This window comes from Rhinichthys klamathensis, unplaced genomic scaffold, assembly GCF_029890125.1.
Source record: "Rhinichthys klamathensis goyatoka isolate OS25496 unplaced genomic scaffold, OSU_Roscu_1.1 h1tg000067l_1, whole genome shotgun sequence".
NCBI lineage: Eukaryota > Metazoa > Chordata > Actinopteri > Cypriniformes > Leuciscidae > Rhinichthys > Rhinichthys klamathensis.
In genome coordinates this window covers 898,034-958,244 of record NW_026606610.1, presented here as the reverse complement: position 1 = coordinate 958,244, position 60,211 = coordinate 898,034, and the positions used below count along the sequence as shown (strand labels likewise).

Here is a 60,211-nt window from a genome sequence, read left to right as displayed (position 1 = left end):
CATCAGATTTAATAATGAAAAAATAACCTCCGTTCTTGATCAGCAGGGGAAAATGTGATCCAGTAATCCAACATCAGCAGTGATGAATTTTGAGTTCAGTCAGAACAGCCAAAGAGGTTAGAACAGCTCACCGCAGTGTGGTTTAAAAGAGCACCAGTCGTGGTTAGATGTGGTTAAAAAGTGCACCACTCAGACAAAACAGCAGCGGGGAAGACATCTGTCCAGTGCAAGTATCCAAATCCAGACATTAGCAGTAACCCCTGGTCTTTGGCAGATGGGAAAAACCATCAATCCATGTGTCTAAACATCACAGACCCTGAAGTGTGTTCTGCTACTCCACAGGGAAAGTTGAGGTATCACTGCAAACCAATGAATCTGAAAGCACATTCTTATATTGATCTGAAAAATACATTACGAGCCCTTCATTTCTTTGGTCCATCTGTGAGCTTGACCCCAATAAGCCCCATCAGAGCCGTGAGGTGGGTGCTATAGTACAGGTACCTGCCTGTCAATGACATTTTTATGTTCGGTAGGGTTTGTGTCCTGATCTGAGGCTTGTTCGGCTTTTCTCCTCTTGCGGACTTGATAAAGATGGTTTTTGGACTTCTGGTGTGCTGGAGGTCAGGACAGTTCAAATATTAGCATCAATAGTCTTGTTGTAAGATGTTTGAAAATGCACTGGTTTTCTAGTTTGCAGAAACTTACCCGTCCATTCCAAGTCGCCGATGATCACCTTTTCGCACAGATCGCACATGTGATGACTCCGTTTGTTGCGAGACTCCACCCCCTCAGCTCTGATTGGCTGTGTGGATGGCTGCTCTCCCTGGAATAGTTTCAAAAGTAGATGTGCTATGAATGGGGATTAGTAATTGGCCTAAAAAATCTTTAGAAATGATGATACATGAATAACCTAATGATAACTAAAAAAAATACAAAATAATAAAGTTTGTCATGATTGTGTGTAAATGTAAACTTATTTTAAATGTTATTAAAAACAGCACTTTTGTTAGTCTCCACTCTTTAAAAAAAAGAAAGATGAAAAAAATAAACACCTCCAAAAATCAGTGACAGGAAACTAGCAACACAAACGATTATGCAGAACCTCTACGGCTGGGTTCACAAGACAAATCATGATCAGAGGGGTGTAAAAGGAGACATTATTTGTCAACTAAACAAGAAACGAAACGAGTCAAACCTTTTGGAGGCAGTCCAGGATCTCTAGAGCAGGAGTAAGTACAGTAGTCTCCCAATTGGTCACATCTGTCACATCCAGACCGTAAACAGGAGGCACATTGTTAGAAGGTCCTGAAGATTTTGAAGATAAATTGACAAAAGATGACACTGATGAAATGCATTTTGATTAAACTTGCAGAATAATTATGGTGCAATGTAATGGTGTGAACACAGTGAACTCAGTTAATGTTACACCTTAGGCTAATGATTAAATTACTTTCCTTAACTTTCAGCTTGAGTCCATTGGGAAAAACAATGACCACGATTTGCTACTTGCTAATTAGGTATAGGCTCATTATAGAGAGCATATGATTGTGCAAAACATCTGTTCGGTGCAACATACTGATCTATATTATTTTTGGTCCATTTTCCTGGAAGAGAAAGACTGTAAATTTTATATCTGCTAAAATGTATTTTAGTCTAAGTGAATTTAGTCAATGTATCCTTTTAAGATGAAACGGAAGTAGTGAAAGATCTTTTCCTCCGTATTGTGACATCCGAATATAACGAATGATCAAACAAGGGGTCTTGGTTCTATCCAGTTGTTTGAATTTTGAGAGGTGGGCATTGCACTCAAAAGTAAATGAGAACTTGCAGTCGATAGACTAAAAGTCAAATTTCATTTAACAATTTTCAATAAACAATTAATGATTAAAAATGTCAAGGACAAGAGGGTGGAACGGATGGAGTACTCAGTATGGAGTGATGCAGGGAGGGCCTGCAGCAGCCTGAATCTGCTGAATCACTGCTGCTCGATAATCTCCAACAGGATTCTGACACTGTCTGCAGAGACGACCTCACTCTGCCTCCCTCAACGCTATTGATCCATGCACAATACACCAGACATGCACAGATAATGAGAGGCCCATACATTAAACACATGCAGAGTAAAAACACACACACACGGGTGTTCTGGTCACAAAAAAAAGGATCTACAGGGTATGTTATTCTGGTCCCCAGGTATTATTAGAGCACATTTCTTCTCATGATCTGAGGCATCATTCATGTCTACAGAGCAAACGGTGTGGGACAAGTTAGGTCCCGAAGTTATATAGGGTTGTGGTGGCCTGTTCAAATAACCCAACCTAATGCTTGGCTTAGTGAGAAACACTTTGTGTTTAGAACTTGTTAAAAAACACTGAACAGGCTTTCTGAAACTTATTTTACTTCACACATGCCTTTGAGATTAAAAAACACATGCCTTTGAGATAAAGTCATACATTGCAAAGTGGTAAGAATCACACTTGGCCGCCTGGAACACAGAGACTCTAATTTTAAAAATCTGTCTACAGCAATGGAAAACTCATCTTTGTCTTAAAATGAGAGGGCATGACCTGCTGTCATGCTTTACTCAAATCCTCCCACTTCCCTTATTAAACACAATAGACACATTATCTACATCAATTACAGGTTAAACTGCTTAAAATGGGAATAGAAATGATATAGGAAAGTATCAAAAAAGTTCCATTAGCGACATCTCTTTTCTCTGATCTTGGCTGTCTGGTGCTGCTCTAAACTGAAGGATATCACACACAACTGTGACCATACCATTTTAAGCCAGTATTAGAGACTGTCAATCTGTTTGGATTAATACTGAAAATCAATAATATGATATTTCAATGTGACATCACCATGGTATAAGTAAAAAAAACATGGTATTATCATGGTGCATTGCAGTTTAAAAAATAAAATAAATAAATATATAAGCTATAATATATAATATAAGCTTATATATAAATATATAAGGGTTTGGTGGTTGCCAGGAAAACGGTACTTGCTTGACTGCATTGTGCCAAGTGTAAAGTTTGGTAGAGGGGGGATTATGGTGTGGGGTTGTTTTTCAGGGGTTGGGCGTGGCCTTTTAGTTCCAGTGAAATGAACTCTTAATACTTCAGCATACCCAGACATTTTGGACAATTTCATGCTCCCAACTTTGTGGGAACAGTTTGCACGTCCAACATCAGTACCTGACCTCACAAATGCACTTCTAGGAGAATGGTTAAAAATTCTCATAAAGACACACTCCTAAACAGTGTGGAAAGCCTTCCCAGAAGAGTTGAAGCTGTTATAGCTGCAAACGGTGGACCAACTTCATGTTAAACCCTACGGATTAAGAATTGGATGTCATTAAAGTTCATGTGCATGTAAAGGCAGACGTATATTAGTTAATAGTATTCTTTATACTCAAATTTACTTCTACAGCATTGGTAAATCTTAATGTTTATTTCAACAACTACAAATAATAATAATGACATAATTAAGTCATGATGTAGACATAAGCAGTCACAATTTTTCTGCTGTGATAACCAGTTTCGAAGAGGCATCTTTCTGGCATGATATTTTTCAAACAGCCTCTATTTTCAAACACCGTCTAGTTGAACTGTCAAACTACTTTGAAATGGCTTGGCATCCTATACTTACAAATGTTTGTTTTTCTTTAAGGTAATGTTAGTAAAACTGACAAACATGAATATGCAAGAGCTCTCAAGATGTGTAGCCTGTTTATTAATTATAATTTCTGAATTGCACAATGGTGTTGACAAAAACTATTTGAGCTTTTTGTAATAAAGAAGAAACCTGACCTGAAACCAACAAATTTTTGATGTGTGATTTTTTTTTTTTATAGTAACGGAATTTAGAGGAGCCACCACTTCACAAGGACACTGCTGACAATATCACCAACCCTCACACCTGTTTGCCTGAGGCAAATATTACGCAAGTCCAGAACTGTAACAGAGAAAAATGCCCTTAAACACTTCTTTAAAACAAAAAAAAGCTATTAGTTAAAAACACTATGCAAAAAAACGTAATTTGCATAAAATGCAAAGTACATAACCACTGAACATTGTTTGTAACCGTAGTTAAATGTTTATCACAGAAAATCTAATTCTTTGTCAAACAGTTACTCCACGTCTGGCCAAAAGGAACAGACCGTTTCTAATTTAACCCATGGCCAACCACTGGAATGCCTCCAAATGCAGTCTAGTTCCTTATCTAGATGACACCAATAAGTATTACATAATCCAGAAAAACAACAACAGCACCCAGAATATTAAACGCACTAAAAGGCATTTAAAAACCTGAATGGTTATCATATAGTAAAATGTATTCCTTAAAAAAATAAAAATAATAATTGAATTCTTGAAATTAATACATAAATGGTACATTCAATCAATTTCAACTGATTTAAAACCTTTTCATCAAAATGTAAAATTGAGTTTCAGTGCTACCAAAATACAAATCCAGGTTATAAATAAATAAACAAACTTATAAAGTAACGTCATTTAATTTAATCATTAAAAGCATTTTATGATCGTCTAGTGAGCATTATATTTCATGAAATGTATTACACTGATGATTTAAATAAATATAATTCAATATCAAATACCTGCTGTCAAATTTGATAAATTATTTATTGAAAATTGTTTAAAATAAGTATATGCACTATTAAAGACTGTTGCTAATTTGCAACTAAATATTCATTTTGAAATTTAAAATCAAAAATCCATTAATTTATCACACTAAGCAAAGATATCTCAGCAAACCTGAAATAATTCATTAGGTTAACATTGTCTTAGAAAGCCATGCATTTAATGATGCATACAGCTTTTGCATTGGCACCAATTGCACAGGTGTTCCTGCACACAAGAGACCCAGCGTCCCACTTAGCTGATGTAAAGCATCTCTTTACCTCTAACTAAACCTTGTTGCATCTTGCTTGCCGTCGCTCCTAATCAAAGACAGTTCTGCAGTCTTTATGTCCGCTTTTGTGCTTATCAGAAAAGAGCGGCAGCAGGTGGGCCTGCACAGAGACACCTGGCCTACCTGAGCCATGTGGGGAGTGGAGGACTTTTTTTGTACCTCTCTCTGGGGTATAGAAATTAGAGGGAACGGGTCAACGATGGCCATCTGGGGGTAAACAGATGCTGAACGGAGGGCTTGCCCCCACCCAAAATTCAAATCTCGGTGAAATCTAAGTCAAGTAATCTTGCCAGACCTGAATGGTGGAAAAGACGAGAGAACAAGGGTTTCTAACCACAGAGATCTCAAATATCTGCCTAAATGAGGCGGCACCTCTGCAGCACACCCACGGCAGACAGCCGTGCGGCTGCTGCCTTTTGAGATGTGAAAAGACCACTCGCTCACCAACTGGCAGATCTTTTCCAAAGAGTCTCCAAAGACATGGGCATCAGGAAACGCACTGAGCAGTCACACCTGCTGCTGTTTGTGTGATAACAGAGCCTAGGTCATGAAAAAAGAACGAAGGAGTGGATATGGATGTCAGCACAGGACACCGGCTATAATGTTGGACAGCTGTAGGACTAATCATCAGATATCCAGCTGTAGGTTGTGAACACCAGGTCAACACCTCAACAGCTGTTTTTAACTCCTTTCATACCTTAATTTAGTTTACATTTGCTTATACATTATATAAGCAAAATCTTCCACCGTATGCCATTCACAAGCTCATCAACACGTGTTCATGTATAAACACCCATGGACAAAGGTCCATATGCAAACGGATGGCATTCGTATTCTTGCGGGAATGCATTTAGGGAGTGTGGGGTGTGTCCTGAGGTGTGTGTGTGTAAGGGGACACTGTTCTATGTCGCACCTGTCGCGCATCTCACTCAGGTTTCCCCTATCGTTGACAAAAGGCAAGAGACTGTTACTTAGTGCTCACATTGCCTCCCTGAGCTGTCGACTGAACTGTTGTCACGGTTACCCCCCAAGCTACTCTCCTCTCCCTAGGGAAGCGGAAACGGAGCTGATCCCTGATCCCGAATTCAGCTGTCAACAGTAGGGTTCAAACCAGCACAGCTCAAGAAGGTAGCACACTGACTATTAGCTGCAAATTAATTGATTTTAATAAGGGAGACACATCACAAGAACTTTTCTTCCAAACAATTTTTGACTGCTCTGAAGGTGATGCTCCCTTCACAGCTGTCAGCTTGGGGCAACAAAACCAATACACCGAACCGGCTTTTTCATATCAGCTCAGAGTTTGTTTCAATTTACAAACAAAGCCACTGATTGAAAAAGGAAAGAGGAGATGTTGATCGCCCCATAGAGGCCAGGAGGACAATGAATGCAAGTTTGCCCTCAATGAACCCACAGTCCTTATCCCCAAGAGGCCTCACCATAAACTCCAACCTCCTGCCACCCTTCTAAATTCCTATCAGTACTCTAATGCTTGCAGGATTAGACCATAAGCTGAGGTCCCCATGAGGCACTAGGATGCGTGGGGTGTGGAGGGAGGGATCAGTTAGGCTACTGACAGGCAGCCACAGGAGCTTAACCAGACCACAATCAGGGCAGAGTCCAGCAAAGGGTGGGAGAGAGGTGGGGATGGATGCAAGGGGTTTAGTTGTGATGACTTGAGACCTACTGGCCTGGTGAACTTGAAGTAAGGCAACAAGAGGTGACCCAAGAGTTTAAATGCTTCTTAGAAAACTAAAATCATTGTTGTAGTACTGATGTTTATCTCAAGTCCTAGTCCAACACCATAATTTCAGGAGCATTTGAACTAATGAGCATTAGGACTCCAATGAGCTGGTCTCTACTAGTCATAGAAAATATGGTCTTGGACTTGAGTACTACAATACTGGCTAACAGAGCTGTTGAAAATGTAGAGAGAAATCTAGCCTGCTACTTATCTAATTATTTTCTTAAATAATTAGGATGGCAAAAGGCTTGGTATACCGCATGGAAAGAGCAGAAACTTGCCACGCTGCAGGACTGATCACTGGTCAAAGCACCAGGAACCATCTGGTGAAGTAAAATACTTTTTAAGAACATGACCAAAAGGCTCCTTCTTGCAGAAGTCAGGAGAAGATTATTCAGTAACTAAAATCAGGACACAAAGGTCATAGAGGAAGGCCACATTCACAGACATCTCACCTAATGCCAGCTGCCCTCGTGTGTAGGGTTCAGTCGCAAATGATGGGACACAAAACTACTCTTAATAAGGGCTAGCCACTGTCTCTGCCTAATCTCATTATGGCTAACAGGATTGCTGGTAGTCTCCACAGGGATGGGGAACAAGGGGTAATCCAGGCCAGGATCTTTAGAAACAGGGGTCAGAATCCAAAGGGAATGCCCATATAATGTTGGGAAGAATGGTAGAGGCGGTGAAGGCCAAGGACTTCCAAGGTAAAGTGGAAATCAAAGGTAAATCCAAGACATTAGTTTGGTCAGTGTTGAGGTGCTTACAAGAAGTAGAACAGGAAAGAAGAGTGGAAGACAAAGATGATGCATGTGACAAGTGGACAAAAAACAACATGCATGTAAACTTGAAAAAAGCATGTTCCAATGAACATTGTCATCTCATGTCATTCCAAACCCATATGACTTCCATGGAAAACAAATTTTCTTTCCAAAAAATGTTTTAAAGAATATCCTGGCCACTCTTTTCAACAAAATTAAAAATTATTTAAACCATTCTGAAGACATTTAATAGAGCTTTGCATGAAGAACAGACCAAAATGTAAATCATATTTCACTGAAAGTTCTTGACATCCAAGCAAGCTCTACTAAGAGTACGTTAGAGAAGTAGCAACGTCTGATTTGTGAACCAATTATTCCAAATGGTATGAACGTTCACAAATTGGACTATAAATCTTGAGTTTAAATCATGCATGTTTGGAACAACATGTTGGGTGACAAAATTATTTCATAAAGGATTATTTCTGGAGGAATTATTCCTTTAAAGCTTGTACACACAGGATATGATTGCACTTTATCAGTGCTGTTTTTTGGGGGCTTTCTTTACATTTTGGGTCTAGGCATTAGATAGACCGCTGCATCACATCTCACTTCATAAGCATCAAGTTAAAATTAGTCAACTTTAAAAAACACTTCTTGAGACCCTCTGTGTTCTGTTTTTGTCCCACTCCTTGTAGCTGTTCTTTACGCAAGATACACGTCCTGTGTGAACGTCCCCTGTGCCACGCACATGCACACATTCCTTTTAACTTTATAGCTTTTGTTATGCAACAAACTAACATTATTTCACTTCTACACTCACCATTGTTATGAAGTGTCCTTTACCTCCTTTCTCTAGATAAACTTCACACCCTGATGTCACCAGCACAAACATACACACACAGCTGTTTAACCACTGAAGTGCTTGCTGATTCTGCTGGTGTCTGTTAGGAAGTAATAGTACAAACTGTTCAGACTGACCGTGTCTTGAAACACCCAAACTTTACGAGCATTTGATCTTTTATCAACCCAAGGCCAGTAAATACTGAACCCTGAGCCTTGGAATTTTGAGGCTGTCTGTGAGGGAGGGGTAGCCTTCAAACACACACACAGTATTTCTCTATGACTGTTTGTGTGTTTAATGGTCTGTGTGAAGTCCATCTCGTTAAAACCAGCTGTGATTACCTGACCATTAGACCGTACTGAAAGAAAACGAAAAAGAGACACACAGCTACAGTAACCTCTGGGGGCGACCAATATACAACAGCCAATATACAACAGACAAGCCACTAGTGAAGCCAATATTTAATGTCCAGCAATGAATTCAGAATTGAGATGAGTGAACTTAACACTAATGGTGGATGCACTTCCCTTGTGATCAAAATTGAAGCCAGTGGCTGCAATGCACTCTGAACTAACACAGCTGCAGTATTACGGAGCATCTAGCAGCAGAGACTGTACCTCACAGACAATTAAACCCTCAAACAAGAGACAGGATGGAAAGGGGAGGACGACGAACTCGCGTTAAAGGGTGGTGGAACTTTCATGCAATGTCGTCCATGAATTTATTCCAGGGAAAATATGGCTATAACAATCTGTGGTTTGGTGCCTTATGGGCATCAGATAAGCTGCCTTCTGAATTTGAACACTGCACAACACCAAGGAAAAAGTGTGTATTCAGCGAGACTTACTCTTGAGGAATCGGTTGCGGACCCATTTGTTCTGTTTTCGGGCATAGCGGCGAGTCGCCTGCTTGAGAGACTCGACCCCTGTGAGAGAAAGAAATAACAAGATCAATATATGACGGCCACACCAAGTACCGCAAGACATGTTTGTGGGAGACAACACATAAAAAAAATACAAATAAATGAAAAAGTAATGCGCAATAGGTTTACCAACACAATTTAAAGTGCTTAATAGCAAAGCATAGAGGACAAGGAGAAGAGGAAGAGCCAGTTCCATTAAAAATCTCAGCCACCCCACCCCACCCCCTCTCAATTCACTTCCTCTTCAGTATATCCTCTTACCACTGGTGCCACAGTATATTGGGCTGTCTGTGTTAAGGCTACACAATTTAGTCAAATTTATATATTCTTTCGACAAATATTAGCATTTGAAATGTTATATTTAAAGGGATGGGTCACCCCAAAATTTGAATTCTGTGATCATTTACTCACCCTCATGTCATTCCAAACAATCATGACTTTCCTATATCTTTAGAACACAAATGAAAACATTTGTAATATTTGCTTATTTTTGTTGATCTATTTGAAAGTCGATGCCAACAAAAGTCTCATGCATCAAAAAGCACAAAAAGTTGTCTTTCTGAAGACACATGATCACTTATATGATGAACATATTAATTTTAGGATTTTACTTACATATAAACATTGATCAATGCACATACATGGAGCACATCAAAAATGATAAAGGAAGCTCAAATGTGCTTGCTTAACACACCAGAAGCATATAGGTTTGTTTTCGGACATCAAACAAACACAGTTAAGCTTCATATTTCGCAATGCCTTTTTGTACTTTTTGATTTGTAAAAGATTTGTCTGGAATGGCATGAGTGTGAATAGATGACAGAATTTCCATTTTTCAGTGAACTATCCCTTTAAAAATCTTGCGCTGCTGCTTAGATAAATATATATTAAAAAAGTCATAAAACCACAAACAAAAAAGTATAAGAACAATTTATCTACTTTTTTTAGACACTTTTTTGTCTAGTCAATGGAAAACGGAAAGAGTTTTATATATATATAAAACTCTTTCCATTTTCCATTGACTATACCAAAAAAGTAGATAAAATGTTCTTGCTCATTATTGTGATATATCATATTACTGTATGCACAATATTGTTATTGTGGCCACTTCAAAATACTGTGAATCATTTTTTATTGCAAATTATTCAGATTTTCAGAATGCTTTTCATGAATACTTTTTCCATCAACTGGTTACAATGCACATCACCGCTATATGCTCCGTCAAAGGGGTATGCACATTGATGTAAACAAGGATGAGAAGAATATCGAGTTCACATTGCATCTACATTGTACTTCAACTTGAAAGTGGACTGGATTCGAACTCTTTTTGTATCAATGTAACATGGATTTTTTTTAATATATACACTCACCTAAAGGATTATTAGGAACACCTGTTCAATTTCTCATTAATGCAATTATCTAATCAACCAATCACAAAGCAGTTGCTTCAATGCATTTAGGGGTGTGGTCCTGGTCAAGACAATCTCATGAACTCCAAACTGAATGTCAGAATGGGAAAGAAAGGTGATTTAAGCAATTTTGAGCGTGACATGGTTGTTGGTGCCAGACGGGCCGGTCTTGAGTATTTCACAATCTGCTCAGTTACTGGGATTTTCACGCACAACCATTTCTAGGGTTAACAAAGAATGGTGTGAAAAGGGAAAAACACCCAGTATGCGGCAGTCCTGTGGGCGATTCAAGCTGATAGAAGAGCAACTTTGACTGAAATAACCACTCGTTACAACCGAGGTATGCAGCAAAGCATTTGTGAAGCCACAACACAAACAACCTTGAGGCAGATGGGCTACAACAGCAGAAGACCCCACCGGGTACCACTCACCTCCACTACAAATAGGAAAAAAGAGGCTACAATTTGCAAGAGCTCACCAAAATTGGACAGTTGAAGACTGGAAAAATGTTGCCTGGTCTGAGGAGTCTCAATTTCTGTTGAGACATTCAGATGGTAGAGTCAGAATTTGGCGTAAACAGAATGAGAACATGGATCCATCATGCCTTGTTACCACTGTGCAGGCTGGTGGTGGTGGTGGTGTAATGGTGTGGGAATGTTTTCTTGGCACACTTTAGGCCCCTTAGAGCCAATTGGGCATCGTTTAAATGCCATGGCCTACCTGAGCATTGTTTCTGACCCTGTCCATCCCTTTATGGCCACCATGTACCCATCCTCTGATGGCTACTTCCAGCATGATAATGCACTATGTCACAAAGCTCGAATCATTTCAAATTGGTTTCTTGAACATGGCAATGAGTTCACTTTACTAAAATGGCCCCCAGTCACCAGATCTCAACCCAATAGAGCATCTTTGGGATGTGGTGGAACGGGAGCTTCGTGCCCTGGATGTGCATCCCACAAATCTCCATCAACTGCAAGATGCTATCCTATCAATATGGGCCAACATTTCTAAAGAATGCTTTCAGCACCTTGTTGAATCAATGCCACGTAGAATTAAGGCAGTTCTGAAGGCGAAAGGGGGTCAAACACAGTATTAGTATGGTGTTCCTAATAATCCTTTAGGTGAGTGTATATACACACATACATATTAAACACACACACACACACTGAATATTAGATTACAAGTGAATTACTATTAAAATAACTACTGGAGTTTTATAATGCAATATTAATATCTTTAAAAAAACAAAAACAACTTTCATGAAGCACTGCTAGGTGGTCCAGCTAACCCTCAATTCTTTATTTTGAGAGTGATCTCAATTTTTGTGTGCAATTTTTAGTGTGCTCCTCATTCCAAATTAAATAACCTCCGTCTACAAAACTCTGGTGTCATCATGTTATGTTAAATTTTACAGTAACCCATGGCACCAAAACCGCAGAAAATATTGCATCATGAGCCCCTTGTGTGCTTGAAGTATGTGCAGTTGACAACAGAACTAAGCTCTTTGCTTTCAGTTTGAAGCACAGAGAACATGAACATGACCATACACTAACGTTCAACAGTTTAGGGTACGTGAGGTTTTTAATGTTTTTGAAAGAATTCATTTATGCTCATTAAGGCTGAAGTTATTTGATCAAAGATACAATAATTTTTTTTTTTTTTAAATTGTGAAATATTACTAAAATTCAAAATATAAGTTAACCATTTTGATTTATTTTTTTAAAAAATGTACTCCTGTGATGGTAAGGCTGCATTTTGAGCAGCCATTACTCCAGGCTTTACTGCAACATTATCCTTCAGAAATCATTCTAATATTCTGATTTTGATGCTCAAGAAACATTTCTTATTATTATCAATGTTGAAAACATTTGTAATATTTTTGATTCTCTGGTGAATAGAAAGTTCAAAACAACAGCATTTATTTCAATTACAAAAAAAATAAATGCCTGTGACTTCTGATCAATTCAATGCTTCTTGGTGAATAAAAAGAGTGTAACACAACAATAGAACAATAGTGTAATTGAAATTAAACTGCAGCTTTTTGCCCTTTAATAATTCCAGTTGAACCCGGAGAATATTGTACAACGTGACTTTTTAAAAAGCTTAGCTTAAATTTGTGTTATAAATGCATAGTGTTGATAAATCTCAGTTGAAACAGTAGAAGCTTGGACCCTGTCTGTTTTAGGGCTGTCAACGAATATTCTAAATTCGAATATATATTCGAATAGTTTTAAAAAACAGAAATTCGAAGGTGAAAATTAATATTCGAATCATGTGGAAAAACACGCCCGCGGTAGCAGAGGCGCGGCTGTCTCCTTTGTGAGTGGCAAAATTCTGAAGCTTAAAATGTAAAACGCATTTTCCAGCTGCACAGACAGATAGCACAGTGAGTGTCTGGCTCACTCATTGGCTGTGCTGCGTCAACTGCACATCCAATGGCACGGGCGCCTCCAACGTGTGCGCCAATGAGCTAGCATTACATCAGACACGTCAGAGCCCGCCAATGGGGGCGTGGCCAGACGCCCTCGAAATAGCCATAGTAGCAGGCTAGCAGCAGTTTACCACAACACAGCTCGCACGGAGCGTTCAATGTCGGTTCTATAGACTGTAAAACTTAAATTAATGTTAATAATATTTGTTTCAATCACCGAATGAAGCCTGCTATATTTAGGAAAAGAGTCGCGACCTTAAATTGCTTGCACAAAACTCTTGATCAGCACTCAACATCTGTTTATTGTTGTTCATTTAAACCGTTATGCGCAGAGAGCGTGAGGGCGAGAGAGAGAGAGACAGAGAAAGAGTGCCTGCGAGTGCGAGCGAGAGTAAGGTCTGCGGTCTTGGCCATTAGTTGATTTACTTGGTTTTGTGTAAGTTAATACGTTGTCAAATATGTTTAAACTTAAATAAACTACCTATACAAGTAGTTGTGTCTCTTTGTATTAATTTGTCCTGTTATTAACGTAATGCGCATCATTGACAAAATGCGCAACCAGATATTCGAATAGTTCGAATATATGGGTTTTTTTTTTAGGGAATATTCGAACGTCATTTTTGAGCAATTTTGACAGCCCTAGTCTGTTTGCTGATTGCTCTTGCTATAACAATTTCATTTTCTATGTTGATTCAGTGTACATACTAACATTTGTGTATTCACCTCACTGGCAGTGGTATCCCCCCAAAACTAGAATGCAATTCACAATCCATCATATGAACATAAGAGCAACACAAATCAATCAGAGAGCAGTATTATTATCTTCATGGCCAACTGAAAAGTCACTAATACTGAGCACTAAACAAGCGAAACACTCATGAGCTCTCAGCAGACATGAGCGGTGTTATGAGTGCTGCAACTTTCATGCTTAGTATGCCAGTAATTGATTTTGACACCAATCCGACTGACAGAGAGAGAGAGAGAGAGAGAGAGAGAGAGAGAGAGAGAGAGAGAGAGAGAGAGAGAGAGAGAGAGAGAGAGAGAGAGAGAGAGAGAGAGAGAGAGAGAGAGAGAGAGAGAGAGAGAGAGAGAGAGAGAGAGAGGGGACAAAAAGCCTGACGTCTTCCTCTACAGCCCCTCAGCAGCTGATGACAGACTGAGCGTTCACTCTTAAACGCTAAATGTTCAGAGATCTGATCAGACACAAACACCAGAGCAATTCTCAAAACTGCTGAAAATTTAGAAGATACATACCGGTTTGCTTTATAACAGGGCTGTCAATCGATTACCAGTTTTAACTGAATTAGATATGCTGGTTAATCAAATGAATCACATCTCCGTATTTGATGAGAAATGTTCACGAATGAATATATAACAAAGACTTTGTGACAAATGAATAAATAATTTAAGACATTACATAAAGTGTCTTTCAAAGTCAATATGCTGTTGTCCCGTCCACAGCGACACAATTTGTAATGCATGAAGTAGACTTCCTGTCTGCACTTTTTAATTGTTGGTTTGTGTGAACGTGTCAGACACCTAATTAATCATTACTGTTACAAAAAGTAATTAATCACAAGCAATTAATCATAAACCTGTACAATATACTTGTCTGAAGGCGGTAGTGATAATTTTGTATTACAATGAAAATGTATTTTAATCAGTGTTGGACAAAGTGTTTTTGCTTCAAATGTGCCGAGTTTGTTCAAGGACCGGTTTATTTGACTGTTTAAAAAAAACTGCTTGGAAAAGCATGAGAATGCTTTCAGAATGAATGTCTGAGATTGTTTGCGCTCTCTTTTGTGTGAAGTCAGGAACGGTTTCATAACTGTTCTCACGCAGAAAAATTTCAAGAACATCAACAATCTCACTCTATGTTCATTCCCAAGGCCTGAACTGACAGATGTTTAGTTTACAACAAAAGAATGAAGACATTCAAGCTAAAACAAAAATGACAGTGAATGAATGCTAACCTTTAATTTTCAGTTTATCAAGTTCTTCTTGACTGAGGTTCTCACTTGCTGTCAGGTACTCGTGAAACTCTTTAAAGCCAATAGACTGGAATATGCCATGCTGATAGTCCTGACTGTAAACACAGAAGAGAAAAACTAATTACTTATGTATACCAAATTATTACACACGCACAAAAACTGAAGAACAGTACTAGATTTTCATGGATGTAAATCTCACTCATCTTTACCCATGAAAAATAGCACCACAATGCTAGAATGTTCTGGGTTGTTGCCAGGGTGTTACTACGCAGTTGCCAGAGATATTTACTGGTTGAAGCCAAAATTGCCGGTTTGACCACTATTTTGTCAAGTAAAATGTTATTTTCTGTTTCATTAGGGCAGCCCCTTAATAGTCGAATAAACGTTAGTCAACGAGAAGAGGTTTAGTCCACCAAAATTGTATTAGTCGGTTTGTCGCACAAAAAGAAAATTCACAAGAAGTGGCGTTGACTTGGCAACACTGACTTCACAAGAAGTAGTCAGTGTTGCCAAGGTTTTCACAAGGAATTGAGCTACTTTTACATTGTTGTCATGGGTTGTTTTTTAGTTCACGGGTTAAAGGGCATATTGCAGGTTAGAGGACCCAACGGGTCAATGTATAGAAAAATAATGTAGGAACTAGATTTTCTTTCAAATATACTTATAAATACACTACAGAAGCTTCAGGAGTCGTTTTTATGAGAAAAATTTACTTCCGCATCTGAAAATGGGCTTGGCGGGCTTGACGTAACGGGCAGGAGAGCGGTCGATTCAAACAACAGGAAAAAAATGGATCGTAATGACATTTCCGACGCTGAGGAAATACTTACTCGTATGACGGACCACAGCCATACAATTATGAGCCTGCTATGCTGCCGAGAGAGCAGGGACAGGCCAGGATTAATGTTAGAAAGAACGGACAGAGACAAATTGAGTTGTGGTGTGAGGAGAACCAGTGGAGAACAGGACAGGTGTCTTGGTGAGAGAGACCAGTGTTAGTTTATAGATATATACATGTTCGCTAACGATATACACTGTGCTCACAATATTGTAGATTATTACCATCATGTATCAGGCCAGCAGACATGAGTATGTTTAGGGTATATATACTATTAAATGTATAAAAACTATATCTTGAGTATATTTGTATTGTACTAAAAACATACTCAAGTACATTTTTAATACATATTTTTCACCTGGGTTATAACAAACAGAAAATTAAAGATTTGAATATTTAAACAATCTGAGTTATTTTGTTTTTCAATTACAAGTTGCCTCTATTTAGGGCATGACTACCTATATCACACTATTTGATGCCATTGGTACAGTATAAGACGATCGATATTCTTGCTTCGGCATCCCATGTTTAACTCCATCATATCGCCGGGATGATAATCCTCCGATCTGAAGTGAACGCTACACACGACCGCGTTTTTCGAAGCCGATGCGGAAGAAAAATCCCGCCTCTTCGCCTGGACAAACCGCAGCAGGCACGAAAGATATATAGCTCCCTCCTTTTTCTTGTTATGGAAACCTGTGGACTCGATGTCCTGACAGGCCAGAGTTTTTGCAACCTCCACAAACACAATTTACCATGACGATGATAAATTGAAATACAAAAAAACACTGACTCACGACAGCTCTTACTGAATACCAGCCTACTCTGCACTGAGCCGAGGCTGAGGCTCCCTGTCGTGACGTAAAATGACGCAATGTTGGGGAAAAAAAGCCATTTTTACGAGCAGTCAAAGAAACGCTCACTTTATCTACTAAATTAGTGCCCATATGTCATTTTAAAACATTTTAAATCCTGCATTAACTTTTCATATGGTATTTTCATACAAGGTTATACACTCACCTAAAGGATTATTAGGAACACCTGTTCAATCTCTCAATGCAATTATCTAATCAACCAATCACATGGCAGTTGCTTCAATGCATTTAGGGGTGTGGTCCTGGTCAAGACAATCTCATGAACTCCAAACTGAATGTCAGAATGGGAAAGAAAGGTGATTTAAGCAATTTTGAGCGTGGCATGGTTGTTGGTGCCAGACGGGCCGGTCTGAGTATTTCACAATCTGCTCAGTTACTGGGATTTTCACGCACAACCATTTCTAGGGTTTACAAAGAATGGTGTGAAAAGGGAAAAACATCAAGTATGCGGCAGTCCTGTGGGCGGAATCCGGAATCCGTATGAAAGGTTCATTTCTCTCTAATGACGCTCCACTATACCGCGGAGACGGCGAGCCAATAACTTATTTTTTTCCCACCTCCACCCCCCCTCTTCGGAGGACAACTTTATTTTTTTATTTTTATTTTTTTTATTACAGAAACTGTAATATCTTTTTTAAGTACATACAATAACTTCATCTTTGCTGTTGACACTGACTCAGAAAACCCTAGTTTATTAGTAAATAGTTGCAAGTCTCCTTGCTATTTTTTTCCAGACACATTCATAATCATTACTTTTGCTGGTGCTTTGCGGCAAGCTTGAGCGTAGAATAGTCTATATTTTACACCTATATTAAAGGCTCATTATGGTTTAGTATTATCCTCAGTATATATTTAATTAAATTACTTAATATAAACGTGCGATGAGTCGACTAATGGCTTAAATTAATGACTACTAGTCGACTAGAAAAAAATCAGTATATTTAAAATAGCCCTATATTTTATCCAAAAAGCTATATAAATATACACTACTGTTCAAAAGTTTGGGATTTTTTTTAAATGTTTTTTTAATAAGTCTAATGTTCACCAAGGCCACAAAAAAAGAAAGAAAAACAGTAAATTATTATTTTTCTTCCTATAAAATGGAAGGGGGAGGTAAGGCTTATAATGCCATTACAGCTCTGATTCTTTCACTTAGGACTTCAATTCTATTTGATTGCATTTAAGCATTGCACAGCATCAGATGTAGCTAAATGATTGCCCTCTCTTTCTCTGTTGCGCTCTGTCTGGGTGACATTGAGTGAAGTCGGAAGTTCAACAGCAACGGGCTGTTACGGCAAGCTCTTTTGTGAAATATAAACGCTCTCGTAACATTTCACATATAAAATCATATCATATGAAGTGTTGCACTGGGAAAAGTAATCTGAGAGCACAAAAAAATCTGTCAAAGCATCAACCTGCTCACATTAAACTACATTATTATGGCAATATTTAAAGAGTTGTGCTCCCATGTTTTTGCACAATTATTCAACAGCTCACTCTGTAGTCATTTTTAAAATGTATTTCATCATACAAATACACTTAAAGCAACTGTAAAGTGATGTCACTGACTAAACAACAATGACATCTGTTAATCTTTTTTGTTATCAATGTTATTGTTTAGCTGTAGCAGAATTTACAGAACAGTGTTCTAAATATAAGGCCTTTTGGGTGAACTCAAGGGTGAAATCGCATCCAATGTTTAATGGGACCCAATTTTAGACGGAAAAGCGGTCACTGGGTGCATCGGAACCCCAGCCCCTGGGGTAAAAATGAGTTGTCATACAGCTCAGAAAACAGAAAGAGAGATCAGCCGGTCACAGGGACACAGACAGTGCAGACGGGGTGAGGGGGAGGGGGTCTATTGACAGGACAGAGCGAGATAGACTGAGAGGGAATGGAAAGGAGAGACAGGCAGAGTCTGACCTTGCTGCCTAGTGACTGCTCCCCGTGTAAGGCGAGAGGGCTGGCGGAAGGGTGGCAGATGCAGACATAAAGAAGAGGAAAAGGGGGAGGAAGAGAGTAGGATGACGTGAGGAAACAGGAGAAAAGCGCTTGGGTGGCAAGTTTGCCAGCGAAGACGTCTAAGAGGGGAGGTGGGGCGCGATCGGCTGGACGGAGCGCTGGGCGGCCGGCCATCAATCAGCAGAAGCCACACCCAGAGCTGCCCAACCCCAGACACTGCTGTGTCATCAACATCCACACACACACACCGCAGTGCAGTCCGTCCGCCAATATCCCTGCACAACAAAGCATGTGACAGCACTAACAATCAATAATTAATCACCTTATCAAACAAATATTGTTAGTGCATCCATAAACACAGGCTAAAGCACAGGACACTGCATCGTGGGCTTCGCTCTTGATCTGATTGCCGCAAGATTGGAAGATTGCAGTGTGATCTGCTGTGCCGTAAATTCGCTAACAGCCACTGCACCATGCTTGTCTTAGCAAAACTCACAGCTACAAAGCCAGGGTGTTAATGGTGGTTGCCAGGGCAATACAATGTGGTTGCTAGGGTGTTGAGTTGTTTTCAGGGCATTTCTATATGGTTGCTAGGGTCTTATGAGTGGTTGCCAGGCCATATCTATGTGAGAGTGTTATGAGTGATTGCCAGGTCGTTTCTATGCAATTGTTAGGATGTTATGACTGGTTGCCAGGGTGTTTCTATGTGGTTGATATGGTGTTATGAGTGGTTGCAAGGGCATTTCCTTGTGATTGATATGGTTTATGATTACTAAGCAGTTGTGAGTGGTTGCCAAAGGGTTTCTAATAAGGATGGGTGATATGACCAAAAACTTTATTTCAAGGTATAAGAAATTTTATTACACGATAACGATACATATCACGATTATAGTTTAGTTTTCTCGTTATTAAAAATTAGAACAAAAAAGCAAATTACAAAATAAGAGGATAATTATAATATAACAAAAATATGACTTAAACCAATTACATTTTTCCAGGTACTGTAGGTTTATTTAACATGTAGTTATAAATAGTAGAGAAATTGAATAATCAAATGTAAAAAATAAAATAGTGCATAGACTTCACTGTATTAATTCAATATAACTTTATTCTTAACCCTTTAGGCGCCAGAGGTTTTTTCCTAAAACGTTCGATTTTGACATCATAATTTCTAAAGGCTATATCTTAAAAGTGATAAAAGATAGAGACTTTCCGTAAATTAGAGAAATATTAAGGAAGACCCAAAGTTTATGTAGGGATTACATTTTCCCATCGAATTTGCATATTATGACATCATATGGTGGTCATATCTTGTATTATAGAATTTTCATGAAAAGTCACATGTTTAAATGATAAAATGCAGCACTTCTTTTCCCCCAAAATGTCCATCACCTTCTGTATGCTATATTGCACAATACTGAATGCTCAGGTATATAGTAAGTAGTAAACAAACTGTGTAAATCATTACTAATAAATGGTAGAAACAAACCGAATGCATGTAGTGATTGGCCTTTTGCTGTAGAGATTTTCCATTTACTAAATACAGTAGGCACTCTGATTCCATGTATTGGGCAAATATATTTTATTCATATGACATACAAACACAAGTAGACACGACCTGTTTAGTTCAAACGCTCACTCGCCACGGCAAGGCACAGATCATGAGTGAGATGATACGAGCAGTGCGCCCAGATCTGCCTCGCGCGAGCGCGCCGAGTGTGCACAGCTCGGACTGCTGTCATTGTCATTGCGACTCCTGACCCTGCCTCCACGTTGTCTCCTAACTCTCCTATGAATACTTCGACCTCGTCTAACATACCCAGTGGCATTAGACAAAGTCTCCACCACAATACTGTCGCCGCGATTGCGGAGAGGATCTGATAACATGCCTCACTCGCACACTAGCTCCGCTTTTGATCGCACTGATTCAATGCGCTCTAATTCGAACATTTTGTATAGAAACATGACGTTTTTTTGATTTGGGGATGAAGTATGACATGTCTGCCATCCAGTGGAAGGGAGGACGAACGAAATTTGACACCCAATTTGACAAAATCGGCCGTTTTATTCAGAGCCGCATCTCGTCGAGTAAACTCGACCGTGGCGCCTAGAGGGTTAAAGCTACAAAAGTTATTCAGTCAAGAGCAGCAAGTTATTTTCCCTTTTGTTTGATAAACAATAATGAAACAGAGCAGCAGGTTTATTAGGCTGCTTTCCCTTTAAGAGCGAATGCACGGATCCATTATACTGATACACATGCGATTTACACCCAAATGTTTACTTTCACTTGAGACATAACCGACTGTGTTTACATGAATACACCACACAATGGGCATTTTGACAAAATTGTGTGTATTCGACCATTCAAGTGCAATAAGACATGAAAGAGAACAGAAGTCGCAATCGCATGCTGAAAGATACAGCTTTCTGTGCACACACTTCAGCCCTGTGTCAGTCAGCATGAGCACAGCATTGAGTTCTTTTTCACGACTTATTGTGATCATTTCTATGTAAATGTTAGGGTGTTATGAGTGATTGCCTGAGCAATTTAGGCGTTTGCTAGGGTTTTTTAGAGGTTGCCAAGGCGTTTCTCTTTGATTGATATGTTATTGTTATGAATGATTGCGTACTGGTCTAAACCACGAGAGTGTATGTTCGAAAGTAATGACATGTTTTACATTTTAATGGCATATTAAATACATATGCATGTTGTGATATTAAAAGTCTTCATAAATATGGGATGCACAATGGAAAAACAAAAATGTATTTAACAGATAAAAAGCCATCAAGAACACTCTTATGCCAAGGTCACAGTCACATCAAATGTTACGCAGCAGTATGGACCAATTAATTTCCTGTGATTTCAAAAGGCACACAAGTGTAAATGCAACCTCTTGTAACTCTACATACTCTGAGCCGGTCGAATGATTCAGGTGTGTTTTAAGGAACGTCAGTCACTTTACTAAAATTAACTGACATCTACGTCAGTTACTGGAAACACTGCACTTGATTCCCACCATTACTTAAGAGAAAAACCCACTGTAGACACGAACAGCGGGTGATAAACCTGCTTCAACTTGTTAACTTAAAAGATCCGATGTGCAGAACAGGTTCAGCCTGTGAAACTTAGCTTTCTTGTATTTTACTGACAGTTGGAGAAAAAAGACAGCCGTGTAGCTATTGTGTCATGCAACTTGAGCGATAAATTACACATGGTTCATTCAGAGGTAATACAAGGATTACGAATACAAAACAAATCTGACCTAGTTCCATATACCAAATAGAGGATCTCAAAAAAAATCAGAGACACACAATAGATAGGTGGCTGATATTATTCAACAATAACTAGGAAAATAAAATTATAGATACTGATAAATCTATGCAGCTGACAACAAACCATTTTCATTTGTAAAGGTGCATTTGCTTGCGTCATTGTTTTGTTCTGTGAAGTGCATGTTAGCCTCAACCAGACAACGTAATATTCAAGTTAGCTTATGCTTCTATGCGTTTAAGTATCCAGTAGGGCTGTGCGATATGACGATATATATCGGATGGACGATATAAAAAGCCTATCGTTTCATATTATGCCATATCGTTTATATCGTGGTGTCGCAAAAAAACATTGTTTACGGCAAAAATTTGGATGACTGCAATCTTTCACGCCACCATGGGGATGCAGGCAGAAACGTGAATAACAGCATGAATGAAGGGGTGACAGAACCGGGTGTTTCCGAGCAGGAGAAGAACCAGCCAGAACAAACCGAGGAGCTCGTTCCTAAACGAGGGGCTAGATGGTTTGGTTAACTTTCTATTTGTTGTATTGACCATTTTAGGGTGGTTTGGATAAATAAACGCCAGTCTCAAATAGAGGCCTGGTCTGTTTTTTAGTTTCGGTTTGTATTTAATCTTCTAAAACCCGTCAGATCGTCTGTTTAAACCAGTTCTGTGGTGCAGATTGCGCGCATCTGGGCGGAGTTGTTAGCGCAAGCAGAGTTAGCGGAGGCCGGAGAGAGAAGGAGATAGTTTTACAGGGTATAGCCTTCATTCTTTCTTGTTGATGTGTTTCGGGCAACAAGTTCATAGGCTCGATGGATATTACCAGTAATGTATTGTTCAGCCCATGGCTGTCACATCGTTTCGTTTTTTTTAATTCTGCCAATAATCTAAAAGCTATGGTTATATTAAATGTACAATTATCGTTATATACTGACTTCACCCTGTGCTGCAACATACATTTAGTTGTACATTCATTTACAGAAATCAGCTGGTTGAATTCAAATTGATGCTGTTATTATCGGATTTTCAGGTGATATTCCCAATTCATTCAGTTAACGGACGCTCTGAGGTAAAGTGTTCAGACTGCAGACTAAGCAACGATTGTATTTAAAGGAGCTGTATGTAAGAAATGTATTTCAATTAATCATAAAATGGCCCTGAAATGTCACTAGACATTAAGAAATCATGTACATTTCAAATACTTATATCACTGACAACAGTAGTCCGGCCAGGATATTGTCATTTAAAAAGTGCAGTTGCAGCCCTCAACTGATGTTGATGTTGTCATGTTGTGTTTTGGTCTGATGCTCCACCCTCCACCTATCTACCAATCACGAAGTCAGTAGTGTTGCGGCATCCGGGTTGCCAGCTCTGCTCTAGTTACCACAGCTGCAGCTCGTCACGATCCTGCTGGATCCTGCAGCCGATCTGGCAACCTCGAGTCACGGAGGAGGGGGAGGGGAGACACTGCTCTACAGTAATTTGACAGTGATTGCAGTACTAGTTTTGGCCACAATCTTACATACAGCTCCTTTAATTGTACAGTACTATCATAACATAGTACAGACATGATCTTAATTCCATAATGTCCTTAAACATAACAATTTGCTGGCCATAAACTGACAGCGCGCGTCCGGTGTGTGTGCGATACCTCGAGTTGCTATAGACACGGCGCGCGCGCTTCTCGTCCGGTGAGCGACCCCCTTTAGACATAATAAAGTAGCCTAGGCTAATTCTTAGATTAACGGATTTGTTAAACACATTTATAAATAAAACGTAATCTTCGTTATCTCTAGGCCTACACTAAATGAAAGGCCTGTCTCATAGACGCCTGCCTCAAATACAAGCTGGTGCAGTTCGGCGATTTGGGAAAATAAAAGCCCGGGCTATTATTTGAAGTTTTACAGTATATCGTGATATATATCGTAATCGGGATATGAGATGACTTCTATCGTGATATGAGATTTTGGTCTTATCGCCCAGCCCTAGTATCCAGTATTCATTAGAAGTATTCAGATACATCAATTATTTTTTTATGAATTATCTTTTGAATTTATTTAACCCTTGTGTGGTGTTCAAATACCCTATAACACTTTTGATGTTCCTGGTCAAAAATGACCAGCCTATAAAAAATAGCTTATAAATCTCTTGTTATGCTATATTATCACCCAATATTGGATTCAATCTTTTTGTCAACTTGTTTTCTTTCAATTAGGACTGGTTTTATATTTCTATTTGCATTGGTTAATCATAGGCCTCATTTATCTGAGAGTAGACATAAAAGAGAGTAAAAAAAGCATTATTTTTGAATAATTTTGGAAATATTAAATAAAATATGAAAAGAATGGGCACTGTTGATCACACTAGTATACTTTATTTTTTCACCAGGAAGTTTGTTTTGAAAAACTTTTATTTTGTACAAAAATGGGCCATTGAAAGTGAATCGGAGAGACTGAAAATAAGAGAAACATTTTGTTTTCAGGAGCATGTTCATTATGTTCATGTACACATATGTGCTTGCAAACATTGAGTCCTTGGACCTGTGCATGTGTGTATACATGCATACACATGCTACCCAAACACACACACCCACACGTTAAAACACAAACTATTGAGTATTACACACATTCTTTTTCACAGAGAGAAACTTGATCCTATCCTGAACTGCATCTAATATCCATTCAACCATCTGACATTCATACACACAAACAGACACGTATGCGCGAACTGGATTTAGTCCGCCCGCACTGACCATGTTTCAAAAGAATCTTTCTTTCACGACGTTCTTTGTTTCATCAGTTTTCAGACAAAATATTATGACATTTTGTTTTGGGACTAAAATATACAAATATAGCCTAGATGTTATAGCACAGACACATAAAAATGCTTCACAGTGTCTTGCTTGTCATTCATTTTGTAGCAGCACAATGGCGAAGAAGCTCTCTGTGCATGATGTTCTTCATCAGATCATTGATCGAGACACTAGTGATGAGGAGGAGGTGATGCAGGATGAATCTCAGAAGAAAAACTACCCTGCCTCATAGGTGGGGATGAAGACCAGGACAAAGTTCCATCTTTCGACCAGAATGTAACCATAGCATCAGCTGGGCCCTCATCATCAGAAGACTGCTGCTCATCAGTTGTTTCAAGATCTGTAGCATGTGGTTCTTCTGATACATCTTCTAATGCTCCGTCACTGCAAAATCCATCCTGCATCGCCTTCTCATCACTAGTGTCTTGATCAATGATCTGATGAAGAACATCATGCACAGAGTTCATTGCCATTGTGCTACTACAAAATTAATGTGTGTGTGTGTGTTGGATGAATGGATATTAGATGCAGTTCAGGGTAGGATCAAGTTTCTCTCTGTGAAAAGGAATGTGTGTAATACTCAAAATAGTTTGTGTGTTTTAACGTGTGTGTGTGTGTGTGTGTGTGTGTGTGTAGCGTGTGTATGCATGTATCCACACATGCACAGGTCCAAGGACTCTATGTTTGCAAGCACACATGCACATATGTGCACATAAACATAATGAACATGCTCCTGAAAACAAAATGTTTCTCTTATTTTCAGTCTCTCCCATTCATGGCTTATTGGAACTCTGTGCCATTTTGTATAAAATAAAAGTTTTTCAAAACAAACTTCCTGGTGAAACATTAAAGTAGACTAGTGTGATCAACAGTGCACTTTGTTTTATATTTTGTTTAATATTACAATTTTTTTTCATAAATAATGCTTTTTTTTACTCAAAAAATTAGCACCCTACTCTCAGATAAATGAGGCCTAAGATTAATCAGATGCAAATAGAAATATAAAACCAGTCCTAATTGAAAGAACAAGTTGACAAAAAGATTGAATCCAATATTGAGTGATAATATAGTATAACAAGTGATTTATAAGCTATTTTTTGTAGGCCGGTCATTTTTGACCGGGAACACCACAAGTGTGACTATGTGCCATTTTTTACAAAATAAAAGCATTTCAAAACAAACACCCTGATTAAACATTAAAGCACATTAGTGTGATGAACAGAGCAATTTTTCTTCATATTTTATTTAATATTGTGAAAATTATTCATAAATAATGCATTTTTTTACTCAAAAAATTAGATGCCTACTCTCAGATAAATGAGGCCTACAATAAATCAGATGCAAATAGAAATATAAAACCAGTCCTAATTGAAAGAAAACAAGTTGACAAAAAGATTGAATCCAATATTGGGTGATAATATAGTATAATGAGAGATTTATAAGCTTTTTTTGTAGGTACCACAAGTGTAACAAGGTGAACCCCCCCCCCCCCCCCCTAAAAAGTAAGAAAATTATCACAAAAAAAACATTTAAGTAGTAGTTATACCCTTTGTGAACAAAGTCACTAAGTTTCAGTCCAATGCAATAACATTAACTAGTATTTTCGGGAAAAAGAAAATCTTCTCCGGGTCAAAATGACCCGAACACAACATTCGGGTTAAAAATGTTCTTTAACAACATTAAGATTTACCTGCTCTCTTTGATCATCTTCTCATTGAAGCGCAGGTGAAAATCTCTGAGCTCATCAATCAGCCCAAGCGATAACATCTGATCCACACGCTTGTCCAACCTCTCATCCAGAGCTACAGGAGAGGACGAATGAGGAAATTAAATAAAGATACTGAAGACATGTTACAGTCACAATCTACAATGACTGGTGGCTACCATTCATTTTGTAGTGCAGCCAGAAGATGCAAGGGTTCTGGAACCGCAAGGGACCACCAAGACAATCTCCTCCATCCTGCCCTCGCTGCTCCTCCAAAAGCCGACTGTGTGGAACTCCAGTGTCCATATACACCTGCAGACTCCTGTCAATCAACCAATAAATTGACCATATTATACTTAGTCAAAATACTATATGACTTCAGATAAAATAATGCATTTCTCAAACACATTTAAAATATTTCCAAATGCCAAATAATCTCTCAACTGAACATATTATTTGGAAAGAGCACGCCACATACCAAACAAGAACATGATGAATAGGGCTGGGTATCGATTCAGATGTTCAAATTCTATTCGATTTCGATTCGCAAGATCTCAATTCGATTCGATTTCGATTCTCGATTCGACTATAATAAATATAGATGTAATACAAATCCTATATTTATAAAAAAGAACAGTGGACATAAGTTTACAAGTGGTTAATTAATACAAAGAAATTAAGAGCCACAAACCTGTATATAAAACTCTTTTTATTTTAGGTACACACTATACACTAAATGCATACAATGAATAGACAGGATTTTGATGCAAGATGCAAAATTGATGCTGAAAATTGTACAAGTCAGAACAGTCGCATGCCTTTGATCAAACACGATAGGTTATTTTATGTTTAAGATAGATAGATAAATAAATATCAGTTATCATTTTTTAGAAATTTTCTTTTTTACATTGATCTCACCTAAATGTTTGTTTTTACAATGGGGTAATTTTTTGTTAAGAGTTTATGCAACACATGGAAGCTTGATTTCAATATTTGAATTAAATTGAAAAAAAGTAGTACAAATAAATACAATAGAATAAAGACACAAATAAAGAGACATAAAAAGAAAAGTTTTTGGGTAGGTCAGAAATACTACAGAAACTGAATAAAGTAATCCAATGTAAAATAACACTGGATAGTCTTTTAGTCCTGACTGAATTAAATACATAGGCCATTAATTCTGATTCCTTACAATTAATGCTATATTTTGTTGTTTTGACAACTCCTAAATGAATGACAGACACATATGGCTGCGTTCACTTTAAGAACTAGTGCACGGATCCATTACTGTTTCATTATACTGTCTGTCACGCATTTTATGCTTATTTAAGACATAACCGACTGTCTTTACGAGGTTACTCACCAAGACCAGAGTTTTGAAATAATTTTGCGTGTTTTTACCTGATAAAGCGATATAATCCACGAAAAAGAACTTTCGTTACTGGCGAGCTGTTTGTGAGGCGGATTTAGGCTTTACTGTATGTGCACGCAGTGAAAACATCTCTGAGAGCGCGCGAGCACTGAATAGTTTAAAAATGCTTGAATGTTTAAACTGGTAAAACTTAAAAAGACGTGAAAATGATAAACGTTAGTTACGATGCAATGCTGGCCGATTGTGCAAGTGAATATTCCGCCATGTCCCGACTCCTAAACACGAGTGTGTATCGACGCCTGCAGCGCTTGACGCTTGCCTTGTGTAGAGAGACACAAGACACAGCACAGTGAGCCCTGAATATGGGAAAAATCGATTCGTGGCCATTGAGAATCGATTTTGAATTGACCACCTTTTTAAAAACGATTAATCGAAAAATCGAATTTTTCCCCCAGCCCTAATGATGAACAACAAAATAAAATAAAAAAAGACGACGAATAATGAAGTTTAGGTTTGGTCACGCTAAAGAGAAGGTTCTTGGGACTTCAAGCAAGTCATTTCCTTAGAAGCAGCTGATATCAGTAAGGAGACATTAGCACTCTTAACTGTGCGAGAGAATCTCTTCTACCGCAGCAATACTGTAGACGCAGTGGCACACAGGCTGGCATCAAATTAAACAAGCACATAGTCCTGAGAAGAGGTGCTAATCGGCCCCTTGACACCAATCAAACACCAATTGAAGCATGTGAAAACGTGTGCAACACGCTTGGAAGCCACAGCCATCAGTTCTCCCACACAGGTGGAAAAATAGATGTAGCCCACCAAATGCCAAATTTTACCACAAGATTGTATGCTAAGGTTTCTACCCAAGTTCACTTTAACTCTGCACCTTTTAAAAGAAATGTATGAGGGGAAAAAACAACAACAAGGCTAAGAAAAGACTGACATAATTGAAAGAGGAATAAATGAGAAAGGTGCAGTAAAAGTGACGTGGACAAAGATCTGGGATGGTATCTGAGAAGGATGTAGTTTCAAACACCAGGAACTTAACTAGTACCCATTTCTGTGTTGGTGTTGAAATTGAAACTAAATTAAGAAAATAGGTTTATTTGCACACAAAGTGCTGGAGTCAAGACTAGATGTTTCATGACCCAGACCCCCTAATACAAAGACCCTTCAGATCCAAACCAAAACTTATTCCATTTTGGAAATTGAAAATACACTAAGCTTTTCTGCGAATGGGTGCAGGGAAATGAAGTGGTCTCTGTTTTGTGCGATCACTGAAATAATTACCTTGCAATCTTGCGTGCGTCATGAGGGTGCAATATGGCAGCCATGTCAGGATCCACCTCCTTCAAACGTCTGTGAAGTTCAGGACCACCCAGTTTCTCAAGCTCCGCCTTTGATTCAGGAGTCCCACCATTTTCGGATTCTGTGTCACTCCCCTGCTGTAGGTCAGACAGAGGAGGACTCGTTTAGATCATCTCTGCCAATAGATACACAGAAAGCCTTTTGAAGGATTAGTTCACTTTTAAAAAAACTTTTGCTGATAATTTACTCACCCCCATGTCATCCAAGATGTCCATGTCTTTCTTTAGTCAGTCGAAAAGAAATTGAGGTTTTTGATGAAAACATTCCAGGATTTTTCTCCATATAATGCACTTTGCTGGGCACCAAACGGTTCAAGGTCCAAAAGACAGTTTCAGTGCAAACTGCAAACTGTTCAAATGGCTTTAAACGACACCAGACGATGAATAATGGTCTTATCAAGCGAAACGATCGCTCATTTAAAAAATAAATAACAAAGTTTTTAAGTTTAATAATGTCAAATGCTCGCCTTGCTCTGTTCTGTGATGCACGTTCGTGACTCTCCTGTTCGAACTCGTTCATCAAAATGAACAAATCTTTTTTCGAGTCATTTGGTTCATTTAACGAACGAAATGAACGAATTGACTTGGAAAAAGATTCGTTCATTTTGATGAACGAGTTCGAACAGGAGAGTCACACAGAACAGAGCAAGGCGAGCATTTGAGCTTATAAAACTTAAACTTTGTTATTTCTTTTTTTAAATGAGCGATCGTTTCACTTGATAAGACCCTTATTCATCGTCTGGTGTCGTTTAAAGCCATTTGAACAGTTTGCAGTTTGCACTGAAACTGTCTTTTGGACCTTGAACCGTTTGGTGCCCAGCAAAGTGCATTATATGGAGAAAAATCCTGGAATGTTTTCATCAAAAACCTTAATTTCTTTTCGACTGAAGAAAGAAAGACATGGACATCTTGGATGACATGGGGGTGAGTAAAGTATCAGCAAAAGTTTTTTTAAAAGTGAACTAATCCTTTAATATTACTATGACTTACTAGCTCTGTTTCAAATGTAGTCAGCTGCCTCATTGCATACTGCCTTTTAACACAGTGTCTAGGACACTAGCGGAGTGACACGATGAGACGAAAGGCAATCAAACTCATAATCAGTCATTCTGTCTACAATAGATGCGCACGACGTGATGTGGCAACAATTCCCTGACTTGATTTTTGATTGATTTAAATGGACCCTTTTCACATTTCCAGTGTTCTCAGAAGCCATCACAGTTGGGTAAACTTACACAGTCAACTCCTTAAGTAAACTTCTACTGCTCCAATAGCAAGAGAAAATCCACAATTGTATGACTTTCCCAAACAGGAAAAAAATATCAAAAGATTGATCATGCTGGTCAGAAGAGAGAAAGATTTGCCATCACTTCCTCAGCCGTTGTATTAGAAACACTCAGTTTTCTGAAATTTAAAGCCAAGGTAATATTACACAAAGTATAGTGTTATAAATGCACATTAAAAACTTCATTATGACGTTAATAATTGTGGAAATTAATCACAGACTGTGAAAAGGGTCCATAATTTGATGTTAGCATGTTGCTAACAGTATGATCCTTCAATAAACAGCACTCTAAAATAATCAATTTTTATTATGCTTTACTTTTTAATCAATACTATAATGCATTCTGATTTTATTCTCTCTTCGCAAAACAAGGTATCTTTGACAGCAGCATAATTTAGATATCATCCAATCAACAACTGGTGCATAGAACCAAGTCCCCCACATTTTTTCTATTTCGATAATCTGTTTCATTAGAATGTACGTCACAATACTGAAGGAAAGAGCTGTTTCTACTTTTGTTACATTGCGACTTTAAAATGCTGCCCACGTAAGCAGATGACTAGGTTTTGGAACAGAGCTATTCTTTATTATCAGAAAGCATTAAAACTCACATTTACCCCAGTGTCGATGAGCAGATTCCATAAAATGGATTCAATGTAGTAGTTTGTGCCTCCAACAATGATGGGCAGCTTTTTCCGATCATGCATGTCTTCTATGTATCACATTAAGGAAGTCAAACTTAATTTTTCAAATAAACATCCTTTGATGCCACAGTTGCAAGCAATACATAAATTATGCACAATGATCATACATGTGCAACCACATCGGGTTAGAGTGCAGAGTACACCACTGCTATAGTGCTGAAACGCAATATCATATTCTGAAACGCAATATCATATTCTCAGATCTATAGATGCTCTAACAATAATTCATGTAATGTCCAGGTCTGGTGCTGTGAGAGGGCAGTCAGTTCAACATGACTGCTGGGATTCTGCTGAAGATTTTAATAAATGGCGTCAGAAGCTCCATGGAGCAACTCATTAACTGCTTCAATACGAGAAGGCGCATCAGCACTCTCCCTCACACGAAATGGACAAACACGCACACAGACACACTTCCAGGTCACATGCATTAAAATCAAAGCAGTCTGGCCGAACGCTGTCCACCCCATCTGCATCACTCTGTGATCCCTGGGGAGGGAGGGAGAGAAGAGAAGGACACAAGGAAAGGGGTGGGGACGAGATTGCGAGACAGAGAAAGAATAGTCAAGCATCTCTGGATGGTTATAACAGAAGATTATGACAAAAACAACTCCTAATTGAGGCTGCACGATATTGGAAAAAACTGATATTGTGATATTCTGTTTTTCTGTAATAGTGATATTAAAAAAGATTTTTCACCAAATAACTTGAATAGCTGTATTTTGGAAAGAATAAGCCATTCAAGAGTGAGCGGGGTGATTTTATTGCGGAGTATATCTGCATAGAAAATAAAAAATATATAATTTTTTTATATATATATATAAATGAAGATTTTCCCCAATGAAACATTTTTAATGGCAAAATCTTTTTTAGGGCTGAATTATTTCAGCATGAAGCTCATCCCTGTGTGTCCATTTACATGCATACAGCTCATGATATCAGGTGTGTAAATGCTTCGCTGAGACCAGTAGCGCATATGTTTAATTAAATCGCAGCCTCAGCAATTTGACAAACCAGACTATGCCATTTTGTATTTCGTAATATCGTGCAGAAATAATCCTAATTGTGATGATTACTTTTTTGATTTGATCCGCAGCCCTATTTTAGCGTGTTGTATAGTGTATTGTACAATATGTAATAAACAATCTCGGTTACTTTGATTTCCTATTATCACTGTAAAGCCGCTTTGGAACAATCCTTTGTTAAAAGCGCTATATAAATGAAGATGACTTGACTATAGTAGTTATCACTGCTCTTCAGCAAGGCGAGACTGAGAAGCTCTTCACCTGCCACTCCTCATTTCTTGTGCATGAGCGTCTGAGGTGTCTGCGACAGCGTTCCTCCAGACACTGCGAGAGCCGCCCCACCTCCTCACAGCATCTCCCTCAGCTATTAATATCCTCCTCATCTCTCAGCAAACATCTGCAGGAGGAGGGCGGGGAAAACGAGGACAGCGATGCGTCTCCCTCCGTCTCTGGTACACGCATTTCCAGTTATGCCCTTGCATTTACTAAAAGACCATGCCGAGGGAGTACAACCCAGCACCCACTCATAAAATGCCAGAGCCATTTGTGTGGGACGCTGGGAAATGCCACATTCCACAAAAGATGTGAAATTAAAATATGGGGATTTGCATTCAAACAAGGAGCAGTCTTACAAAAGCTGTGTCACTGATGTCAGGGAGGCGATGACATTTTAAAAGAACAATTACTCAGAATGATCATTAAGAAGTTTGCAGATGATATCTTAAAAGGCCGAGTAATGGCCCATTAATTTCATCTGCAGAGACAAAATAAGCATTTATATTTAGAAAGGCCTGCCAACTATACTTGTCAACCAAATGAATCTCTGACTGCAACCATTAATTATAGGGTGTATGGATAGGGCAAAATGGCCAACTAGTCACCCAATCAGGGTTACAGACTGTGTAGAAATTGGCTCCACAAATTACAGGATAATTAAAAAATGACTCGCCGTTCAGTAAGGAAGTTAATTGTTACACATTTACCACTCTGAATGCTTCACTGTGTATGATTTAAATCACAGAAGACCCGTTCACACCAAGACAAATTTCTATACTGATATATGGAGTCCACACCAACATGCACAAGGTCTTTAATATCGGGTGAACTCTGATTGGCTGTCAATGTTTTAGTCGTTCCTCAGCTGGAGGGAAAAAAAAAAACATTCTGAAAGTGGTTCCAAGAATGTTACTCCGCTGTATCAATCATTGTAGCTGTGTAGTGAACTTCACTATTCTCATAGAACTAGACCAATTGTTAAAACTTTATAGTTATAGTTATCCTTGGTGTGAACAGGCCTTACTTCACAAGCGAGTAAGAGAGCGCTTTGTGAATCTAATGATGGGTTTATCTTTAAAAACAGTTCATAAGAGTCGCATGGGCATTTACAAAGGCCTTAAATAATTTCATTCAATCTGGAGGAGTCTGGAATTTTATTATGAAGGGTTGGGCATATCAGAAAGGATATGAGAGACAAGGCCTTGTTCCTGAAGTCCACCACTGTGTATCCACTAACCAATGGATCCACAAAGCTGATCATGTGATGGCGACACTGGGCTTGCTCCTCATCTGTAACCTTATTGGTGATGATGTCCAGTCCTTTGTAAACCTGCAGTGAGAAACCAACCAGATCAATGAAGCATCAAGAAGGTTAATCCAGGTCATATACCGTAATTCCTCAAATAAAGACCGGGGCCTTTATTTACCTGAACTGCAGATGATAGCCGGCTTTTATTAGAAGCAGGCTTTTATTAGAGGCAGGCCTTTATTTCTAATTCGCGATCCCCGCCCGCCCGCCCGCCAGCCAAGTTTCCATGGTGACGCGTCATGCTTGGCACGTGTTCACCACAGCCAAAATAGCGCTGCATGACAGATGTAGCGCTTTTATTTCTAAATATTAACAAACTTGCTTACCATGTCATCAACTATCTTCTATTCTGACTCTCAAATCCGTGTAAGTGAGTTTGTTTTGTCGTTTAAAACCCTTTATAAATTATCTTGATCTGTAACGTGAGATGGGCACCGCAGTTCAGAGATTCCTGTCTGTTGGATTTGTTACGTTACAGCGCGTGAATTCTTCAGTTTCTCCCGAAATACATGAAAGTAAGTGGCCGGTGAACTGGGAGAAGAATAGAGTAAACTTTATAGTTACTTACACTGTGTATCTGATATGAATAAAACACGTCGCCAAATATATTTGAATGGATTGTTATTGCTGCTTCCATAGACACCATTGTGTATTTTACAAACTACAAATGTATTGTTTTGCTATAAATCATATCTATTTAAATGTCTGAAAGCTAAAATAAACATGTGGTTAAAAACACTGAATAGTTGTGATATGACAACCGCTGAGCGAGTCCGTCTTTGAGTGTACACTAATTTTTCCCCGGCCTTAATTTGAGACAGGCCTTTATTTGTCCGCGTTGACCACGCCCCCGGCCACTATCAGAGGCCCGGCGTTTATTTGAATACCGGTCTTTATTTGAGGAATTACGGTAAGATAGAAATCTTGAAGAAGAGTAGCAAATGTCACATCCTTCATAGACCACATTACTGTTTTCGCTTGGTTTATCATGACTTATACCATGGTCTGGGTGAATACTCGATTCTGATTGGCTGCAGGGTGTCCGTTAAAAAGTGATAGAGGACACCTAGTAAAGTAGTTCTGGTGAAACTGACTGTTTACCATTCGAAATTAATAAATAAATGCGCTGCCTACAACAGCTGTGAGTAACCATAGCAACAGGCAGTCAAAGTATCCGTTAACAATTTGCTCTATTAAAACAAACATCTAACGTTAGTTAGAGCCTATTACATAGCCTACTAATACAACAATGAGCGACTTCCTTATTTCTTTTAACATTTATGGAGAATATGACAACTTTGACGACTGGGATGCTGCTGAAGAAAGAAAAAATGTAAATAAAACGGAGATTGACCTGATTCATTTATTGCCCTCTATAAGCGCAAATCGCTGGAGCGCAGAACTAATTGTTTTTTTTGTTTGATTGTTGTTTGATTAATTGTTTTATGCGTAATAAAAAAATAACTATGCCTACCTTTGTGTTTCATGAAAAAAAAAAATGCATTTTTGAACCTGAAGGGTTCTACAAGCTGAGCGGCGGACTATAAATATCTCCGGTTGCTAAATAAACCGTCAGGCAAGTTATTATTTGTAAAAACTAGATTTAGCCTAATTAAAATATAAACAAATGTTTTAAAAATGTTTTATTTGGCAAGTGACCATGGTATAAGCGGGTTAATGCCCTCCGAGGTGTCCATTGTCAGGTTTTAATGGACTTCGGCGGAGGCAACTGTCCTCCGCTGCGCGTCGGCCGGTTCACACCTCGCCGTCGTCCATTAAAACCTGACAATGGACACCTCGTCGGGCATTAACCCTTACATGATCACTACATGAATCCTTAAACAGGCCCATTTCAAAAACTGGGTCCAGTGTGGCAGAGGTAAAACAGGTCACGGGCACTTCCTTACTCTGTCCTACATATCTAGTCATGATTCTTCACGACAAAAGGGACTGTAGATGTGTTTTTTTTAAACATGTGAAGTGATGATTTAACAATTTTGGTTCTCGACCCAGTGCCTTAATGATTTAGTACTTTGGTTTAGTACTTTAGATTTGTTTCTGTTTATTTGACTATCATGCAGACTTGGCAAGACATGTGCACAGGGCCGTCCTTAGGACAGTGCAATCGGTGCCCCACGGTGCCTTGAGGGGGGACCCATGGCGAACAGACCGAGGGAGAACCTCCCCGCACGTGATCGTGAATAGTCCGAGAATGGGGCATTTACGCTACCTCACACTGGGCCCGTCCCATTCGGGTCTGTTTGCGTGCAACCCCATAGAGGGATGTTTGTCTATTTATTGTCTTTGACGAAACTCATTGTAAACACTGAGTTCCAGACAGTATCCGAATAAATAAGAACCAGTTCTCGATTCCCTACCCTAGTTATGTGGCATCAGTCCACAAGTGGTCACCATAAAGTGTTGCTGTGTGGTCACTCAAGAAACGTCAGGAGCCACAGCAGGATTTCAACATCAAGGCATGCATGCACAGCCATGGCTAAATTCAGTCCAGCTTACCATAACTCCTCTGCCCTTGCGTGCCCATTTCGGCAAGTTAGAAAGAAATGCTACTGAATTATTAAGATCGTTTCCCCTGTGTTCTCCACAGGACATCCCTGCCAGCGAAATCTTGGTGAGGTGAAGGGGGACAACAGCAAATATGGAGAGACATTATTTCAGCCCATTCTCTCCAGAGGAGGAATGGTAAACTAATAAAGGAGTGTGATTAAAACTTGCAGAAGGCCTTAATCGCCGCAGAACTTGGCATGGTACTTCCATTCTGTTTTTTACTGTGCAAGTAAAAACGCCTGCTTTTCAGAACCAGCCCTCTTGAACACAATATTTCGACTTTACAGGCCACTAACTTGAAGAAAGCTTGGAATCAATAACAGCTGCTTTTTTTTTTACCTTGAAATAAAACCAAATCACTGAGTTGGGTCAATAAGCTTGTTAAGATAGACTAACAAAGCAGGGAGTTTACCAACAGCGACAAACTTTCATAAATGTAGATTTTGAGTACAGAACACAACACTGGTCACTTTAACACTATTGCCAAAAACAATTAGTTAAAACTCAAGTTCATCAAGTCAAGTTAAGTTGCTAAATACATGTTGATATGTAAACGTTCATAAGCGGCCATTTGTTAACGTGCCTTGTTAGTTTCCATAAATGGCCTGGATGGACAGTCACATGCTCCGTTCCGAAACGATGGCAGCATTTTAGGACCACTAGAAACACTACAGCACTGACAAAGAATATTGAGACTGTAGATCCTTATCTCCATGTACTCAACTGATAGTTGCATTAAGAGGGATCAATACATGAGCACGCATGAACTAAGATACCCGCATGCTGGGAGCTCCACAGCTCACTAGCGAGGGCATATCAGGTCACGTGACATGGACTAACAAATGTTCTACAATGGTGTAACCAGCACCTGATGCGCTTAAAATGTGCTACTATTATTACATTGCACAAATAACAACAAATCTCAATATTTCTGGCAAATATTCAATAAAAATTGGCACAACCTTGATTTGCAGCAAAATATTTATAAAATGAATTTTATATCCAACATGTGGCATCAGGGTTAGATCTCAAGACAAAACATTGAGTTTGACCGCAAAAATTTCATAACCAACAACAAAAAAAGAAATCTTGAAACTACTATATATATATATATATATATATATATATATATATATATATATATATATATATATATATAAAACAATGTATATTTTTGTCCGTTATTCCGAGAGGTTGTTAAGAGCCCATGAGCTGCCCTCCAGGATAAGAGTAAAATGACATAAGACACATAAAAGATTGTGGGGGGAGTAGGGTAAGTGTACCCATTAAGCCCATGTACCCTTTAAGCCCACTTTCAACTTTAAAGTCAAATAAAAAAAAAAGAGTAAATCATATTTTATGCTGCTCATTATTTAAATCAATCCAGTGATTTGTTACTTCCCTGGCATTTTTTATTGTATACCAATCACATTTGGCAATGTTGAGTTAGCCCCACCCATGTGCAAGCTGTCTCAGGGCACCTCACACAAAGTCACCCCAAAACTTTGGTGTTTCGGGACCCTTCAGAAATCAACACATTTCTGGAATTTTCAGCCATTTATTTGGTAACTACATTGATATTATGTCAAATAAGAGATAAATGTGTTGTTTTTTGTGTATGAACAAATAGTACTTTATCATTTTATATAATTTTCCTTTAAAAGGAAAGATGAGTTTTATTAGCTTGCGTTCAAAGTTAATCTCTAGGTCAAACCATTAGCCTTACAGAAAGATAGACTGCCAAAGAATTAAGCATGTGAACTGCAAACAATAAATGTTTTGGGATTCATTTTACATTAATTTACAAATAAATACATTATAAATTGTTTTGTAGAGAAGATTATTTTCATAAATTAACTTTTTTTTATATGGGCTTAAATGGTACAATGCCACAAAACCCATGGAAACTATAGCCAACACAAGCTAACCTTGAATGAAAAAAACTTAACATTTCTCAATGTGGGCACAATGAAAATTACTATGATACTTAGTCCACAGTATATTTAAGCTCCATGTATGTATTTGTAAACATATCTTACATTTTTAAAGGAAAACATTGTCTTTTTTCACCATTACTCACTGTGGAACCATTTAAGCCCACCTTATGTGTTTCAATGAGGAAGCCGAGTTAAGGCTTGAGATTCCGGGCATGGAGAGATCCCAGAGGGACCCTACATTCCCCACAGTCCTGAACCCCTGGGACTGTCCAGCTCCTAGATACCCCCACTTCCAGTCCAGCTTTGACCGGGCAAAACTCGGGACCCAAGCCAAGTTGGGGCTCCGGACTCCAGGCATGGAGGGGTCACCCAGTGGGCTCCCTATGCCGGGCGTATTGAGCCCTAACTCGGCTTTCTTCCCGAGATATGGTCACTTCCTGTGGAATTTTGATTTGATCGGGCATAACTCCACAGTCAAGCCGACCTAAGGCTCCAGACTCCCGGTGTGGGGGCCCCACTAGGAGACCCCCCGAAACCCCAGAGTCTGGATCCCCAACTCGGCTTCCTTCCTGAGATACACCCGGTCAAGCTTCCACATTTGACCAGGAATAACTCGGGAGCCAAGCCGACTTAAGGCTCCAGACTCCCGGTATCTGGGGCCCATAGGAGGCCCCCTTAAGCCCAGAGTATGGAGCCCCAACTCTGCTTGGCTTCCGAGATAAACCGACGGTCAACCGTCCAGCTTGACTCCAGTTACAACTCCAGTCAAGCCGACTTTAGGCTCCAGACCACCGGCCACTAACACCCACCCATCCCACCCAGGGCTCTAATCAAACATTAGCAAAAGGATTTTTTTTAATACTTCCCTGTCACTGAATAAATATATTGATGTTCTACTTCTTTAAAATCAATAGATTTTTTATATTTTGTGAATCAATGATGATGTGGGCTTATTTGGAACACACGCGGGCTTAAATGGTGCCAAAAGTACCAATTAAGCCCATGCCAGACTTCTGACTTTATTCCTAAATTATCTTAATTTTATATTCTAAAATGTACATCAACTAATTAATACATTTTCAAATGAGATAAATCTTGCATTTTAACTAATTATTTTCCGTATAAACCATGTCAATATCTATGAAAAAAACCTAGACTTAGATTTTGGTGGGCTTAATGGGTACACTTATCCTATGTGTGTGGCAAAGAAGGACAGAAGGCCCTGTGAATGCCGTGCCTAGTCATGTGGCTCTCATTTGGGGCCGCGTTTCTTAAGTGTTGCCGGCATTAGCGGGTTTTGTTCCCTGCACCCGTTTGTCACACCCTTTCGTTAGGCTCAGTACCAGCCTCTAACCGATATCAAGCCCACCCTGTGCTCCAGCCTTCTGACCAGTCGCTCCTTCTCCAGTAATTAATTTTTTCGCTCTAGTAGACTAGTTAAAATAGTCAGCAAGCATATTTAATCTGACGCAAATGCTAACATTCCTGTGAGGAACGGAAGTAATCTTGAGTGTGTTGTGCTTGTGTACCTTATTGTCAATCATTATACAGATGAAAACTGGAATGTATTGTCACTGAAAATTTGCAAAGACATTTTAAAATGTCTTATTGAAGATTGTTATACAAGGAAAAATTTGTTCCTGGCAAACGTTTAATAAACATTAGGACAACCGTGCTTCACTGCAAACTGTTGGTTGCGAACTGACCACAAGTTTCTTGCAAAAAAAGCTAACTTTTTAAAGGATTAGGACTAGGATTGAGATTTTTGTCCATTATAAATGTTTTGGAAAGATGTTTCACACAACAGTACAAAACGGTAAACAAAAACTCATTTTTGTTTGAATCAAAAGCACGGTTTGTTCAATATGTTGTGCTATTGTGTACCTTTTTGTCAATCATTGTAAAGATAAAACTGGAATATTTTGTCCACAGAAAACTTGCAGACAGACATTTTAAATGTACAACATATTGAAGACTGTTATAAGAAACGTATTTGACAGAATTTACAGTGTTTTGCAAACAAACAGAAATGTGAGGCATTTTTGTCCACTGGAAATCTGTTGAAAGATTTTGCTGTACAACAGAACAAAATATACTTCCTCTCAGCCTAATTTTTGTTTGAATCACATATTAACTAACTAGTTTTCTAACATTTATCTCACTTTTTTCTGCTGAGAAATGTTTGATTTGATTGATTAAGATGATTGATGATTCTTATTTACAATGCTGTTGCGATTGCCTCGGTTTGCCTTGTTGATGTCGTGGTGGTGAAGTCCTGCTGTTGGGTCACATGCCCTTCCATGACTTGAATGGCAGGCATCTAATCCCATGCAGCTGCCTGTGTGTGTGTGTGTGTGTGTGTGTGTGTACATGTTCTAGAGAGCCAGTGTCTAATTGAAACTCATTATTAATGAGGACAACTGGTCCATAGAGGGGGGAGTGAAAGAGAGGAGTGAAAACAGGAACGGAGCAAATGTGGACTCCATATTTCACATCCACATTTTCACATTGTAAAAAAGACAATACCAGCATTTATGTGGTAGTAACAGTTGCAACATAGTGTGAGAATCCAAGCGCTCATCACACTCAAAAAGTGAGGAAGAGACGGACGATAAAGTGGTCACAAGGTTGTGTGTTTGCCGACCACAGCCCTAATGGGGTGGGGACAATTTTTCTTTGAGTGAGAATGAGAGAATTCAAAAATTAGAGGGAGACAGAAAGCAAAAGAAAAGGGGGTGAATGAGCAAAAAGGGTGGAGTGAATCCAGTGACCCACACTGCAAACACTCAGACGAGTCCCCAGACAATGGCTTTAGTGTTGAGCTATTACAGCCGGCCGTGGCTGAACCACACAGCACCTCAGGCCACGCACGAGACAGCTGCTCCCCACTATTCATACAGGGGGAAGGGCCATTGAGTACAAGGACTGGAGAGGAGGTGTGACAGTATAACCGAAAGCAAGACTGACAGGTCGAAAATGGATTTATGAGTCAAGACAACAAACTAAATATCAAAAATAGTTTTCGCAAAAGCTGCATTCGAAATGTTGTACTCTCGAGTAGTTCCTTCTTTTGAATAAGTAATTACTTTGCGACAGTTAGAATAGTGTGTTGTGTTCTATATAATATGAATGTGTGCCATATTGCAGTAATGTGTCCGGAGTTCCACATCATCATCCGTGACGTGTTCAGTCAGTCACTGTGAGCTGCATTTACATGCAGGATAGAAATGGTGGCTAGCAAACAAAAACAATCTCCAGCGTTCATTTTGATCATGGCTTTTCTTGAAAAGAAAATGAGATGAACTGACCGGCCAGGGACCGGAATTGGCCGATTTTCCATATGACTGGCCCAGACCGGTGACAGGCTGGTCAGTCTCACGTCTTTCCAATTTCGAGACGGTACGTTTTGCAGTCAGCAACGTTCTGGCTCTCTTCTGTCCAACGGCGAAGTGTCACACACCCGCCTCATTTCACTCACTCGCTCCGGTTAAATGGTGCTTGCATTGCATATAATTTTTACTAATTCCTGCAGGTTTCACGCTCACACCAAAAGAGTGCACCACTGATCAGTCGGCAAATATCTGTATCGGCAAGTCACACTTACAAAATAAATAAAATAAATGAATAAATAATTAGATTCTGCACTCCTATTGGTTTTTGATTGAATGGTTGTCGTAAGACAAGTCACACTGCAGGACTGTGCCTCAAAACACTGCCAGAATTTTATCTGAGGTCAAATGTGATAAACGGTAGGGCTGGGCGATATGGACCAAAAGTCATATCCCGATTTATTTAGGCTGAATATCGATATACGATATATATCCCGATATTTTTTCTGCAAAGTGAAAGCAAATGTTCAGTCAAAGTCAAAGCCAAATATGACGTCACCAAGTAGCCTAGTTTTATTGAATCCGGATTTATTGAAATTTATTGAATTTCAGTGAACAGGTGCAAAATCAAATGAATAAATAATAATCAGGTTTCTTCACCTGGTTCATAATTAAATGCTCAGCTGTTCAAATAACAATAAAATGTAAACATAAATACTGTATAACAACAGGAGTACCTTTTTTGAAATCAAAGCTCCTTAAGGTGGCTGCGGGAAAATGAAGTTTGCAGTGAGCTTTGCTTCGGGGCTGGAGATTTTTCCCAGTGTTTCCTCTAGGATTTTGTAATTTTTGTAATCTAGCAGACACTCGGGAGAAAGGAATATGATTTAGAAAGCGCAGTAAACTCCAGCAAGATAAAGAAGTCATTTTATGCAAACCATAGACATTTATCTACAAATAAAGTAGTAGGAACATTGATCTTGAAGAGAGTGTCGTCGTGTTACCGTCATAACCGAACGCGACGTGCTGTTTGAATGCTGAATGGAGAATGACTGAGGAGAGATGAGTTTCCATTAACTTTAAATCAACGACTTAAATATAAATGTTTACCTCACATTATGCAATCGAATGACTTTAGAAGTCTTGGAATATAGTGCACGAAAACTCTGTTTCGGGTTGTCGATGGCTTGCGGCTGGGGCTGCAGAGACAGAGTGCAGAGAGCTCCGGGTCAGCAGCTTGCTTGGAACAAGGATCACAGCCCATATTTGAACTATATCGATATATGCGATATGGTCTAATTCCATATCGCATTTAAAAATATATCGATATATTTTTTATATCGATATATCGCCCAGCCCTAATAAACGGCTGTCGGCAAACATATCAAACTAGCAATCAAAGGCTTCAGATTTTGGCCCAGGATCAGAGCAACTGATTCGTGAACAGTTGTATTTCATTCATTAATCTGACTTTGCATCCGTGCATTTAATTGCCATTTGCTCGTGTGATAGTAATATATATCTTAGTAGTATTTTAAGGGATATAATTGATTCTATAACCATAAGTGATCATTTTCGGCTTTCTCCGGCTTCCTGCACCGGGCGTAAAGCGAAACCGGAAATGTCTAAACGCACACTCGCTGATGCGGAAATCCAACATGCAGGCCACGTGCAACTAGCCTACTGAGGGAGGAAGAGAGATTGACGCGTTTCAACACAGGTGTATTAGGGAGAAACAGTAGGCCTCTTATGTTATGAGATGGTCTTGACAATTTGCAGTTTCAGGTCATCAAACCGTTTAGACCCTCTTAAAACATTATAGATTGAAACATGTACACACTGGTCAAGGCTGATCACTGCCCTGCTTGTACTCAGACTGTCCTTGTTCATTTAAAGGTTGGGGTGCTCTTCGCACACATTTGTATAGAGAACATATTCAAACTGAACAGTCAGGGCAAGTTGTGTCATTTTTATTGTGTACTTTATTGTCATTTTATTTATGTCATAGTTATTGTAAATTATCAGAGAGGTTACTGAATGTACCTTAACTACTAATCAGCTGATGTGAAGATTACTGATTTAATGGTTTATTGTGAATCTTGACATAATAAACTGTTCAACTGTATTGTATTTAATTGTGATTTGTAATAAAAGTATTTGATGCAGAGAAAAGTATTACATTTATTTGGTAACACTTAAAAAAAGCAACATTTACATAATAATAGTAAGTAATATAAATTCATTAAACTAAGTAATTCAAAATGTGAAATGTACAGACATTATAAAATCTACTTAATTACTTCATAACAGTAAATATTACAGATTTATAAAATGTACTTGATATTTTCAAAACATCAAGTTTAAATTTACTTAATTACTTTTAATAAATACAACCTGCTAAGTTAAATATAATTAAGTAACATTTACTTAATGTCTTCACAAATGTTACATTTAGAGTTAAGTACATTTTACTTGATACTGGCAAGTAAGATTTACTTGATATTACAGCAGTAAAATTTACTTAGAAAAAGTGAGTGCAAATTGTTACAATGATTTTATCAAGTAAATCCTACAAGTTGTTTTTATCAGTGTACTAGATAAAAACTGTTAGTTCAAGTGCTTAGGAAAGTAATAGCACACCACTCAACAAGCTGTACAAAATAAATGCATGACATAATTATGGCAATGAGGATGAATGAGGATAAAAAGAAGACTGGTGCTTCTGTATCAGGGGTGGAAACTACAAACTGAGATTCTCCAGCACCGTACCTCCCACTACACAGCTTCAACGCCCTAACCGTGCAGTCATTCACGCTACCCCACTCTCCTGCATCTTTCCATCCGTTCTTTCTCTCCTCCAGGAATGGCTCAGTGAAGCCAGGCTAATAAATCATTCACGATCTCGCTCTTTCTCCTCGCTTTAGCGCTATCATGCAGTCATCATTTGTGGAGGCTTTCTGAATCGCACCACACACACACACACAACACCCCACCCACAACTAACCCATTTCCGCACCCCACTTCAGGCTTTACCAGGAGGACAGAACAGGGTGCCAGAGGAGATGAGCAATGGAGAATAAATGAGAGACATCACTTCTATTTCTCGCTTCAGTCTGCTCAGAGAGACTAGAGTGATGGTTTAACTGGTTATCAGGCAGATCTCGAGCACTGGCGCGAGGTTTATCAGACACCAGGATGAATGCAGACGTCACAGCGGGCATGTGCTGTGCCGCCAGTCCTACGAGGCCAGACAGACTGACACAATTGGATTTCATTCATTCAGCTCAAATTGAATTTAGCTGCTGGTGTGTTTGGCAAAAGGGGGAAATGGTTCCTTCCAAAAGCATTTAGCGCCTGAGTAAACGCAGACAAACTGACTCGACCCTTCAAATGCATAAAACGTCACATTAACCCTTCTCTTTTCATCTGCATCCTTAAGTTAGAAATCATTTGACAGATATTTACAGGAATAGTTCAGCCAAAAATGTACATTTTCATAATTTTCTCATGTCTTTTCAAACCTGAATGCTGTGGATTTTGGCAGTGGAACTTACGAAAAGCATCGCATGAATCTTTACACACAGCAAAACTTTTTTGTCATTAATGTCATTGCCAGCTCTCATATCAAACAGCGTATAGTTTAGATTTCCTGTCATTCTTTTATGGTGCACCACCTAGTCATTAATAATTTCTGTTGTATGGAAAAGAGCTGCATGAACATTCAGTAACTATTTCGATGGTACACTTTGCACATTTTCAATTGTTTTACTTCAATGGAAGGTTAGATTTTTGTGAATTTTTTAATAAAAAGATCAAAAGGATAACAATACGGATTTATTTTCACAGGCTTCTTTGCTCATATTTGCCAAGGATACCAATAATTCTGACCACGGCTGTAGTTGAAAAGTTACTTATAGCTAGTAGAATGTCTAAAGTGCACCATCGAAATATAGAGTAACAGAACTTTCTTCAAAAGTTGTTTGTGTGTGTGCGCGTGACATGTTCCATACACAGAAGAAGAAAACAGCCCAAAATTATATGCCAGTCGATTTCCAAAGCAGTTAGTTTGTTGTTACACGTAATTTTAGACAGCACAACATTATAATGTACAGTATGAAAAGATCAGATTTGCTTAACATAACAGTTTAATTAAATTAGTGTTTTTAAAGAGTAACAGAGGATGACAAACGTAATCTAAAGTGTAAAAATGACATGCACAATTAAATATACAATATTGACCAATATCGATCAATTAGGATAATTTACATGAATTGAAATAAAGCTGAAATAAAATAGAATAAATATTAGATGAAAGCCTAAAACTTAAAAGCCTTGTTTTTATATTAATGAAATATTGCATTGGCAACGAACTGAAAATAAGTTGTTAAATGCTAAAAATGACTAAAACTGAAATAAAAACGAAAGCTAAAAAGAAATATTATGAGGTAAAGGGAAAGACATTTAAACGATGATTATAATGCCATGGTGAACTATTGCATTAAAAACTAATCTAATATTTATGCAAAAATTAAATGCAATCAATTCACAGATCAGGAACATGGTGTCAACTGTACATGACTAAACCGGGAATGCATTCATTTGCAAAGCAGATTGATTGCAATAATTGTTGGGTACATTTACATGGCAATGCCCCTGTGGGTTTCCAATGCGGTCCATGCAGTTCCATTAATCCGTCGCACAGGGTGATGTTAGTGCGAACAAGTGCTCAAACAGGTGCAACACCTTATCAAAGAGCTCTGATAAAATGAGCAGAAATCAGACAAATGCTTTAAAAGCCTGCGTCCAGTATTCAAATCAGGTTGATAAATGATTCTCTTTGAATTACGGTTATCCCGTGAAACAGGAGAGCACAGATGTGTCAAGGCCTGTCATTTGTCATGTGGAGAAAGTCAAAGGAAGAGAATGGAAAAGAGGCAGCAAATCCTTCGGTCCAAATCGGCTTTGAAAGAGTCTTCACATTATGTCATAAGGTTACATAAAGTTCAGGTAAATGGTTATTGAGTATGTGAATGGGCCTTCAAGACTCTTAAGCACAGCTGAGAGTCTGTTGAAATTGGTAATCATAGGAGAATGGCGATCAAGTCAAAGTAAACGCTTCAGAGTCAAGCTGCATTTACTACAAAAAATTCACAGCTCAAGCTAAAGAGCAAGTGTTTGCTCTAGACTGACACTGAAAAGGTTACAAAAGAGAAAGATGGTTTGAAAAAAAAACAAATTAAAATTCAATTAAAAGTCAACATGAGGCTCAAAAACACTTCCAGTGGAACCAACGTCAATAAATTTCTAAATTACACCAAGTGCTAAAAGGCGGTTTACTCGCACTTATACTACAGGGCCGTTGAATGCTTGAATCTGATTGAGTGACGAATGTTCTAAGGTGTGCAATTATTTTCAGGGAAACGCACGGCTAAAGTAGTTCCAGGCAGGTTTGACCGCATTACAGTTGCATATCACTGCACGTAGTTGACTGTAATAACGGAAAATAGGATACAATTCATAACGAGAAAAAACATGCAGCCCCATGCGCTTGATCTGCAATTTTCGATGTCTAACTTCACAATAAATGGAAACATGCAGTTTAATTTTAATTTAAAAAAAAATATATAGTCCTATCTATAATCAATAGAAAATTAAACTGAATATAAAAATAAATTGATCGTCCTGCTGCACGGGTTTTCGTAATTGCAGATGATATAACAAATAAATAATTATTGATACAGTAGGCCTACTTGTTAAAAGGGCTTTGCGTTTCATTTATTAGACTAGTATACTGTCAATAATAGAAAAAAAAGAATGAACGAATTCATTAAAGCAAATTGAATTAATAAATAAATAATAATATTGATGCACATGCCTCTACACAATAACTGGATAAAATGAGAACAACATTTTTTTTGTATAAAAATAGAGATCACAATTCTCTCCCGATTCTGAATAGACAACCAGACACAATAACATGTAATTTACTAGAGGTTCTGACAAAATGATAATTGCTGCAGTCTATTAAAAAAAGAATATTTAATTAATTTGAATTAAACTTTTATCCACGTACTTCTGTGATCATTTGAATTATTGTAACAAACACTGATACTGTGTAGTTGAAAAGTCTGTTTCATACCTACAGTAGTCTGCATGACAACTGCTCTCTCTGGGTCAGCAGCAGCTCCAACACAGATTTGAATGTCAGATTGAGCGAGTATTTGATTCAAGATCTTTTAATGATTAATCGCACGGCTCTAAAAAATAGTTAGATATAATGCAACATATAGGCTACTTTTGTCCCACTGCCCTCAATCAAGTTGGATTTTTGACCCTTCTTAGTAAATACAGCCAAAATCTGATTAGAAGTCTCTGCTTAATACAGGTCAATAATTGATTTGACCAGATCTTTAAATGTATTTGGTTATCTGTCAATTGGCTGAATAATTCAAGCTTTGCATTGTAATAATACTATTAATGGTTACGCTTTATTTCGATAGTCCACTTTAGACATTCTACTAACTCTCAGACAGAGTATTAGTAGACTATTATAATTCATTTAGGGTTATTAGAATAAATTGAAATGTAGTTGGAAAGTTACTTCTAGTCAGTAAAAAATTTGTTGGGGGACCATCAAAATAAAGTGTTAGCAGACAGTCTCCTAATACTCTAATGACTGGTAGTTGACATGCAGTTGCAAAGTTGCTTATACTGTAGAATGACTAAAGTGGACTATGGAAATGTTACCCTATAATCTACAAATTATGGACAATAACATCACTGCTTTATGGATTCCTAACGGCTACTCAGTGTTATTAGTTACCATTCAGTATAACTGGGCTCCAGTCATTTAGCAGGTCATTGTAGCTCAAACAACAGCGTGGGTGTTTGTACGGTTTTTTCCGGGGTGTCTCGTTTCTGTGTAATCCATGTTACCATGATACCCTTTGGATTGCTTTTACACTGATCAAAAGCTGACACCAGCAAAGAGTAGTACAATCGGTTCCGCATCAGTGAGCCCAAACACCCACTAAAGTCCATTAATAACCGTTTGCGCTAAAGTCTCCTGGTCCTTCACTCTTGTGAATGGCCTATTAAAAAGGCTGTTGGGATCTTGAAGACCTTGTGTGAAAAGCAGGATGCCCTAAGCATCTAAAATCCCTTCTTACTTTTCTCCAGTTACATGCCTCAGCCGGGGTTCCCATGAGCAGTTTGTCGACCCGAGGTCCATTGAACCCTGCCCTCCCTTGACCTTTCATGTCACTACTCGCTCCAACAGAAAGAATTTGGGTACCAGACTTCAACAAACCATTATTCAAATATTTAATCCAAACCTGACCACATGAACAATCGGTCGTTCTCTCAGCTAAGTCCCATTCTACCCCTCCGTACAGTACTCCCATTCAAAATGTAAATAGTGCCCTGTGTAAGCTGCATGGCCACTGAATGTGCAATGAAAGCTACTGCGCATAATAGGCATGTAGGCACCAATTCAGCACGTCAATAGCGGCTTCCCAGCAGCCAGCCTGCAACAGTGCTCAGAACTCAATGAAAAAACCCAACTCACCCTAGCACACACATACATTTTTTATCTATGGACAAATCCAATACTTATAAATATACTATACAAATACATAAAGCACACATTTACTACTGCTAGCTCAATCCAAAGCTCTCATTGACTCTTTTTGTCTCTTGTGGAGCGTTACACCAGCGAGGGGTCTTGAAGGAGCCAGCTTGCTGCTCAGTGTGTGAGCAGTGGATGCGACTGCACTGCAGCACAAGGGGAGGAATTTTATTAGCGTAACCCAATTAACTGCACCAGGTGACAGCCATGCCACTCTCAATAGAGCAATACATCCTCAAGGATGAGAGAAGGACAATAAGAGTTTCACGTTTACTATGGAATATAATGGTTGCCTTTGCAAAAGTTGCTATGTGGTTGCTAAGGTATCGTGAGTGGTATTGTCGTGCGGTTGAGTAGTATGTGTGGATGCTAAGTAGTGCTACACGATTAATCGTATCGCAATCGCTATGTCAAACCTATGCGATTATATAACGCAAAATGCCGCGATTTTATTTGAAATAAACAAATTAGGGCTATTAACACCGCATCTTTTTTTGTCTTTTTTGTCATCCTTCAGTGTTACATGATCCCGCTCTTATTCGTGCAAATGCCTAACAACCATTTTGCACGACAAGAAGTCAAAAGAGAGCGCGCTGCCTGTGAATGTCCTGAATGTGACTCACAGAATAACGCGCGCCAGTATAATGCGCATGCACAGACCGCGTACCAGAATACAGTTCTCTTTCGAGCTTGAACGAACAATAACACACAATTATGCCAAAATGTCGTTTTGTCGATTATCTTAATAACATAAGAGTAGTCTTATGATGGACGAAAAGAGTTGTGCTTGTGAGAGGATGAGGCGCGTGTGAGATTCGCGTCTCAGCAACGGCTGCTCTTAAAGGGCCAGCAGCGAATAAAGCGTTCCGTCAGTAAAGTTAATCAAAGAACAAAGGGAACAGAAAATTACTCACTGCTCTTGACTAAAGAAGTTTTGTAGCTTTAATAAGGATTAGGCCTAGTCTATATATAATTTATAATTCATGCAGCGCAGACTGTTTGATAACTTTATTCAATTTCTGTATATAAATCCTCAATCCTACTTGTTAAGACAGGAAGGGCACAGGTAAATATGGCATTTATTATGGGTTTATGTGAGGATTGTTTGAAGTTCACTTAATTTAAAAGCTGTTTTTTTTTAAGCCTAATAAATATTTTAAAAGTTGATAGCTTTCAATTATATTGATGTAATCACTGTAATGTTGGATGGCTATAATTAACGTTTAAAATGTGGGGGGTGTCGTCATTTTTACATTAATGGCTTATTGATCATTATAGGTGTTATTAATCATTTAGTTGTTGTTGCTAGTTTGAGTTGAGAAATACACATTAATACACAGAATTATCACTAATCTGTGTGTGCATTTTACTTTAGAACCAAGCAAGTTGACTCATGAAACCATTTGTTTATTATATCGCAATCGCATATCGCAATCGCAATATTGACCTCATTAATCGCAATATGACATTTTCCCCAAATCGTGCAGCCCTAATGCTAAGTCAAGAGTCCACGGCCAAACCCAGGGCTGCACGATTTATCAAAATGAAACTGAAATCGCGACATGGCTTGGTGTGAGTCACAAAGAAAAAAATAACAAAGGCTGCAATTTTATTATATATATGTGATGCATGTTTCAGAGTGAAGTGCGAAACTGTGTTCTTTTATCTGTTCATGATCCAGTGTTTTCAGTCTCTCAAAATTGCTAAATCCGCACTAAAGGTCCCGATATACTTCAAGCGAAATTTAAGAACTAACTAATGTGACATCATGAAAAATACAAAAAAAATCTAAAAAAACTTGTCTGGAGTTCGAAACAGATTGCCAAAGCGAAGCTATGACTTGTAAACACTAGGGATGTAACGATTCACTCGCAACCGGTTGAAAATCGATAAAAATGTGTGACGATTCAAGTCGGTTGAAATGTTAAACGAATCGCGATACATGTTTACTGTATAGCCTACTGTGAAGTTGTGAACCTCGCTTTACAGGCACAATGGCAGCGAGCACACACTGGCGTGAAGCTAGCGAGTGTTTTCACTTCATTCATGGAACTTGATTGTGTGATCCAAGCTCAACTTCCATAGGAATGAACTGAAAACCCTCGGTTTGCTCCGCTCGAGCCGCACCAGTGTGTGCACGCGCCATCAAACAGTAGACATAGCGACGGCAAGCGTAGATGTTGACTCATTCAAATCGGAGGTGTGGCGGCATTTTGACTTTCCGTAGACTAATAATAATCCCCACCGTGAGAAGCACCAGTCACCTCTGTTTTCATGTAAAAGTCATTAATACGACAATTGCGAGAGAGCCACGGAGATCACAAGGTACATCAGTGTTTCCGTGGCAACCAGGTGTTGTATTTATTTTACTATCTCTTTCTCTAAATTAGTTTTTTTTTAACTCTTACAGTGTAATGATACAAATTATAACAAAGTTAGAATCTTGCCTTTATTACAATGTAAAACCCCTGTCAATCTGGTACTAATTTTACAAAGTCTTTTACATAGTGTGCGAACTGCGAAGGTACCAGTGTCCAGCCTCTTGACCAAACAGACAGAAAGACTGAGTTGAAACAACCTTGAAGGGAATTTTTTTAATGTAGTTTTATTATTTGACAAATATATTTTAAATTAAAAAGAAATGTGCAGCATTTTGTCTGAGAAATAATAAAAGGGACACTTTTGTCTTAAATTTCATTTGTTAAAAAAATCGTGAGAAAATCGTATTGTGAATCCAGTATCGTGAATCGCATCGTGAGATGAGTGAATCGTTACATCCCTAGTAAACACCATTGGTCCGCGACGATTACGTAATAGGTAGGTGTGCGCGGAGGCTCAGCCTTCTTTCACATCGAAATCTTTTCTGGTTCTTTTGTTTTGTTGATTCCGTAGAGGTAAGACGTCCACGAGTGAAAACATGAACACACTAGAGAGCTGCTTTATAGTAGAAAATGAAGTTTTACTTCAGATGAAACGAGACACTGACAGTGTTTTTCATGTTTAATACGGTAAAGCTGCTTGATTTTAAGAAATCTATTGTATAAAGTTCTATATAAATAAACGTGATGTGACTTCACTAGAGTGCCGAATTGCAGAGCTCGTGCAAACATATCCACGTTGCTATGACCAGATGCTTTTATTCTGCTTCATTAAAAAAAAATGCTTGCTGTTTTCTTAATTTTGTTGTGTGTTTATTTTGTTATTGACAGAAAGCGCACAGCACGTATTTACATATTCATCTAAACGCCGCTCTCAGCAGTGTGGGCGGCGTCGGATGTTCACTAGTATATCGCTGGTCACGTATTTCGAACTTCGGTTTACCTCTAAAAGAAGAACGAAAAAGAACTTCGCCGTGAGTATATCGGGGCCGCTTAACTCATCTCATGTTTGCATATGAAACAAATAGCTAGTATTACATGTGGAACTCTCTCTCTCGAAATCTTTTACTACGTTTTTATTATTACAGCTATCGAGATGAACGAATCATGAGAAGTTTTTAAAATATTTAGATCTATTCCATCACATGAAAGATTGTAGTGATGAGCATTGAGCAGATGACAGACAGTCTGTTGATCGCGTGAATGAAAAGATGGTAAATTTGGAAGGTAATGGTATTGATCGTGTGTCGATCTTTACTCGTTCTCATGTCATTCACTAATTCTCCAGTGGGCGGGGCCAAAGACGCAGTGATGTAGACGTAGGCGTTGATATTCTTCTGCAAAGGCGGTCTTTCGCTGCCCTGTGACGTCACAAGTCTCCACTTTTGAGATCCTGTCGTTTTCTGGCAATGGTTTCAATAAAAGCAGTTTTTGGAATAACGAGGAAGTTTTGACTTTTGAAACTCACAGGGTATTGTTATAGTATACCGACCTCTTAAATGTCAAAAGATCAAGGAAAATTGGAATTCTCAGTTCATGGCCCCTTTAAAGGGGTGGTATAATGCCCCTTTTTACAATATGTAAAATAGGTCTCTGTTATCCCCAGAGAGTGTATGAGACGTTTAAAGTCCCCATGAATTCAAAATTGACCATACTTACTTTGTTTGCCTAAATTGATCGTTTTGTGGTGAACAATTCATCCATCCAAGTCAATCCACACAAAAAAATTTTTTGGCTTCGTAATCTTTAATCAAATCTGAAATTTCCCCTCCCCTCTGCGTTGGAGGACCTTGCCTGATGACGTAGGTTTCACGGTTTGGGCGTCTTCTTAACATCCGTAATCACGCCCCTCCAACTGACAGTAGACAGGCTGAATGAAAACACCTACTTTTCTAGATCCAATCAGGTGCTGGTTGAGAAAAAAGCCACGCCCACCGTTTTGCCTCATTTAGTATTCCGTTTCTCTCGGAAATACGTCACAACACTGGAGAAAAGTCGTTTGCAACTTCAAGCTCAAAATATCCCACAGATAATTTTGTACAGAATGTTAGATTTGTCCCTTTTTGAGGGTCGGTAAAACCCTTTTCGTTGTGTGTCCCTTTAAATGCAAATTAGTTTCTGCTCAAGACACACAGCTCGTGTGTGTGTGTGTGTGTGTGTGTGTGTGTGTGTGTGTGTGTTAGCAGCTCCGATTACCTTACGCAGACAAGGACTAAAATGTCAGAAAAGGTTCTGCCTTTTGTTTAAACTGGAGTCGGACAATGATGGAGAGACTCAAAAAGAAGTGACAACATAACGCAACCAGAGTTTCCGCTAGAAAAATGGTGCCGGTCAAAGTGACCGTGTGACAAGTTTTCGTTTTACGGACATTTTGATGATATGCCGGTCAAATATCGCCCCTTAATTAGTCAAGTTGAGGAAAACTGGAGGCAGGCTATGTAACTTAAAAAATTCCTTCACAATCACATATCGCGTCTTTTGCGCACGCAAGTTCGTTATTTCAAATGTAGGCGCGCGGTATGCACGCTCAAAATGGAAGCGACCCGCTCGTTTTTTTCAAGCGCGTCCGCGCCGCATCGAGATAGAAACATCTCGGTGTGGATTGAGGTAGGGCTGCTATTTTTATTTAACGAAAAATCTTAGTCTAACGGGAAAAAATTGCCGGTTTTTGAAAGCTTCGTTCAAACGGATTCAGCGTTTTCTTTTTGTCATCTTAATTTGTTAATTATTTAAGTTAAAAAAATATATTTAGTGTTGGCCACTGTCAGAAATGCTGCAGGTGCGTGAAAATTTGATCTGAATCCAGGTTCTGTTGTTGATCTGTTCTGTATGCTGCTGTTTGCACTTTGCACGTTAAAATAAACCCTTTGATAAATAAATAAAAAATGTTTGTATTTTTAACGGGTCACAGATACGCGTCAATTTTATTTTTATTTAATGTTAATTCATTATTATAATCGTATCAGTTAACGGTTAATAATCGATTAACGAGCGGCGGTTGTCGGTCTGGAAAATTAACCGAAATGAGCATCCCTACTGGATAAATTTCCTTGAAATCACATATGTGGACCTCCCTTCGCAGGCTGTGGAGAAATGCAATCCTCCATAGCCAGCGAGGGCATCACGTCGCAGGCTTACGGCATCGATAAGAGGAGCAGTGTCCGCAGACTCAATGCTTGTAAAATGGCAAATAATCCTTCTGATCGGTCGGTGTATTTTTGCTTTATACATTTTAGGCCTATTCTCAAATTCCGATTGTGTTAGGGGGGCGGGATTATCAGGGCATTTTAATCTGACAATTTGACCGGAGAGATTTAATTTTGTCGGACATTTAATTAAATTAAATTACCGGACAACGGAAACCCTGAACGCAACAGGACGATTCTGAATGGTTAGTTGATGAATTTGTTGCTGATGTGGTGTTAACTACTGTATCTTCAAGTCATTGATTAGCATATCCTGTCATGATAATCTATAAATCGCTCGTGTGGAAACTGTTGTAAGATGCCTACAGAGTAACATGCCATTGCATTTGTGTTACGTAACGTATTGCAATAAATGTGAAAAGAAGGATGCGACAGCATGAGCAGACTCCCAAATGTGCTCTACTGCAATAACTCCTCTTCTCAACATGGACTGCGTATTACCAGGGGCGGGGTTTAAGTAAATTTTAGGGTTGGTGATGTCACTAACCCAGGAGGAATGTTATGTAGTCCCTAGTACCAGCCATTTGTTGTAGTCTTTAAAAAAATATTTCTTTAAAAGCAAATATTTTCCTTTGCTTTGAACTTTGTAACTTTGCAGATGTTGTTTATGCTCAAACAGCAACATTACACACTAACTAAACAGTTAGAAAAGTGAAATCATTATCAACCATCCCTTTAAATCAAATGTCCTAACACACATTCAAGCAATAAAATACATGAACTACACCCAGTTCAACTTTGGGAATGGGCCAAATTTCCACATCCTGAATGAGGCTTTAATGGATGATTAAACTGACCCAAATTCAAAAGCAGAAAAGTCCCTTTCTACTGAGAATAATAAACAGGCCTATATGCAAATGCAGTACCAAACCTTCACTAAGCCCACCCCCTGAGTTCCCAGGCCTGGTTTCCAGGGAGTCCATACAGACAAAGCCTTTTCATCCATTACTGACACAGGCTTGGTGGAGGATGCAGAACCTCAGCTATTTCACCTGATCATAGCTGCAAAGAGCTGGATAATCTGGTAGAAAACTAAAGTTCTTGAATTGCATAAAAGTTGACAATGACACAGTAAAGCTATATTCTAATTCCTCAATATTTGCAAGAACACCGTAAGCACTAAGGCAACTAGATGAGTCAGATTAAACCAAAATGCATTTGTAAGACTAAAGTGAGTAAGTCATGCCTGGGCGGTCAGTTTATTTAAAGGGTAGGTTCAAAAGTAACGAATAAGCATACGGAGTTAATGGTCTGGCAGTGACCAATGAGCTTCTACTTACACTGCGAACTAAGCCACTGTAATATTCAGATCTGACTGATGGAGTAATGAGTCCTAGCAAAAAGCAGTTCCTCGATTGTGGAACGCAACTCAAAATGTCTCTTTTGCGATCCTGCATAATTCATCATTTCACCGCAAAATATTAAAAAAAGCGGTACCACATAAAGTTAGACATGTAAAGGCCTGCTCACACCAAGAATGATAAATATAAAGATAGCTGTAACTAGGGCTGGGCGATTTTTCGATTAATTCGAATTTAATGTTTTGCCACAATATTATTATTTTTATATTCGAGAAATTACGGTTTTGAATAAAAATGTTAGAAAATGTTACACTTTAGACATGTTGACAATATGGCAATGATAACAGTTAAAGGGATATTAAAGACATCATTAAAATGGTCCAAGTGACTACAGTGGCTCAATCTTAAGTTTATCAAGTGACGAGAATAGTTTTTGAGCGCAAAAAACACACAAAAATAACGACTTTATTCAACTATTAATTTCCTTCTCTGTGGGCCTCGAGATAGTTCACGTAGCGTAACTGCGCAGCGCTTCTGCGTTGTACGTCACACGTAGGCTCATTATTGGCCGGCACTGGTCATGTGTGTGATGCGTGTGACTATTTTAACAATGTTTTTAATAACTTTTCTGGGCCGGCAAGTTTCAATCCATTAGAAGCCTATGGAGGAGTGAGACAGCGCTCAGATTTGATAAAAAATATCTTAATTTGTGTTCCGAAGATGAACGAAAGGGTTGGAACAACATGAGGGTGAGTAATTACTGCCAGAATATTTTTTTAAATTTTTGGGTGAGCTATCCTTTTAAGAGATGAAAACGATCCGACCATATGATGGCGCACCTGATTAAACGGTCTCGGTTTGTGTTTACATAATATATGTGTGTGTTCTGTACCACTGTGTATAATTATTTTAAGAAAGTATATATTTAAGAAAAATGTTTTATTTATATATAAAATATGTATATTTATATATAATATAAATTATACAGTATATATATGCAAGTATTTCTTAAATATATACATGCATATGTGTGTATTTATATAGGCCTATACAAATTTATTATACACAGTGGTACACACATATATTATGTAAATAAACTTTTATTTTGGATGTGATTAATCCCGATAACTAGTACCAGATTTATTATGTTTTAGCTATTCTGTTTTGCAGGGATCTTAAAATAAAAGATGTTTTCCCCCATGTGCTCCATTTTATGTCACAGCTCAGGTGACTGCCATCAGTCTGCAGTTGAGCAGACGTGCATTTCACTGGGTATCTGCGCCAGTGGTATAAATGCTATTGGGATTCATGGTAATGCAAATGGACAGCTTTCTCCTTGATGTACTTTGGTTTGGATATAAAGTTTGGTATCAGATAGTGGACAGGAGGGAGGACTGGTCATACAGTTATGCAACATACCCTATTGAGCTCATGCTAAAGATATCTAACGTTACTGCTTTGGTCAAAATTATTCAAACATAACCAAACAAATGATTGACTTCCTAGTGGAACAGTGCAGATGGTCACTAACGTTCTATATATTTAGTGAAACCCATCCAAACAGATAAGAAAACTGAGCAATGCCACCTTTAGATTATCCATGCATACGGCCAATTAACAAATCACCCGAAATAAGAAACCAGTTATTAGGCTATATGTTGTTTGTCATAAGAGTGGTGGTGGTGGATCAATATACGCGACTTTATGACAAATTAATAAATTATGAGCGCGTGGAGCATTGTCAAAAATGGCGACCAGTGATGGGCACGAGGAAATAAAATAACTCTAAATCCTCAAACGTTTACGATGCGCTAGGCAAACCATTCACACAACGTTTGGAGCAACATATTTTCGGGAGGAAAGGTAATTATAAGCCTGTATAAATATTTTGGGAGTCCAAATGCTTTTGGCCTGCTGATGTGATTATGGTTCAACGCATTATAAAACTAGTATAAAAGCTTTGACAGATGACGCAGTTCCTTTATAAAGCATTAGGGGTTTAATTTAGCAGTTCTGCTGTTTTAAAACGAGCTGTCATTTGTTAATAGCAATGCCCTTTCACGTGCTTCCCTGTTTGACAGATGATGCAGCAAATCGCTCGACTTACCTGCATGGAATCAGCGCTTATAATTTCCCCATTCAGCCTTTTCCCGATCTCGATAGCCAGTTTGGATTTGCCGGTTCCAGTGGCTCCTAAAATCACCACTAAAGACGGAGCGATGCCTTTCTTGAGTACACGCGTGGCGGCCGCCATGACAGAAGCCTCTCATGAGAGCTGAGGAATGATCTGAGCATGTGCGTTGACTTCGCCTCGGAGGAGGGAACTGTATCCAAGCAACTAAAACTGTTTCCATAGGAACGAGATTGAAGGATTCAATTATAGCAGGTACGGGGAAGGCAATGGTGTTTCATTCAGAGATAGGACAAAAGTTCTTATAGTCAAACAAAAAGTACTTGGAAAACAGGAATCTAGATATATGGACAATAAAATGGCACTGTTCCAAACACGGATGAATCAAGTTGAGAAAAGGTACAGATTTTCATCATTCAGACTACCCAGTATCCTGCTAGCTAATAACATAGTAGTTACTAGTAATATAGTGAACCTATCATCAGTATCCTTTGCCTTCATTGCAGTAATGACAGCTTTGAGTTTTTACTCACATTATCTGATGGGTTCGCGTAGTTTTTACCGTTTAATTTGCAGCTTTGACACCATTGTTGACTTTAACAGGTCGACTCGTGCGCCTTCCGGAAGAACACGGGTATGAATAGCTCTCTTCCGTCTCCATGGCAACTGAGCGTTCTGGGCCAAGGAAAAGAGATGATGATCGTTGCCATTACGACGTGTCAACTAAAAGCGGCTCTTGCTAATGAAACGATCGAATCGACTTCACACACACTCGTACAGGTGTTGATGGAGTAACATAGCTCTTGTGCCACATATAGTAAAATCTTGCCCTATTTTCTGGCATTGCTGAGCTAATATGATATGATGATATGATATAATACTTTATTATCAGACAAGTCGTGTACAATATATAATATTGTATAAACATACGTTATGGCACATTTTAATAACCAATCAATGCTCCTCTAGTGTCTCGATATTAAGGGATAGTTCACCCAAAAATAAAAAAATTCTGCCATCATTTACTCACCCTCAGGATGTTCCAAGCCTGTATAAATTTCTTTGTTCTGTTGAACACTAAAGAAGATATATAAGAAGAATGCTGGAAACTGAACAATTCTGGGGCACCATGGACATTTTTTTCCTACTATGGAAGTCAATGGTGCCCCAAAGCGGTCTGGTTACAGACTTAATTCAAAATATCTTCCTCAGTGTTCAGCAGAACAAAGAAAATTATTCAGATTTGGAAGAACTTGAGGTTGAGTAAATGATGACAGAATTTTCATTTTGGGGTGAACTATCCCTTTAAGAGCTGTCAGAAGATCAATATGTCTTGACATCAACTTAATGTGATAATTCAAACAGACGTCATCGTTTACTCACGCTGATACTGTTCCAAGCCTGTATGACTTTAGTCACAGTCACTATTCACTTTTATTGCATCTTTTTCATACAATTAAAGGAATAGTCCACCCAAAAATTAAAAACTATCCCATAATTAATTCACCCTCGAGCCATCCTAGGTGGATTCGACTTTCTTCTTTCAGTCGAACACAGTCGGAGTTATTTTAAATAACATCCTGGCTCTTCCAAGCTTTATAATGGGAGTGAATAGAGCCTGAGATTTTGAAGCTGCAGGCTCTATTCACTCCAATTATAAAGCCTGAGATTTTGAAGCTCCAAAAAGTGCATCCATCCATCATAAAAGTAATCCATACGGTTCCAGTTGGTTAATAAATGCCTTCTGAAGCGAAGCAATGGGTTTTTGTAAGAAAAAATCTGTATTTAAAACTTCATAAACTATAATCACTAGCTTCCGGAAACAGCCGTACGCCCATTCATGAGTGAGTCGAGTTCCGGCAGAAAGGTGACCTCTGACCCGACATGATGT

General features: G+C 38.6%; 1 protein-coding gene across 5 annotated transcripts; it reads right to left on the bottom strand.

The window, feature by feature from the left end:
- Positions 1 to 310: 310 nt before the first annotated feature.
- On the bottom strand, positions 311 to 58,484 carry trit1 (tRNA isopentenyltransferase 1). Of its 5 annotated transcripts, none has more exons than XM_056250099.1 (11): positions 58,297 to 58,484; positions 33,715 to 33,864; positions 31,144 to 31,239; positions 29,171 to 29,325; positions 26,685 to 26,827; positions 26,491 to 26,602; positions 15,020 to 15,132; positions 9,129 to 9,206; positions 1,196 to 1,305; positions 706 to 823; positions 311 to 614 (listed from the first exon to the last, which is right to left on the bottom strand). In XM_056250099.1, the coding sequence occupies exons 1-11, from the start codon at positions 58,441 to 58,443 to the stop codon at positions 487 to 489; spliced, it is 1,350 nt and encodes a 449-aa protein (XP_056106074.1). In that variant the 5' UTR covers positions 58,444 to 58,484; the 3' UTR covers positions 311 to 486. The 5 variants fall into 5 exon arrangements, with proteins under 5 accessions (XP_056106074.1, XP_056106076.1, XP_056106077.1 ...); XM_056250101.1 differs by having other exon boundaries at positions 29,171 to 29,322; XM_056250102.1 differs by having other exon boundaries at positions 31,150 to 31,239.
- Between the last annotated feature and the right edge of the window lie 1,727 nt (positions 58,485 to 60,211).

What these genes read in the sequence shown, in the direction of transcription:
- trit1 (XM_056250099.1), bottom strand. Translation starts at nt 58,443, where the DNA reads ATGGCGGCCGCCACGCGTGTACTCAAGAAAGGCATCGCTCCGTCTTTA. An exon ending in GACGCACGCAAGATTGCAAG is followed by an intron (nt 26,828 to 29,170) that starts GTAATTATTTCA and finishes GTTGATTGACAG; the next exon opens with GAGTCTGCAGGTGTATATGG. An exon ending in GCTGCACTACAAAATGAATG is followed by an intron (nt 26,603 to 26,684) that starts GTAGCCACCAGT and finishes CCTCTCCTGTAG; the next exon opens with CTCTGGATGAGAGGTTGGAC.